At 43.1% G+C, this 72,089-nt stretch overlaps 3 pseudogenes; all 3 read left to right on the top strand.

Moving 5' to 3' along the window:
• Positions 1-5,317: 5,317 nt before the first annotated feature.
• On the top strand, positions 5,318-9,683 carry LOC147005076 (chromatin remodeling regulator CECR2-like; annotated as a pseudogene).
• A 19,023-nt stretch (positions 9,684-28,706) lies between these two features.
• LOC147005077 (ER membrane protein complex subunit 4 pseudogene) lies at positions 28,707-29,054 on the top strand (annotated as a pseudogene).
• Positions 29,055-48,210: 19,156 nt separating this feature from the next.
• LOC147005078 (chromatin remodeling regulator CECR2-like) lies at positions 48,211-55,943 on the top strand (annotated as a pseudogene).
• The last annotated feature ends 16,146 nt before the right edge of the window (positions 55,944-72,089 follow it).

The raw sequence follows: 72,089 nt of genomic DNA on the forward strand, positions 1-72,089 counted from the left end.
GTCTTTACCCACCAAACAGCTGTGATGGTGTTTCCCCTGTTTCCATAAAAGGGATTCTAAATCCTGGATACCTAATACTGTAGAGACAGTTATTATATATAATTCTGGAGATGAGTCCAGACATCACCACAGATTTATAATCTGCCCCCAAAATACAAAAGTACTAACACATGTGACAACATAGTCAAAGTGCAATGCTATTTAAAGTGGGGACTACCAGGCCTCAGGACCCACCTCACCAGGATACTCTTAGGTAAGTAAATCCTCAGGCCAAAACACCTACCCCTAGATTCCAAATTGTGGAGAGAAATAAAAACATACAAAACATATTCACAGGTCTGTACCTGTGCATGCACATAGACTCACAGACTTAGACCTATACACAGGATGGAGAAACAAAGAGTGAGAGAATGAAAGAGAAAGAGAGACAGAGACAAAGGGAACACAATGAGAGGTAGAGTAATGCATGCAACATTACTGCCTCAGAGTATAAAGTACACAGACAAACAGGAACAGGCATGAACTTCAGGCATTCTAATCAAGCACTGAGAAGAACCATGTGGGACCAGGCCCCTCCAGCTGCTACCTGGAGGTTCCAACACTCAGTCACCTTCGAAACAAGTAAAAACACAACTACAAACTCCCATCACCTAGCAACCTCCTGTCAAAGGCTTTCCAAATGAACCCTAGGAAATCATCACTGCCTCTATCCCTGAGTTCTTCACTCAGACTCCAAGTTCCTCTTTTCAAGTGGAGGGAGCAGAAGAGTCTATTTCCCTTCTCGCTCCTGACAAAACTTCAGTTGTGGCCACTCCTCTAATAAGTATATAGGGGCATGAAGTGAGGCCCAATTATGTTCTGGTGGTATAGCTTCCTAGAACCCACCCCTTTAAAAGCATAAGATGAAGGAGGCATTGCAGACCCCGGAATGATACCACAGGTATGGAGCAAGGTATACCTCTTGTTCATGGATCCCTCGGTCACATAGATCAGGCGATCTCTCAGCTCATTTGTCACCTGGGTAGTGAGCTGGATCTCTTTGATCAGCTCGTTCTCTTCCTTCTCAAACTGCTCCTTGCTCATGACAGGTATAGGGGATGATGTCTGTCTGTGAGCCACTGTAGGTAGATGAATATGAGAATATTTGATGTGAGAATGCAAAGAGTGTGGACTTACCAAAGAGAAGGAAAAATTCCTGTAACCTAGTGACACCACCAAGAGATTGGTCCCAGCATGAGATTTCTTCTGAGTGGATCTCAGTTCTACCATCACTCTAGAGAGATCAGGTGATGTAAGTAGCCAGATGTATCCTCATTCCCCCTTAAACGTGCTTATGAGGACCAGAGAGATGTCTTCTTCAGGGTACAACTTGGCTTCAGAGCCCTGAGCCCTGTGGTTTCACAAGTCAGACTACAAATTCACTATCACAAGTATTTTAGATCTTGGAGATGCTCAGATATCCTACCTGTTACTCTAAGCCAAGGAATTTGTTTAATAAGTCAGGCAGGGGGAGAATATGTTCATCACAATGATCAACTTCCCCCCTGAAACACAAAACATCACAGAAATAAAAATAGAATCCCCCTCTGGGTCTATCAACTGCTTGTTCTTTGTTTACAGTATAGAAATGGCTGCCACCCACAATGGGTGATAAAGAAAGGTAAGGTAGGAACTGTCACAAACAGGAGGTCAGAGTAGTTCTGAGAACATGACATCATGGTCTGGAGCACCATTCTCTCCCTGTGACTAACGTCAGATAACTACAGGAGCTTAAAGAAGCCATGGACTGAAGTGCAGGTATTCCCTCCCTCAATCTGGCATAGCTTAGACCTGCTGTCACTCCTGATGGTCTCATTCTGTCCCCAAGTAACACCCACAATACCCAGTGCAAGTCAAGACTTGAAGTTCATAGCCCAACAGCTTTGACCTTGCCAACTCCTGCCTTAGGGGATGGAAAAGTACTGTTCTGAAATCCTTGATGATTCAAGAATTGTGATAACCATGGAAGTTTTTTTGCTACCCAGAGTCTCCAGTTCCACATTACTAGAAAGGCCAGCTCAGGCCAGCCCTACCAGGAAGCTCAACATCCACTTCCCAGGACTTACTCCACATTCGCCAAGTCCACCTACTTCGTCCTTCATTACTCTCAGATGGAAGGCCAGCATCCTTCCTCCCCTCTCTGGTCTCTCTCCCATCCACATTGGTTCTCTGAAAAAGTCTACCAAGTCGGGCAAGCAGGGCCATCACTGCAATGTCCAGTCTCTGACTGAGAAATCTCAGTCAGCTTGTTGTAACTACAACACTGGTGACATCACAGAGGTTGCTTAGAACTCTCCAGGAGACAATAGAATGTCCAAGAAAGGACTGCTGATGTCATGGACTACATATAGCCTTTGGTTCCCTGCTAATGTTCTCACTGTACTGACAGGAAGCTGAGCTGCTCTTTCCTGGGGCATAGCCATTGAGCACATCCTCCTTCCAAAGCCAGGGTTTGCTCTAGGCTTGATTGGCCACACCTAAGTAATTCCTATGTATCTAACTCTGTGTTTCCTTTCCAAACCCTTCTCAGAAATATCTCATCCTACCTTAAATTTTCCTCAATCAGCAATAGGAGCCATTAAAACTTAGTGAGAAATCATACCAGTTTGAATATGCAGCCAAAATCTACTCCTGTCTAATCATATACAGGTGCATGAAATCTCATCCATGCTGAGCCTTCAGGGCTGGTTGCAGTGTGGGTGAGTGTTAGGGACCACACTCATGAAGCCTTGTGTTTAGCATTTGAAATTTGCCCCAAGATCCCTTAGGAGGGAGACATGCTGTCATCATGCTTCTGACAACATTCTAGAGATCTTTTGGCAAAGGAAACTGAAATATGGAGCCACCAATGTGTGACCATCAGATTGTGTGGGGGCTTTTCTCACTGCACCAATCTCACCGATCAGTATTGCTTATAGCCCTCTGTGTGCTAGACCATGAGTTTCTGTATGAAATAAATAATATATTCAACAGAGGTGCGGATGTGCAGGCAGAAAGTATAGGGTAATACTATAGACATAGGTTAGTTGACTGGGCAAGGTACTAGCATCTTGTATTTGGGTTCATGTTTGGCCCCACAAACCACACAAAACCCAATTTCCGTCAAACATGAATGATTCATTAAATGCAGACCCTAAAGTTGATTGATCAGAACCATTGCTCAGGATTTGTGCCTGAGCCATAGCTCAAAAAATCTATCTTTGTTAACTTATAAAGACAGAAAACAAAAACAAAACCAAACCAACCAAACAAACAAAAACAAATGAAAAAACAAAATTAGTTCATTTAAAGTTAGGGAAGTATCCAGTGCTCTGTTCGGATCAGGCCGTTTTAGATATAACTGCATATTGACCCTTAATTTGAGGGGTCCCATGGAATGGTTTATGTACCATTGTAAGATTAACAAACCTCATACAGAACACAACAGAATGTGGACACCATGACTTTGCTGAGTCAAGTTGTTTTCTCTGTTGATGATTGGCTGTCATATGACAGCAACTATCTGAAATAGGGGGCAGACATAGAAATCAATGCCTTTGCTATACTGTGCTGTACATGCCTTAGCATTAGATTATCCAGGTTTCTCACAATGACTAGTTATGTTTCCACAGTACTTGGAAGCCCCACATGGAAGCTCAAATATAGGAAAGTGGAAGCAGAATTGTCTGAGCTCAAGGTTAACTTGGTCCACATGGGGTATTTGAGACCCTGTTTCAGAAAACAACACTGAATCACACACTACATCAAAGGCCTCACTTACCAAGTCTTGTCTATTATAAAGAACTTACCATTCTCCCCCTTCCAGTCTTTCTTTCTGGGAAGATGGAGAAGTGAGAATGATCTTTCCATTCTAAGGACTATGTTCTCTGTTTCCCTTAGCCCACATTAGGAAAAAATGAAAGTGAGTATCATCATCTGAACAACTGATTAATATCCACTGCTGGTAGCGTGATACGGTGCTCATGACAATCTTAGCTTCCTTTAGTGTTGCTGACCCAGCAGGAAGTATTAAGTGCTGAGGCCAAAGCTCAGAGAACCTTTCAAGGGGCTAGACAGAAGCCATCAGAGACTCTCCACATCCTTGTCCTGAGATGAAATCCAGGAAAACAATGTGAACTTGGTGGCCAATTTACCATACATCAAACTTCTACCTCCACCTTTCTATGTTCAGTACAGGAAAGTGTGCACGCACCTCCATGCCAGATTGATCTTGATATATGTCCCAGGGCGCAGACTATTTAGAGAGTTGGTTGTAGTCAAGCAGTTGGTGCCCTCAGTAAGATGTGAAGACTATCAATAATAAGTGACCACACTGTATTTGTTTAAACATTAGTTAAAAATTGAGCATATCTGAGGAATTGGACACCAGCTCTGCGTCCTGGTCTTTTTGTGCCTATACCTTGCTCAAAAGGAAGGTGGGAGGACAACTTGGGTTCCTCTGCATGGATAGAGTGAGGTGAAATCGGCACCGACCAGTATGAGACACAGTGCTGAAGCCCTTTATTTCAAGTAAAAAACACATTCTCTGTCCTCCTTGAAAGTGCTCCTGTTGAGGCCATGGACCTTGTATAAACATGCTAACATCATGCAGACATCTTTCCTAATGATACAAAGTTCTCTCTGGTAAGGCTTGCCCCCTTACCATATCTGTAGGAAATTTGTTACATGGCAGCCGTCAGTCTATTTCATGCTTTTGCCATAATATGCTTCCAAGTTGTGATGGTTTGTATACTCTTGTACCAGAGAGTGGCACCATTTGGATGGGTAGCATTGTTGGTATAGGTGTGACCTGTTTGCAGTAGGCATGTCACTGTGGGCGTGGGCTTAATACTCTCATCCTAGGTGCCTGGAAATGGGTCTTTTACTAGCAGCATTTGGGTGAAGATGTGGAACTCTCAGCTCTGCTCTTGCCATGCCTGTGTGAATGCTGTCATGCTTGATGATAATTGACTGAGCCTCTGAACGTGTAAGCCCGCCCCAATGAAATGTTTTTATAAGTCTTGCCCTAGTCATAGTGTCTGTTCCCAGCAGTAAAACCATAACTAAGTCAGATGTTGGGACAGCCATTGAGGGAGGGGGCAAGCATGTGCCTGTTTGAGTGAGTTTGCAAGCTACTCCCCCAGTGCACTACCCTTGTCCTGGCCTGCCTCTGCTTGAGCTCTTGCTAAGCTGAGGGAGCTGCCATTTGCTGAGTGAGAGGCGCTACCCCATGGCCAGAGTTGGAGCTAGCAAGCAAGATTGAAGCAAGCAAGAGTGAGTGAGTAATCACAGCAGGGAGATGTGCCCAGAGGAAGGCTGCATGGCCATGCTGGGCATGCTCTGCTCCTGGTGGGAAGTCCCAGCCATCGCACAATTCTGCTTGTTCTTTCACAAGGCGTTATGCCTGCTCAACTTCGAGATCAAGGAGTTAGAGGCAGCTCTTCACAGAGATGACTTGGTATTTATCAGTGATCTGATTGCCTGCCTGCTTCAAGGCTGCTATTAGCGAAGAGGTATCACGTCTCAGACATTCCACAGCTACTTGGAAGATATTGTTAACTAAGGTTGTGAGCTTGAAGAAGGAAAGCCCAATCCTCTGAGAGATCCCAGTTTTCAAACCTTCCTCTGCGTACATGAGTAGAGATCCTGCATCTCCTCTGTGATTACCCGCTTGTTGCAGATGATGTCTTTGATCTTCTCAAGGGTCTGGATGCAGACAGTCTCCGAGTTGAACCTCTAGGTGAAGACAATTCAGGTGCACTGTACTGGTACTTCTATGGGACACAAATGTACAAAGAAGACCTAGTACACGGAAGGTCCAATGGAGAACTCTCCTTGAGCAGGGAAAGTGAAAGGCAAAAAAAAAAAAAATGTCTCAAATGTTCCAGGAAAAACAGACAAAAGAAGAGGAAGGCCTGCAAAAGGAAAAAAAAAAAACTACAGGAGGAGATTATATCCAGTGAAAAGCAGGAAGAAAACTCCTTGACGTCTGACCTACACAAAAGAAATGGATCCGGAGGGGCAGGCCAAGGTACTTGGTGGATCCTGTGTCTAACAGAAGAATGGAGACAGGTTACTGAGAGCTTCCTGAGAGCCGACCTCTCTCCAAGAGCAGCAACTCTACAAGCTCCTTAGCAGGACTTCCTGCCTGAAATCTGCAACATGATTGCTCAGAAGGGAAAATGTCCACAGGGCACAAAGCCAGAGCTGCAACACAGGTTTATATCTGTCCACCTGCCCATCCAATTCATCAAGCTAGAGGAAACTCCCATGCTCACCAAGATAGAAAAACAGAAGCACAGGTGGGAGGAGGAGGAACGACCGATCTTTCTTGCAGTGCAGAAGAAGGAGCAAGATCAGATGTTAAAGGAGGAGAGAATGCAGGAAAAGGAGGAAAAAGGTCAAGGCAGTGGAAGTCTGGGCTAAGAAGAGAAAGCTCAGGGAAGAATGAGCATGGCTATTGGCTAAAGGCAAGGAGCTACCCCCAGAACTTTCCCATTTGGATCTGAATTCTCCTATAAGGGAATTGAAGAAGACCAAGTACCTCTTTGAATTGGATGACGATTTCACAGCCATGTAAAAGTTCTAGATGTGGCGAAGGCTCACAAGAATTCCTGGCCCTTCTTGGAACCTGTGGATGAATCTTATGCCCCCAACTATTACCAGATTATTAAGACCCCCATGGATATTTCAAGCATGGAGAAGAAATTAAATGGAGGTTCATAGTTTACCAGGGAGGAATTTGTAAATGTCACGAAGACCATGTTCAAAAATTGCCGAAAATACAATGGTGACAGTAATGAATATACCAAGATGTCTGACAATTTAGAGCAGTGTTTCCATCGGGCCATGACAAAACACTTTCCTGGTGAAGATGGAGACACAGATGAAGAATTTTGGATCAAAGAGGATGAAAAATGCTAAAAAAGAAGGAGTCAGTCTGGTAGAAATAGTGGAAGCCATGTTTGGACTCTCTCAAGAAACACAGAAGTGTAGAGCAGGAAACAGCCACCAGTAAAGAATGGGGGAAAATCATTGCCCACAGCACACTGAGCTGCCTCCTCAGGGGACAATCAGAGCAGCAGTTCCATACAACTCCCTCCAGAGGTCGGCACATCAAATGGCCAAGGCTTTTCTTGCCCCCTGCATTGTGGTAGGGTGCCTAGTCACGCATCCCTTTTAAACCAGATGAAGCCAGCAGCACCAGGAACGTTTGGCTCTCTTCAAGGATCAGAACCCATCAACTTACATGGCTCCTCTCGAATTCCAGAGGTGCCCCCAGAGGAGCCCTTGCAACACCCAACCTTTGCTATACAGTCTCCAGTTGGAATTAGTAACCATTGGGGATCCCTGCTCAGTGCTTCAGACCTTTCCAATATGGTGTCACATGTCCCATCCTTACAGCTTGGGCAGATGAATTGTCCCAGTCAAGTTGGAAACATGTATCCACCAGCTCCATTCCAGGCAGGATTTATTCCTTCTAGGCATGGTGGGACTCCAGCCCGACCCCCAGACTTTCCTGAAAAGTCTGAAATTCCTTCCGGTCATATTTATCATTCATACAAGTATCTAAATCGAGGACACCCTGCTGTTTGGAATGGGAACCATGGTACTGTAAACCCTGGATGTTTGGGGCCAGTTGAGAAGCCCCACCTGTGTCCAGGACCCTCTCACCACCCTCATACCATTGGTCATGTGATGGATGGCCGAGTGATGAGACAACCTATCCCACCAAACCAGTGGACTAAACAGTCAAGCTTTCTACCTCATGGTGTTCCTTCCTCAGGGTATATGCAGCCACCCTGTAAGTCTGATGGACATGGTTTGCAGACACCTCCAACTCCAGCACCAAGTCCTGGATTCAGAGGGCCCTCCCAGGTGCCCCGGGGGGCACAAGTAGGGGAATCCATGATGGACAGCCCTGAAATGATTGCTATGAAGCAGCTCCCCTCCGGAGTCTTTCCCCCAGGTATGCCTTACCACCCCCCTCCAGCGCACTCCTCCCCAATAACTGGTCCCTCTCCAAAGGTAGCTCATTTGTCATCAGTACGTGTGTCAGAGCTCGAGACTGCATTGGAAAACCCTGGGAGTACACAGGAGATGACTGAAACACAAGAGCCTGAGGAAGACCCAGAGCCTTTGCCTGGACATGAAGAGAAAGCAGCAAGTATTTGTTCTTCAGAGGGGATATACCTCAAACAACTACACACCCTGCACCTCCCTTGCAAGCCAGCGGTACCAGGCAAAGCTCACCACAAGAAAGGGAAACAGAGGACTTCTGACTCAATAGTGATGCTTCAGACTCTGCAGACACTTCTAACACATCAAAGAACAAGAACACCTGGCCTTTGGACAATAGCTACAGCAGCCCAGCTGTGCAAGGCTGTTTGAGAGACTTCTCCATAGTGGCAGAGATGGGGAATCTACCTGAAAATGAGGTCCTTGGTGAAGCATCTCCCTGTTGGTCAGAGGGGAAGGGCCTTGATGGTAGTGGTCCAGAAAAGCCAATCTGCCCCAGGGGTAAAACATTGCAAGAAGCCATGCTATGCATAGGACCGAATGCTACTACACCTCTTTGCACAGATCCCAGTTGGATGGCAGGCAAGGTGAACCAGTTTTCTCCCTTATACATGCCTGGCATAGAATACTCTAACTCAGCTACACAGTACTCTATGAGTCCAAGTTTGCAAGGCTTGAGCTCTATGATGGGAGGAAAGTCCTCAGGATCACAGCCTCAGTCCTTTCCTCCCAGGGGGTTCCAGGATAATGGTCCCCAACCTGGACTCTTTCCTAGGTACCATCCTCAGCAAGGAATGAGATATACCTACCAGCCTTCTTCTCTGCCTTCCTACCACCCCTATCAGAGGACTCCTCATTATACATGTCCACAGGGCTTTTCTGATTGGCAGAGATCTCTCCCTTCCCAGAGAAGCCCAAGTGGACCCCCAGGGAGTCACCCTCCATGCTCCCTCTTCCCAGAGAAGATTGTCCTGTCTAGTCTGCAAGGTTGTGAGACACTAAATTCTGCCTTAACTCCTCCAACTCAAATGGATGCAGTGACTGCTAAGGTTGTTCCTCCTGATGGACACAATTCTGGTCCAAAAGAAGAAAAGATGGATGAATCTGTTGGAGAGGCCAGAGAGTCTCCCAAAATTCTAGATCTCGACAACCATGATGCAGCTCCCAAGTGGCAGAACTCACTGTCAACCAGTGTCTATCTTTATGGAACTCCACCACCATCTCTGAGTTCAGGAATGACTTTTGGTTCATCTGCTTTCCCACCCCACAGTGTGATGCTGCAGACAGGGTCTCCATACACTCCTCAGTGATCAGCCAGTCATTTTCACCGCAGGGCATACCCATCCTCTGTGCCTGCCCATCCACATCCCCACCCAGTAGCCACCCAACCCAATGGCCTCTCTCCAGAGAGTTCCCTCAACTTCTGTCACATCGAGGGCCTAGGTCACTTTCAGGCTTCGATGATGGAGCAGACTGGCACTTGAAGCAGATTAAGAGGCACATTTCAAGAAGTACACAGACCAACGGGATTGCAAATGCATCCAGTCCAGTCACAGTCCTTATTCCAAAAGACCTGGGCGCCTGTGGAGTCACCAGAACAGTTGCTGACTCATAAAATCCCAATACTTCCTCTGGATCAGAGCTAGTCTAGGGAGGACCTAAGCCCTAAGGAAGTGGACGGCTGCTTGTGGAGACCATAAGTCAGGCCTGGCAGATTTGGAGGAATGAATGCTGTAAATCTCTGTCCTGTCTTCCGGTTCCACCTCTTCACTGTGAATCAAGCCTTCCTCAGAGCTGAACAGTATAAGCCTTAGGTGCATACTCTTTAGATAACTGGCTGGCCTGTAGCTGGGATCATCTGCACAGCTGACAAACTTACCCACAGCAATATACCTGGAGTTCTTGCTGGCTTCTCCAAATCCCAAGACTCTTGTCCAGGGAAAATCAATTTAAACTTGGGTGGAGTGTACATGTAATGCTGGAGTGGTGCCTTTAAACTTTCATGAGCAGCTAATCTCAGGTATATATTTGGTGAAGGGACTACTTTAGCATTAATGTTTTTGGAGCTGGTCCAGTTTACAGAAGTTTCATGTTGCCAAATTAAGATTATTATTTTTTTTTGTGGTGACTGTATTGTATATATAGTGGGACAGTCAGGTGGGTACATGGAGGAGTTGGGAGTCCTTCCCCGATATGGCCAGCATACTGTACTGGAAGATTCTCTGTCTTTGTACAGTCAGGTCTCACTGAATGCCTGAGGAACGAGGAGAAGAGATCCAGAAGGCTGCAGCTTATATATTTCCCTTAACTTGTTTCCTCTGCAGCTGGCCTCGGAGACAACATGTCCTCCTCAGCATTCATTTCACAGTTGATTGGACGGTGCTGTCATGGGGCTTTACTGGGTGTTGCAGCCATAGGACAGGCTGCTCTCACTCTGGTGGCCTAAGTTCTGGACTTGGGAAAGCATGTCCCTTCCTGCTTTTCCACCAGCTCTACCAGATAGTTGTAAGCCAGGAATTTGGACTCTAGAGTGTTTTACTTATCAGAAGATAAAGTGGCTTCTTCATGGGCCTGTCAGGCCTGTGATCTAGAAGGCATCAAACAACACTTTCTAGCACAATCACATTTTGTGAAAGTGACTACTCAGGTTTCTTATGTATGTTAGTCCCAAGAAAGAAATTGCACAGGTTTGAAAAAAAAAAAAAAGACAGAAGTTGGTACCAGGGAATGGGGCATTGCTGGGATAGGACTGACCATGCTTTCATTTGAAGAATGTAGATTTAGGGACTTTGGATTTGGAACACAGAGGAATGCTTTAAAAGTGGCTTAATGGGTCATTCTAGTAGGAATATGGAAGACTTTTTTGCTGGGAGTTATTTGAACTGTGTTGACCTGGCCCAAGAGATTTCAAAGGAGAAGAATTTCAGAATGTGGCAGAAAGACTGTTTTTGTCATATTTTGATGAAGAATGTGGCTAGTTTTTGTCCTAGACTGACAAGTCTGCCTGAGACTAAGGTGAAGAGCTCAGATTAATTGCATTGACAAGGGAAGTTTCAGAAAAGCCCAGCAGAGACTTTGTTCTCTGGTTAAGTCTTAGAAAGATAAGTTTTAACAAGCATAGCAAGCTTAGAAAGGAAAAATATAAAATACATGGTTTGAGTATTAAAGGGGCACCAGGACGTGAAATGGAGCAAAATCCTATGTTAGGAGATAACAGATTAAGGAAGTGGGACCTTGGGGTCAGACTCTAACCATCTAAATTAGATTCAGGCATGGTGATGCACACCTTTAATCCCAGGAGACAGGCATGTTGATCTATGCCTTTCAAGGTCAATCTACAGGGCAAGAACCAGGATAGCCTAGCTTAGGCAGTGAAGGATTTGGAAAACAAAGCCAGTGATAATGTAATAGTACAAGAGGGTCATGTTCTAGTTCCTGTAAGCAGCCGAACTGGGCACCTTCAGCCATGTGGCTCTGGCTCTAGACTTAGGAATGGAAGGAACTACTGGGACATTTGATTCGGGTTAGCTGGAGCTAAGATATTAGCAATGATTAAGAAGAGACCAGCATCACTGAATTGAAATATGGGAATTGTTTTCTTAGAGCACAAAGAAGCTGTGTTTCAGAGACAGGCAAGGTTGTACTTCATGCAGCTTCTGGACTTGGTAATGTGGAAGAGTCACCCAGGTGGCACTGGTTTGGAAGGCATGAGGTGTCATGAAGAACAGCTGATGCTTGGCATTGTGAGAGATCATGGAAGACCATTGGAGAAGGTGTAGCCTCAGCTGTAGTTGATGGCCCAGGACTGAGGGTGTCATGAAAAGGATTTGAGGCTTGGCACCATGAAGAGAGCCTATGAGAGGCTATTGTTGAAGCCTAGTTTGAGTGGAACACCCTTGTGTATTGGATTTGTCAGTACCATGGGATGATCACCAAGAACAGCAGCTGTAGTGGAGTGGATAAACCTGAACTTAGAGTGCTACAGAGGTCAGAGGTGTATAAGTGATGCCAGCCCTTAGGAGGAGCCCAAAAGTTCAAGTGGAATCCCAGACACTGAAACAAGAAGCTGTATCATTGAAATTACCTTGGAGACTCAAAGACGTTAAAAATGCCAGAGCCATGGTATACATGATAAGGAAAGCTCCTAAGAGGGAGTTGAACCAGCCGAGGATAATGCAGTTTGTTGCAGTCAACTAAGATGAAAAAGGAGTGGAGATCTGAGGTCTGTTAACTTTATAAATTTCCACATCTATATGTTTCACATAAGACCTTTCAAATTCAAGGTCAATATGAACTATTATGTTTAAATCGGCTTGAGTAAGGGCAGCATTTCCAGTCCTTGTGCATGAGCTCTTTGTGGTTTTTTTTTTTCATGGAGCTGGCCCTAAGAAATATCTAGCATACAGTTTTCAGCTTTTGTCCTGGTTGTTCTGTCATGGGGTGTGCATTTAATAAACCTTCCGTGTTTAACTGAATTCAGTGTTTCTTTGGATTGTTTGTTGACCCTTGGACATTAACACTTCCATTCAGCAGCACATAGGACACTGAGCCAAGGTCAAGAATGGTGATATCTTGCCATAAATTATGTGAGAAGGGGGAAGGGGAATTTATCCCTTAGGATAAGGATCAGGGGTGGCTTGGTGCTTTTTAGGTTTCTTTTGCCTTTTAAACTGCTTCAAGACCCCATTTCTGATGTCCTAGGAATCATCGTGTTCCCATGATGATGCACTCAGACATGCCTGGAAACTACCAGGACACTTGTCAGAGAGCTTGATTTCTAAAAGAAAGGGATTATGGTTAATCTATGCTGCAGGATATTTGGTCACATTGTAAACCTCAAGATTGTGTTAATTCTTGAAAAAGAAAATGAAAAAAGAAAAACACCTTTTTATGGTGTAGCTCAGCCCTAGCACAGACCTGTAATCCAAGAGCTTTCTGTTCAGTGTACATTTTTGTCCTGTGGTTCATCCCTATCACTCACATATATTGCAAAGCAAATTAAAGTCAACACCATGTCCAGAAGTAGAGCAATTAACCAGTTGAAAGGGAATGAATATAATTAAACAAAAGGATGGCCTTTTTGGGGGAGGGGGGGTTGAGACAAGATGTCTCTGTATAGCACTGGCTGTCCTGGAACTCATTCTGTAGACCAGGCTGGCCTCGAACTCTGAAATCTGCCTGCCTCTGCCTCCCAAGTGCAGGGATTAAAGACATGAACCACCACTGTCTGGCCTGAGAAAGAAGGACTTTAACTTGATGGATATTTTAGACAGTATGGGGAGGGATAAAGACTGCTTTCCTACTGGGAGTTCATCAGGGTAGGAAGGTCAGCTAGGTGCTTTCACTGACTCTCTGAGCTGGCTACTGCCACTGAGTCTTCACTGGTAAAATTAAATGCCTGGTTTACGTGTGTGTTTTAAAAATGTATTTATTAATCATTCCATTGGGTTACATCTCACATGATATGCCACTTCCTGGTTACCCTCCACTAACCCCTCAAAATACATCTGCACTCTCAGCCCCCACTGTGCCTGGATGAGGATTCTCCTTCAACCACCCTCCCTTTCTTGACCTACTGATTGAGAAACCCCCTACACTGGAACATCAAACCTCCATAGGACCAAGGGCCTTGCCTCCCATTGCTTTCAGTTAGGCCATTCTCTGCTACAATGTATCTGGAGTTATAGATCCCTCCTTATACACTCCTGGGTTGGTGGTCTAGTGTCTAGGAGTACTGGGTGGTCCGGCCAGCAGATTTTGTTTTTCAATAGGATTCCATTCCCCTCTTCACCTCCAGCTTTTCTGCAAGCTCCTGCAATGAGTTCCCTGAGCTCAGTGTAATAGTTGGCTCCAATGGTCAGTTGCTGGCCACACCTCCCAAAGAAACATCACTCCAAGTTCCTGTCTGCAAGCACCTCTTGACCACAGGAACAGTGTCTGGTTTGGTGTCTGAAGACAGGATGGATCCCCAGGTAGGGATTCCCTGGACAGCCCTTCCTTCAGTCTCTGCTCCATTTCTTGTCCCTGTTCTTCCTTTTCTCAGGAACATTTCTTGGTTAAAATCTTTGAGATGGGTGGATGGCACAATTCCTTGACAGAGAGCATTGGCAGGGGTCGCCTTTGGGTTTGGGGGACATGGGGGAGGCATACCTATCTATTGGAGGTGGTCTCTACAGGTTCTATCTCCCTGATGTCTGAGAGCCTCAAGGGTCTATTCCCTGTTCCTCATCCTTCCACTCCCCATGTAATTTTTTTTTCAATTTCTTAACCTCCTATTCCTCTCTCCAATCCCTTCCAGTACCTGATACTGCCTCCCTTATTTCCTCCCCTTCCTCTCTCCCTCCAAGGTCCCTCTCTTCCTCCCAGAATCTTCCTTTTTCCCCCTTAATGCAGGATAGGGTAATGCCAGGACCAGGATTGGGAATGGGTGGGTTAGGGAGCAGGGGGAAGGTGGAGGAGATAGGGTATTTCAGAGGGGAAACAAGGAAAGGGGATAACATTTGAAATGTAAATAAAGACAATATATAAAAAAAAGGAAAGAAAGAAAGAACATGAGACCAGAATCAACTGACAAGGACACATGGGTTACCACAGAGTGCACAGGCGCAGTGTGGGTCTGATCTAGGACCTATGTATTTATGTTATGGTTGTGTAGCCTGGCATTCTTGCAAGATTCCTAACAGTGGTAGCAAGGCTTTCTCTGAATGTTTTGCTTACTTTTTGGACCCTTTTCCTCCACTGACCTGCCATGTCTTGTCCAAGCCTTGATATGATAACATGTGCTGAGTTTTATTGCCCCCTGTTATGCTGTATTTGGTTGATGTTCCTGGGAGGCCTGTGCTTTTCTGAGAGTAGTAGTGCTTCCCGGAAGGTGGATTTCAGGAAAGGGGAGGTGGAGGGGAGAGGGTTGGGGGAAGGAAAGGGACAGAATATACTATACGAATGAAAAATAAATAATTTGCCCTTCTTTTAAAATTTATTGAGGGAACACCCAACATCGTTCTCTAGACACACACACACACACACACACACACACACACACACACACACACACACAGAAATGAAAACCACAAAAAGTCAATGGTATAGTTTTTTCTTTTTTTGAATATTATTTTTTTTATTTATTTTTTAATTTTTTATTTTTAGTGGATATTTTCTTTATTTACATTTCAAATGCTATCCCGAAACTTCCCTGTACCCTCCCTCCCCCATGCTCCCCTACCCACCTACTTCCACTTCTTGGCCCTGGTGTTCCCTTGTACTGGGGCATACTTTGCAAGACCAAGGAGCCTCTACTCCCAATGATGGCCAACCAGGCCATCTTCTGCAACCTATACAGCTAGCAACATGAGCTCAGGGGTACTGGTAAGTTCATATTGTTGTTCTACCTATCAGGTTGCAGAACCCTTTAGCTCTTGGGTACTTTCTCTAGCTCCTCCAATGGGGGCCCTGTGTTTCATCCAATAGATGACTGTGAGCATCCACTTCAGTATTTGCCAGGCACTGGCATAACCTCACATAAGTCAGCTATATCAGGGTCCTTTCAGCGAAATCTTGCTGGCTTATGCAATAGTGTCCGGGTTTGGTGGCTGATTATGGGATGGATCCCACCTGGGGTAGTCTCTGGATGGACCATCCTTTTTTCTTAGCTCCAAAATTTTTCTTTGTAATTCCTTCCATACATATTTTGTTCCCTATTCTAAAGAGGAATGAAGTATCAACATGTTGGTCTTGCTTCTTGATTTTCTTGTGTTTGGCAAATTGTATCTTGGGTATTCGAAGTTTCTGGACTAATATCCACTTATCAGTGAGGGCATATCAAGTGATTTCTTTTGTGATTGGGTTACCTCACTCAGGATGATATCTCCCAGATACATCCATTTGACCAAGAATTTCATAAATTCATTGTTTTTAATAGCTGAGTAGTAATCCATTGTGTAAATGTACCACATTTTCTGTATCCATTCCTCTGTTGAAGGACATCTGGGTTCTTTCCAGCATTTGGCTATTATAAATAAGGCTGCTGTGAACATAGTGGAGCATGTGTCCTTATTACCACTTACAATATCTTCTGGGTATATGCCCAGGAGAGGTATTGCTGGATCTTTGGGTAGTACTATGTCCAAGTTTCTGAGGAACTGCCAGACTGATTTCCAGAGTGGTTGTACCAGCTACCAATCTCACCAGCAATGGAGGAGTCTTCCTCTTTCTCCACATCCTTGCCAGCATCTGCTGTCACCTGAATTTTTGATCTTAGCTATTCTGACTGGTGTGAGGTGGAATCTCAGGGTTGTTTTGATTTGCATTTCCCTGATCAGTAAGGATGTTGAACATTTTTTCATATACTTCTCAGCCTCTCAGCCTCATGTACTTCCTCAGTTGAGAATTCATTGTTTAGCTCTGTACACCGTATTTTAATGGGGTTGTTTGTATTTCTGAAGTCCAACATCTTGAGCTCTTTGTATATATTGGATATTAGTCCCATATCAGATTTCAGATTGGTAAAAATCCTTTCCCGATTTGTTGGTGGTCTTTTTGTGTTATTGACAGTGTCTTTTGCCTTACAGAAGCTTTTCAGTTTTACGAGGTCCCATTTGTCAATTCTCGATCTTACAGCACAAGCCATTGCTGTCCTATTCAGGAATTTTCCCTCTTTGCCCATATTTTCTAGGTTTTCCCCACTTTCTCCTCTATAAATTTCAGTGTCTCTGTTTTTATGTGGAGTTCTTTGATCCATGTACACTTGAACTTTGTACAAGTAGATAAGAATGTATCAATTCGCATTATCTACATGATAATCACCAGTTGTGCCAGAACTATTTGTTGAAAATGCTGTCTTTTTTCCACTGGATGGTTTTAGATCCCTTGTCAAAGATCAAGTGACCATAGGTGTATGGGTTCATTTCTGGGTCTTCAATTCTATTCCATCGATCTACCTGTCTGTGGCTGTACCAATATCATGCAGGCTTTTTTTTTTTTTTTTTTTTTTATCACAATTGCTTTGTAATACAGCCTGAGGTCAGGCAAGGTGATTCCCCCAGAGGTTCTTTTATTGTTGAGAATAGTGTTTGTTTCCTAGGTTTTTTGTTTTTCGAGATGAATTTGAAATTTGCCCTCTCTAACCCAGTGATGAATTGAGTTGGAATTTTGATGGGGATTGCATTGAATCTGTAGATTGCTTTTGCTAGATAGTCATTTTGGCTATATTAATCCTGCCAATCCATGAACATGTGAGATCTTTCCATCATCTGAGATCTTCTTCAGATTCTTTCTTCAGAGACTTGTCATGCAGATCTTTCACTTCCTTAGTTAGAGTCACACCCAGGTATTTTATATAATTTGTGATATTGTGAAGGGGTTTGTTTCCCTAATTTCTTTCTCAGCCCATTTATCCTTTTTGTAGAGAAAGGTCATTGATTTGTTTGAGTTAATTTTATATCCAGGTACTGCACTGAAGCTGTTTATCAGGTTTAGGAATCTTCTGGTGGAATTTTTAGGGTTACTTATATATACTAACATATCATCTGCAAATAGTGATATTTTGACTTCTCCATTTCCAATTTGCATTACCTTGATCTCCTTTAGTTGTGGAATTGCTTTGCCGAGGACTTCACGTACTATATTGAATAGGTAGTGAGAAAGTGGGCAGCCTTGTCTAGTCCCTGATTTTAGTGGGATTGCTTCCAGTTTCTCTCCATTTAGTTTGATATTGGCTAATGGTTTGCTGTAGATTGATTTTGTTATGTTTAGGTATGGGCCTTGGGTTCCTCATCTTTCCAAGACCTTTACCACGAAGGAGTGTTGGATTATGTTAAATGGTTTCTCAGCATCTAACAAAATGATCATGTGGATTTTGTCTTTGAGTTTGTTTATATAGTGGGTTACTTTGATGGATTTCCGTATATTAAACCATCCCTGCATCCCTGGGATGAAGCCTACTTGGTCATGGTGGATGATTGTTTTGATGTGTTCTTGGATACGGTTTGGGAGGATTTTATTCAGTAATTTTACATCAATATTCATAAGAGATATTGATCTGAAGTTCTGTTTCTTTGTTTAGTTTTTGTGAGGTTTAGATATCAGAGTAACTGTGGCTTCATAGAATGAATTGGGTAGATTACCTTCTGTTTTTATTTTGTGGAATAATTTGAGGAGACTTGGAATTAGGTCTTCTTTGAAGTTCTGATGGAACATTGCATTAAACCCATGCATGGCAAATACAGAAGTTGATGCTCCTCACAGTCATCTATAAGAAGAAACACAGGGCCTCCAATGGAAAAGCTAGAGAAAGAACGCAAGGAGCTGAAGGGGTCTTCAACTCTATAGGTGGAACAACAATATGAACAAACCAGTATCCCCAGAGCTCATATCTCTAGCTGCATATGTAGCAGAAGATGACCTAGTCAGCCATCACTGGGAAGTGAGGCCCCTTGGTATTGTAAACTTTTTATGCCCCAGTACAAGGGAATGCCAGGGCCAAGAACTGGCAGTGGGTGGGTCGAGGAGCAGGGCAGAGGGAGGGAATATAGACTTTTGGGATAGCATTTGAAGTGTATATGAGAAAATATCTAATAATAATTAAAAATACATGCTTGGTGGAGACCTAAATGTCAGCTGTCAGATTGCGGTCTCCCACCACCTCAACAGGACAGTTAACACTGATCTATTAACTGAAACCATTGCTGTTATATACAAGCAGGGTAAAATGTCATACAACACTCACAAACACATGGGCTGACAAGCTACCACTCTGACTTCTATCTGTGGAAACCAAGAATTGGGCAATGGGAAGAGACCTCATTGCATAACTAGAAGAAAGGAGAAGCCCACATGCCCACCAGATTAATGACAATGAGAAGCAGTCATTGGTATTTACATTTTGACTTTAACCCTACAAGGTTCTTCCCACCTCAAGTCACATGGCCCTTGCATGACCTCTGTCCCAGGACCTAAAAGCAGCTCAGAGGTCTGCATAACATCCCATGTATCATGTACACTTGCATGAATGTGGCATATTATTCATCTGTCACCCTTCCTAGACTTCAGATTAAAGCAAAGCAGCAAGGTCCACTTGCCAATGATTTCGTTTCTCAGAAGAGGCTAACTTCTCTGAATATGTGAGTATAAAAAGAGAAATGAACATCTGCATTCCATGAGGTGGGCGGCTGGTTGAGAGTGTGGATTAGAAAGATGGTAGGGGAAAGCAAAGTGATTCCAATGGGGCAAATGTTGACAGACAGTATTAGCCTGACTGAGCTGCTTGTCCCTACCTGAAGTTGTTGGGTCTCAAGGTTGCTGATGTGCTCCTGTTCGTCTTTACCATTCAGGTCCAAGTCAACCAAATATTTCTGAATGAGAGCCCAATCAATCTCTCTTTCCTTCCTCTCCCAACCAGTGTGAAGGACATCTTAATAAGATTCTTCTCCAACATGAGCCGGCTATGTAGGTTTCTGGAAACACCCTCTGCATAGTAAGATACTGCAGCTCCATCTTCTCATTCCTATGTACAGGCCCATTAACCCCACCAGGACCCTGGCTCCCATGAAGACCTAATACAGTCCATCTCAATAAATCCATCACAACTGCACAAACAGCAAACAGCCATTTCAAAGAAGAAGAAATTTTTGCTGCAGCCCAAACACCAAAAAGGTCTCATGTCTCTCCAAAAGAAAGAGGAATTTCCATCTATCCATGACTTCCCAATGCACTAGGGCAACATCAATTAGTAGGGTGCAAATACCATCAGGGTCAATCAGTAGACCCAAAGTGAGGGCATTCTATCCTTGTGTTATATCACACTCAGCTCTCTAAACCACTGCCTGAGAACCATGCTCTCAGTACTGCATGATAACCATGCACAATCACTCTTCTGTTGAGAGGCTTCTAAGGATGCCTGGACAATGCTGGGAGGGGTAACAGTCTCTTACAGATTTATGAAAACTGAGTCTATCATTCCAAGGCACACTGATGGCTGAAAGTAGAAGGGGTAGAACCAGAACTGCAGACTCTCCAGTCCAGAAACCAAGGAAGGTCGAAAATGCCATTCCACTATTGATTGTCTTGCTAACTGGTACTTACTTATAGAAGTTTATCTCCTTCTTGGGCTCCTGGATGTTCTCTCAGGCCTCAATATTCTCCAACTCTAAGTTGTTCACAGAGAACATAACCTGGTTCTTCTTTAATGTCAGTTGTTCATAGAAGGGTTTTAGCCTCTGGAAGGGCCTAGTCTTAGGAAGACAGAATTCCATGAACATGGGCTTGTAGGAACACATTATTCAGGCTGAGTCATGGACTACCCCAGCCATGGAAAGCACATTCTGTATTCTATATACTTGGATGATCTTCAGCTTTGAAATATGATATCCTAGTCCAGGACAGCAGAAGCTAAGCATCAAGATGGAGTGTTCCCTTGCTCTCTGTGTTCACTCGGTTGGGCTGGAGGGTGCAGTCTAATCATTTATATTCTCAAGAGCCTAGGCCACAGGTCTTTGCCCACCAGAAACCTGTGATTATATTTTTTCCTGTTTTCACAACTGGGGTTGTAAATCCTGAATAGCTTATACCATAGAGACAGACCTTACACATAATCCTGGAGATGTGATCAGACATCACCACAGCTTTTAATCTGCTCAAGGGATACAAGTGTGTGGACAACTGTGACCACATAGGCAAAGAACAGTTTTGAATAAAATGGGGGCTCCCAGAATTCAGCACTGAATTCACCTTGAAATTGTTATGAAGATAAATCCTCAAACCAAAACACAGTCTCCTAGGTTCACAAGTGTGGAGGAAAAATTAAACATACAAAACTCATGCACATGTAGGTACATGTGCACACACAGAATCACAGACTTGAACAAACACACACACAAGGAGGAGAAAAGGAAACCGTCAGAGAATAAGAGACAGAGACAGAAACAGAGAGCACAATGAGATGCAAAAGAAATGTATGCAACGTTCTACCATCACTCTAGAAAAACCAGCAGTTGTAAGCAGCCAAGAGATTCCTTTGTATGCCAAATCATGCTCATCATGCCCACAGAAATGGCTTCTCCAGGATTAGTATCAACTGCACTGGGTGTGACTTGACTTCAGAGCCCTGACTCCCGAGCTTTCACAAGTCAAATGATATATTCACTATTCACAAGTACTTGAGTGCCTGGAGATGCTGAGATCTCCTACCCTGTTACTCTAGGCCCAGGGCTTTGACTTAAATAGTGACACAAGTGAAGAATATTGTCATCACACTATCAATTCCCCCTATTGAAACACCAAACACCAAAGCAGTAACAATAGGATCCCATCTCTGACTGGGTATATCCACTCTGAGAGGTCTTTGGTTACGGCACAGAGATGCTTGCCACCCACAACTGGTGATAAACTGTTGTGAACTGTCAGTGACAGGAGATGAGAGGAAGTCAGAGATCATAAGGTCATGTCCTGAAGCACAGTTCTCTCCCTGGTACTACTGTCAGATAGCCACTGAAGCTAAAAGAACTATGGGAGAGATGTGCAGTGATTCCCTTCCCTAAAATGGTGCATGTTAGACCCTCTATGACTCCTGATGGTCAGTGAAAGTAAAGACTTGGAGTTATTCTCATGATAACAGCTTTGGCCTAGTCAACTCCTGAATTGAGCCATTAAATCTACTCAGACTTCACGCCAGCTTGACTATGCATTCAAAAACTTCTCCGTTTCATCCTGTACTGGTGCATGAAACCACATCTAGGCAGAGACTTCAAGGCAGGTTGCACTGTGGGTGTGTGTTAGGGTTTACACCCATGAAGCCTTATGCTTAGCATTTGATAGTTGCCCTAAGATGCCTTAGAAGATCAATGTGCAGCCATCATGGTGCTGGCAACAATCTGGACATCTGTTAGCAGAGGAAACTGAAATATTAGATCTACCAAAGAAATGGCCCTCAGTCTGAGTGTGGCCTCTCCACTCTGCACCAAAGTCACCAATCAGGATTGCTTACAGCCCTCTGTGAGCTATACCATGAGATTCTGTCTGAAAAAAAAAATATCGGGCTGGTGAGATGGCTCAGTGGGTAAGAGCACCTGACTGCTATTCCGAAGGTAAGTTCAAATCCCAGCAACCACATGGTGGCTCACAACCATCTGCAGCGGGATCTGGCGCCCTCTTCTGGAGTGTCTGAAGACAGCTAGAGTGTACTTACATATAATAAATAAATAAATCTTTAAAAAAATTATCAGAGTTGGGGCATGCAGGCAGAAAGTATAAGAAAATACAACTGACATACATCAGTTGACAGAGCAAAGGCCTAGGATCTTGTGTATGGTTTCATGATTGGTCCCACAAATCACACAAACACCTATTTCAGTTAAACAGGGATAGTTTATTGAATGTAGACCCTAAAGCTGATCGATGAGAACCATAACTCAGGGTTTCGGTGTTGAGCCATGGCTCCAACCATCTATCTTTGTTAAATTATAAGAAAAAAAAAAAAACTAAAAAAGCCATAGGGAGCAGATATGAACTGCCCAGTTCAGATCAGGCCATTGTAGGTATAAGAGTGCATAGTGACTCTGAAATTAATGGGTCCTAATAATCTTTGTGGCACACTCTAAGATTAACAAATGTCATTCAGAACATAACAGCATGTGATCACCATGACCCTGCTCTGAGTCAAGTTATTTTTCTGTGTCAGTGATTGGCAGGCATATTACCACAACAATCTGAAATAGGGGCTGGACATAAAGCAAAATGTTTGTAGCTATAGTGGCAGGTGACCCCTGGACACCAACACTTCCATTCAGAAGCACACAGGACAATGAGCAAAGGTCAGGAAATGGTGACATCTTGCAGTAAATTTTGTGACAAGAGGGTTGAGGAACTTATCCCTTATGGTGAGGATCAGGGGTCTCCTTGGTGCATTTTAGGTCTCTTAATGCCATGTGCAACAGGTTCAAGAGCCCAGTTCTGATGCCCTTGGAATCCTCGTGGTCCCATGATGATGCACTCAGACATACCTGGAAACTTCCAGAGCACTTGTCAGGGGGCTTGATTTCTATAAGTGAGGGAACATTGCTGACATCTGTTGCAGGCTTTTTTGATCACATTGCAAACCTCAAGATTGTGCTATTTGCTAAAAAAGACAAGAACAAAAACTCAAAGAACCAAAACTTTTTATTCTGAGGTCAGCCCTGGCACAGACCTTCAACCCAAGAGCTTTTATTTTATTGCACTTTCTTGTCTGTGGCTCAGCCCTTGCACACACCTTTACTGCAAAGCAAAAGAAAGTCAACTCCAGGTCAAGTGGCAGAATGATTAACCAGTTGAAAGGGAATGAATATAACTAAACCAAAGGAAGGTTCTTATGTTGAAGGATATTTAAGACAGTGTGGAGAGGGAGAAAGAATGCTTTCCTTCTTAGAGATTAGCAGAGTAGGAAGGTCAGCTGAGTGCTTTCCCCGACTCTCTGAACTGGCATGTTTTCACCCCAGTATCTCTGTTTGAGCTTTATTATTTAAATTAAATGGCTTGCATATATGTATTTTTAAATTTTATGTATTAATCATTCCATTAAATTATATCTCAAATGAAATACCACATTCTGGCTACCCTTCCACTAACCCTTAAAAAAATTCCATCTGCCCTGTTCCCTTGCACATTGCCTGTATGAGTGTACAGCCCCAACTTCCACCCTCTCCTGCCCTACTGTTTCAGCATTCTACTACACTGGGACATCAAACCTCTGTAGGAGGAAGAGCCGCCCACCCTTTGCTGTCAAGCAAGGCCATTCTCTGCTACAATGTATCTGAAGCTATAGTTTCTTCCCAGTACACTTCTTGATTTGTGGGCTAGACTTGGGGGTCCTAGGTGGAGGGGGCAGCAGATGTTGTTCTTTCAATGGAGTTGCAATCCTCCTCTGCTCCTCCAAGCTTCCCTACCAGATTCTCTGAGCTCAGTGTAATGGCTGGCTCCAAAGGTCAGTTGCTGGCCACACCTCACAAAGAACCATCACAGGAGGTTCCTGTCAGCAAGTGACTCTTGACCATAGCAAGAGTGTTTGGTTTAGTGTCTGCAGACATTGTGGATTTCCAGGTAGGGCAGTCCCTGGATGGCCATCCCTTCAATCTCTGCTCCATTTGTCGTCCTTGTTCTTCCTTTTGACAGGAATATTTCTGGATTAGAAACTTTGAGATTGGTGGGTGTCCCTATCCTGCAAGGGGAGGCCATGCCTAACTTCTGGATATGGTCTCTACAGGTTGTACCTCCCCTTTGTTGGGCATTTCAGCTATATTTTTACCTAAACCATAGAAGAAATTTTTCCTATTCTAGAGAAAGTAATAGTTGCAAAATTAGAAGAATCAGTCTGAAGACCAGTTTATTAAAACAGAAAATAGAGTCTCCTGGACATATAACAATCAATACACTAAGTACACAAAAGTATAAAAGAATATTAGAAACTGCAAGGGAACATGGTGGAGTAACACAAAAAGACAGGTCTATCAGTAATCAGTAACACAGTGAGGTTTTGTACAGGAACACTCTTCCGTTGCTGGTGGGAGTGCAAATTTGCACAGCCATTATTAGAATCAATATGGTAGTTTCTCAGAAAGTTGAGAATCAATCTACCTCCAGATCTAACTTGGGTCTATTCCCTAAGGATGCTTAATTTTACCATAAGGACTTGCTCAACTATGTTTATGTTTGCTCTACTTATATTAACCAGAAACTGAAAATAGCCTATGTGTCCTTCAACAGAAGAAGGAATAAAGAAACTGTGGTACATTTACACAACGGAGTATTACTCAGCTGTTAAAAAATGACATCATGTGTAGAATTCATTAGACCTGATAGGTTTTTCTGTGACTGTTGCCCTGGAACACTGTCCAATCCTTGTACATTAGCTGGTGAGCCTACACAGGATACAGATAACAGTATATGACTCTGCTCCACCTGTAGCATCTAATATATTGAAGCACAATTGAATTCCTTCCCTAAAGAAAAAGTCCTGCTATACAAATATAAGTAATACATCTTTGGGAAGATAAAATCCTTGCCCATGCTACAGAATGAGACTCTACTGAGAAAAATGGATATACAAGGTCAGTTGTCACTATGAATCTCAAGCTACCAGAAAGGAAGTGGCAATATATTGACTCAGGATCTCAGACCTCGGGGTTTTAGCATTACTACTTAAAAAGTTTTGAAGGGACAGAAGTGTAGAAACAAGCCACAATTTTGTGAAGATTCCCAACTTCTGAAAACACCGGTGTTTTTACAATGAGCAATGAATGCAGTCTGATTTGCAGCAATAATCTTCAGTAGAGAAGCTGCTTTGTTGCTGCCTTTATGGACTTGGGTACCAATTGCTTTTTGTAATATGGTAAAAATATGGCAATCACTTCTGCATTGATTTTATAACATGTATTCAGATTGAGAATATGATTTTAATGCTGAAATCTCATGTACTTTGTTTTTAATTTCAAGCAAATCTTATTATACTTGAATATGCCTTGGTTTGTTAATACACCTAGACTTGCTATAACTGTATGCATGTAACAGTATGGATGTTCCTTCTAGGGAAGTAAAAACCACCAACTTTAAGTTATATCTAGTGATGTTTCTTGAATCCTTTAAGAAGAATTAAGACGATTATTTCCTTCCTTTTCCTGAGCAGCATCAAAAATCTTCCCTAGAAAAATTGAGTGCTTTACTGAGACTTCTTCCTAGGAAGGGATACACGGTGAGACAAAGTATTCTTGTATCTCAGTTTGTGTAAGGGAAAAGCTCCTATGTTTTAAAGTATTCTGTAGAAAGTCTCTTCAAAACCTGTATTTGAACTCTGTTCATAGCTTTTTACTTAAACAGTTTAGACAAAATGGCTGAAAATGACAGCATCTTCCTGCATTAAGCAGTACATATACAGCTGTATTCAGCTTCATGGTGTCCCCCTGCCCATTCATTTATGTGTACTGGTGACAGTGGGCATAAAGAGCCTGAAAGTGTATGCATGTACCATAACTTCTAGACTTAATCTAGTGTGGAGTATTCAATAACCTTTTTTAGATGGTAGATAATAATTAAAATGTTTTAATTTCCTAGAAATAAAATGAAAAAACGGAAATATGGCCATTTTTAAAAAATAGTTTATTAGATCTTAAAAAATGACATCATAAAGTTTGCATGTAAACAGATGCAATTACAAAAAATAATTCATACTGAGTTAGTAATCCAGACCTGAAATATAAATATGGTATGCATTTCCTTATATATGGCTATCAGCCATTAAATAAATGCAAAGCAACCTACAATCTGTAGATCTCAAAGGTTAGATATAGAGGAAGGACCTGGGGGGAAGGCTCGTTGATCTCCGTGGAAAAGGGAAACTTAGTAGATTTCATAGGTGGACTGGGGGCAAAAGAAGATAGAAACAGGAGGAAAGAAGGTGAAGAGAGGGAGAGAATGAGGGAGAGAATTGACATGCCTTTGAGGGATTATATGGAAACATGGTGCTGTGCATATACCCTAAAATGTATGCAGCTGATTCTGGTGAAGTCTCCTAAAAGCAGGGTATACAAATCCCAACTGGCCATCTCTTGCTACAAAATAAGGCTTCAAGTACTGGGATTGGGTTGTATTCAATTGAGTTGTTGGCCATAGAAATCTCCAAACACCTCGGGCTAAGACAATGGGTTGCTCTCTACAATTTGACAGAGGGCCTCATTGCTGAGGACAGACGACACCCACACAACTCATTTAATGTGGAGAAGTTGAGCTGGTGTCTACATGAAGCCTTCACCGCTATGTTCCAATGTTTCCATACAGGATGATACTTGGCAGGCTACCAAAAGAGAAACATAAACACCAACCCATCCAAAACAAAAATCAAAAAACAAACAAACAAAAAACCAGTTATCTAAAGCACTTTGATGGTTGGGGGAGGACAGCCCTTTAAGCAATTGATACTGGAGTGACACGTGCACCTCCACAAATATGGTGAAATCCACCTAACTTCAAACTTCAAAAATTAATTCCAAACTGACTGCTATTATACTATAGGGTTATCCTATCCTATATTCTATTATCCTGTTCTACTGTCCTATACCATAGAGTTTTAAGGTTTTATAATTTTGTATTTATTTACATCCCACATGCTGCCACTCTTCCCCTACCTCCTATTCTCTTTCCCTCTGAGAGGGCAGCTCCCACTAGGTCGACCCTACCCTGTTGCATCAGGTCTCTGCAGGATTAGGTGCATCCTCCCCTACTGAGGCCAGACAAGGAATATGTGCCTTGTTACATATGTGCCAGTGGCATCAGAGAAGCCCATGTATCTTCTTTGGTTGATGGCACAGTCTCTGGGTGTTCCAGGGTTATAGGCTAATTGACACTGTCAATCTTACTGTGGGGTTGCCATCTCCTTCAGGGACTCCAATCCTTCTCCTGCCTGCAGCAAGAGGTCCCCAACCTCTGTCCAGTGTTTGGGTAAGGGTATCTGTATCTGTCTCAGTCAGCTGCTGGGTAGAGCATTTCAGAGAGCATCTATGTTAGGCTTCTGTCTGAAAGCACAACTTAGCATCAGTAATAGTGTCAGAGACTGGTGCCTGCCCATGGGATGGGTCTCAAGGTGGGCTGGTTTCTGGTCAGTTATTACTTTAATTTGGGCTCCATCTTTGTACCTGCAGTTCTTTTAGACAGGACCTGTCTCAAAGCTTGTATAATTTTGTCCAAGTAGAATCCTTTAGGTAAGATCAGAGGATAACATTTAGCATCCAGGGCCAAAGAAATTGTTCTTGGGCTTCATGTCAAAAGCAAAACCCATTTAAAAATTACAAATTGAGCTTTATCAAAAATGTTAAAACAAATTCTTTGAACTCAGTTTTGAATACAGCACCTTGCACATGTAAAGTATGCATTCTACTTTGAGCCTGCTTTTTATTCCCTTAAACCAAAAGTTTTCAGTCTGTGATGGAAGCCAGCAAAGTTATGTGATACAGCTAGAAGTAAATACTTGAAAGGCACCAATTTCAACAAGGACTACTATCTCAAATATAAAATTCATAAATAAAATTTCATTATAAAACACTCAATTGGAAATATAACAGGATCAGTAACAAACATGTCACTAAATAGGGATTATACTCAGCAAATGAAGATGTTCAACATCATTAGTTTTTAGAGAAACACTGACTAAGGCCTCAATGAGATATCACTGCAATCCTTCCAAAGGGCACACATAACACACAGTGGCATACCAAACTCTGGTAGGCTACAATGGACAACTAACAACATTTTGTGGTGGGTTTAGCCACTGTAGAAAAGAACTCAGAACTTCCACTAAAATTACAATATGCCAGTACTATACAAATGTACCCCTGAATAAACAATGAGTTTCAAAAGCTGAATAAGATGAAATAAAATAAAGAACATTAGCAAGAGGAGTGTGTAGTTCCTGGAGATCCATTGCTATTGAAGAAAGCTTCTGCTGTCATGACAGCAGAGGATTCCAGGCAGCCAACAGAGGCCAATAATTCAAGTAGATCATTGAGCTGAACTTGCTAGGAGGTGCCAAGGTGACTAGGTGCCAAGGTGACTTACTTGGACAAGCAAGTGCCTTATACCAGCATTCAACGACAGATTAGATCCAGCTGTAGAAACATGTCTAGAGTCCCTTGGGTCCCTTTAAACAGACTCATATGAACTTCTTCATTATGTAGACAATTATCAATACTACCTCCATCTTCTAGACTATGATGGTGGGCTTGATGGCCTAGTGACCCACTCAAACACAGCCATGTTAGTCACTTTTAATGTGCTTGAGATTTGGAGTCAGACGTTTCTTCAGAGTCTGGTCTATCTTGTTGGGAAACTAATTAGCACTGGCTGTTTATAACTGTCAGTCCATGGGGCTGACGCCTACATAGACATCATACTAGCTAGCCTAAATGGAGTCATCTGAGAGAATGCAGTTTTTAGGGATTGGAGATTACTTTGGTGAACTTGAGAAAAGAGCATCTGGTATGTACTTATTGGAGCCTCATTAACTTCTTGTTTAAGCCACTGGCTCCTATGTGTAGTCAGTCAATTGAAGTTTCCAGTTCTGGAATTAGGTTACATTTAGTTGAGTTGTTGACCAAAGGGATTCCCTGGGGATCCCCATACAACCTATTCTACTGGCAAGAATCTAGGTCGTTCTTCACAAACTGAATCCACTTTATTTATAATACTACCAACCCCAAAACAACTCAAAAGATGTCCTTCCAAAATGTGATTGTTAAGCCACCCATAAGCATTTGTACTTTGAAATGTTACATAGCAATAAAGTGAGATAATTCATTGACATACAACAAGTTGATTCTATATTTATAGAAGTAGACACATAACAAATGAAACAAGAAGGTAACACACTGAGGGATTGCATTCATATAATATTCTGAAAAGATATGGAGTGATTGCCAGATATAGTGGTTTGATTAACAATGGTCCACATCGACTCATATATTTGAAATCTTGGTCCCCAGTTGGTTGAACGTTTTCAATAAGGATTAGGAAATATGGCCTTGTTGGATGAATCATGTTCCTGTGGGTAGGCCTCAAGATTTCAAAAGCCCACGCCAGGCATTGTCTCTTTTTCTCTCTACCTCCAACTTGTGAATCAGAAATAAGTTCTCAGCTACTTCTACAGCACCATGCCTGTCTCCTAGCCTACTGCCATTCTTTTTACCATGGATTTATGCCCAGCAAGCCCCCAATTAATTACTTTGTTTTGTAAGTTATTTGGTCATGGTGTATCTGCACAGCAATAGAAAAGTAAATAAGACACCGGTAAAATCCAGGATCTGAAGAAATAGGTAAAACCATGGGTGTGCTGACTAAATAGCAGAAGTGATCCTTGGAGTAAAGAGAGGATGTGGCATCTTGATTGTGTCAACACCAAGGCCCTGTTGGAGGATTCCTAGTGCAGTTTTCTAGAGGGTTGTATCTGAAGAACTAGGACACTGAAAGACTGTGTTATATTCCTTGTCTAAAGATTGATTTGATGTGCGAATCTACAATTATTTCAAACTGTTTTAGTTAAAAAAGATTGCAATATTATCAATATTATACAAAATAATCTCAAATGTGACTATATGAATACATTCATAATACATAAATATTCATATATCATTTATAGTCCACAGAAATTGTTTATATGTGTCTGATTTATGTTACTCAATTTAGAAAGACTTAAAAACATGACCATGGGTAAGATGAGAGATGAGAAACCTCACCAATGAATACTATAAATAAAAAAAATCAAAATAATATGTACTTTCTTTGAAAGATCTATAAATGAGCTGATTAAACCTGGCAAGTTATCTCTTAAGAAAGCAAGTGGACCCAGGCACATCAAGGTACAGTGGAAACTGGCATGAAATACTTCTCACACATGACAGCAATGTCAGATGTGAAGCCAAGGCAGTGGGCAAGCTGAAGGGGTGTGCTGAGCAGGGTCAGTGGGACCCACCAGGCAGTGACTTGCAACCTCCCCTCCCCCACAAATGGGATCTTAGAACACTGACACTACTTCTGAAGCCATGGGTGCCAACTTAAACACAGTATCAAGCTGGGCCAAGCCAAGCCATGCTAAGAGCAAACCTAGGTCAGAAACAACCACTTAGTGTTAGGTGTGCCAAATAAGATTCCCAAAGTGATAGAAGTCAAGGATGATTGCTGTTAATTGGTTAGTATGACATTTGCATACTGGGTGTACTAAAAACTGAGGGTATACCCCCCAGTGAGCATTCTCCTCTGGGCATAATATAGAGGATACATTGTGCCCTCTCTGACCCTGAAGTGAGGATATAACCGGTAAACTACTCACGTAACTCTACTACAACTCAGCTTCACCAGAACAATGTGAAGATATTAATTAAATGAATACACCTGTTAAAAACTTGATAAGTGAAATAGCCCCTAATGTCTAATGCACTAATGTAAGGAGCATGAAAGTCTAAGGCAATATAAACCGTGCAAAAATTACTAATTACTAATCCCCCTTTGTGGCCTCCCATGAAAGTCACTTAGGTGATATCCCAGAGTGCACAATTGAAATTACATGAAGTTTAAAGTGCTGTCAAGATGACTCAGTGGGTAAAGTCCCTTGCTGCCAACACTGAAAACCTGATCACACAGAGTGGAAAGAGGACACTGATTCTTATTTATGTTGCCTTCTGATCTCCACACATATTCTCTGGCAAGTGGGTTACATGTGAATGTTCTCATTCACTTGCACACATACACATGACTGGATTAGAAAACAATTATAATTATTTTTCAAAATAAGACTACTCAAAAGTATGGAATTCTACTACTATACAACCTTCCCAAAGTACAAGCATACATATCTACATATAAAAATGTAAATGGAGTTTCCCTTTGTTAAGAGTACAATATCTTACCCAAACACTATCAGAAAGATTAACATCAGTCTATTCTACATACTGCTACACTGCTGAATTTGTTCATTGTTTCTAGAAGTTTTCTGGTCTAATTTTAGCTTCCCTATGAGCATGTTTCTCTCTATTCTACATCACTTCTTTTTTTTTAAATTAGATATTTTTCTTTATTTCCATTTCAAATGTTAACTCCTTTCTTAGATTCCCCTCTGTAAATCCCCTAACTGCTCATCCTACTCCCTGCTCCCCAAACTACTCACTCCCATTCCTGTCCCTGGAATTCCACTCTACTGGATAATAGAAGCTTCACAGGACCTAGGGCCTCTCCTCCATTGATGACCAACTATGCCATCCTCTGCTACATGTGCACCTAGAGACACCAGTCCCACCATGTGTATTCTTTGGTGATTTAGTCACAAGGAGCTCTAGGGGTACTGGTTAGTTCATATTGATGCTCCTCCTATGGGGATGCAAACCCCTTCAGCTCCTTGGGTCCATTCTCTGGCTCCACCATTGGGGACCCTTTGCTCTGTCCAGTGGATAACTGTGAGCATCCACTTCTGTTTTGCCAGGCACTGGCAATTTACATCACTTCTTACAACACAATCACCTTCTGTCCTATAGCAGTGCCTAATTTCACAACTGTAAATACACAAGGAAGACATGTTCTTCCCTATTAGCAAGATAAGAAAATTTGCTAGGAAAGGTTAAAAATGAGAAATTGGACTGAATATCTCTTTCCATGTTGAGACTTTGTGTGGTTTGGGTATCAGAGTGACTATGACCTCACAGAATGAGTTAGCAATGTTTTTTCTGTTTCTATTTTGTGAATAATTTGAGGAGTATTAGCTCTTTGTTGAATGTCACGTAGAATCCTACACTAAAACCTTCTGGCCCTGGGCTTTTGGAATGGAAGACTTTTAATGACTGTTTCTATTTCCTTAGGGCTCATGTAACTGTTAGTTACTAGACCAGATTTTGATTTAGTTTTGATAGTTGATAACTGTTTAGAAATAACCCATACCATTTAGATTTTCCAATTTTCTGCAGTACAAGCTTCTGCATTAAAACTTGATGATTCTTTCAATCTACTCAGTGTCCACTGCTAGGCCTCCTGTTCCATTTCTGATTTTGTTAAGACCACCAACAGATTGGGAAAGAATTTTTACCAATCCTAAATCTGATAGGGGACTAATGTCTAATATATTCAAAGAGCTCAAGAAGCTGAACTCCAGAAATTCAAATAACCCCACTAAAAATGGGGTATAGAGCTAAACAAAGAATTCTCAACTGAGGAATACTGAATGGCTGAGAAATACATGAAAAAATGTTCAACATCCTTACTGATCAGGGAAATGCAAATCAAAACAATCCTGAGAGTCCACCTCACACTCATCAGAATGGCTAAGATCAAAAATTCAGGTGACAGCAGATGCTGGCAAGGATGTGGAGAAAGAGGAGCACTCCTCCATTGCTGGTGGGAATGCAAGCTAGTCCAACCACTCTAGCAATCAGTCTGGAGGTTCCTCAGAAAACTGGGCCTAGTTCTACCACTAGATCCAGCAATAGCTCTTCTGGGCATATACCCAGAAAATGTTCCAACTGGTAGTAAGGACACATGCTCCACTATGTTCACAGCAGCCTTATTTATAATAGTCAGAAGTTGGAAAGAACTCAGATGTCCCTCAACAGAAGAATGGATATAGAAATTTTGGTACATTTACACAATGGAGTACTACTCAGCTACTAAAAACAATGAATTTATGAAATTCTTGGGCAAATGGATGTATCTGGAGGATATCATCCTGAGTGAGGTAACCCAATCACAAAAGAAGTCATTTGATATACACTCACTGATAAGTGGATATTAGCTCAGAAACCTAGAATTCCCAAGATACCACTTCCAAAACACAAGAAAATGAAGAAGGAAGACCAACTGCGTGGATATGTCATTCCTTCCTAGAATAGGGAATAAAATATACATGGAAGGAGTTGCAGAGACAAAGTTTGGATATAAGAGAATAGGATGGACCATCCAGAGATTGCACACCTGGGGGTTCATCCCATAATTAGCCACCAAACTCAGACACTATTGCATATGCTAGCAAGAATGAGCTAAAAGGACCCTGATATAGCTGTCTTATGTGAGGTTATGCCAGTGCCTGGCAAATACAGAAATGGATGCTCACAGTCATCTATGGTATGGAATATAGGGCCCCCAATGTAGGAGCTAGAGAGATTACCCAAGATCTGGTGGGATTTGGAACCCTGTAGGTGGAATAACAATATGAACTTTCAGTACCCCCAGAAAGTATGTCTCTAGCTGCATATGTAGCAGAAGATGGCCAAGTTGGCCGTCATTGGGAAGAGAGGCCCCTTGGTCTAGCAAACTTTCTATGACTCAGTACAGGGGAAAGCCAGGGCTATGAAGTGAGAGTGAGTATTAGGGGAGCAGGGCTGGGGGAGGCTATAGGGCATGTTTGGGAAAGCATTTGAAATGTAAATGAAGAAAATATCTAATAAGAAAAGAAAAAATATTTTCAATAAACATGAAAAAAGGAAAAATTTAAAAGGAAATGATGATAAATACAAAAAATGATGTGGGGAAAGGAAAACCCTAACTCCTGAGTTTACATATTGATACATCTGCTCTCCAAATTAATATGGAGAAATCTCAAAGAGCTAAAAGTAAATCTACCATATGACTCAACATTCCACTCTTTTACCTATGGTCCAATGGAATGACATCCAACTCCACAGAAATCTGCTCATCTATGTTCATTGGCACTGTAGTCACAATAGGTAGGGAATTAAAACCATCTAAATGTCCTTGAACTGATGAAAAGATAAGGAAAACAGGGCATAAACACACAATGCATTGTTCAATTGTGAGGAAAAGTGAAATCAAGAAAGTTTCAGCTATATGCATGAACCTACAAAATATACTGAGTGATATAAACCATACACAAGAAGAACAAACTCCACATGATGTTGATCATTTGTGTTTCCTATCTCTCAATCTTTAGATGTAAGTACATAACTTGGAGTAACCATAGAAGACATGAAAGAAAAGGAAGACCATATATGAAAAGAAGAAGCTCTAGAGAGAGCTATAGCCTGGTACACGTGATATGAAGTAAAGAATGGAAAAAGAGAAGTGAAGTTGTTGAAGGAGGAGAAAGAACATTGCAGAAGAAGAGAGGGAACATCAATGGGAGGAGAGGCTCTTGGTCCTGTGAAGGCTCTATGCCCAAGTATAGGGGAATACCAGGACCAGAAATGGGAGTGGGTGGGTTGGGGAGCAGGGGCAGCAGGGAAGGATTAGGGGGGTTTTGGAGGGGAAACTAGGAAAGGGGTAAAATTTGAAATGTAAATAAAATATCTAATAAAAAAAGAAAAAATATATAACATAACATAAAATAATTGAGAAAATATAAAAAGTATACCATGTTATATTTATCTAAAATTGCACGCACGCGCACACACACACACACACACACACACACACACATATATAATTACTTGGTGTGATAATGCTTCCCTCAGGACCCATAGACTACATAACAAAAGACATATTACAAGGCATAGAAAACCTCCTTTGGGTTGATGGTTAAGGGAGCCCGAGGGACAATACAAGTAATCAACTGCTTTCTCCCTGTTTTGTCTCCTAAAACTTGAAGGTAAATCCCTATTGGTGAGCACACTACACAGTTTGAGAACAGGACTTAGTGGAAGTGAGATGGGTGTGCTCCAGAAGCCTTCTTCCTGAGAACCTTTAGAGAAGTTAAATAAACATCAACAAAGCGTAACACATAAATTACTCACACACACACAAATACACATGCACAAACACACAAACACTCACACACACACATATACTCACACACACACAAAGTCCTGATATAATTGAAGGAGAAAGTTTACGGGAATAAGAAAATAGAAAAACAGGAAAAAGAAAATCCCTTCAGTTATTTTATAAATATTAAGTTACTCTGAATTCAAGAATATTAAAGGTCGGGGAAGGACTGGAGGAGCTGAAAGGGCTTGCAACCCCTTGGGAAGAACAACAAAATCAACCAACCAGATTCCCCAGAGCTCCCAGGGACAAAACACTAACCAAAGAGGACCCATGGTTCCAGCTGCATATGTACCAAAGGATGCCCTTATCTGACATCAATGAGAGGGGATTAATTCTTTCACACATTAACTCTCTGATTCATCTCCAGGCTGAGTCAGTTCTATTCAGTAAATACTTACACAGTCACCTGGAACAAGTACTTCCACAATATATTCTTAGATCTTCTATGGCAAAAGGGGAGTTTCAATTGTCCTTCCTAATTAGCACCAACAAAACACAGCAGTTTATAGTCAAGGACAACCGCATCTTTCAAAAGCTATTTCCCAGAGTGACTTGGAAGGTTATTATATCTGGTGTGTGGTTATCACTGATGCTGTATTGCAAGCAAAACTGAGGCACATGACTCTGGTCTTCCTGACTTATTTTATATTCTTTTGTGATTGTTTTTATTTCCTCAGCAGCTGTAGTGCAATGACTGTATATTTCTCAATGTTTGGCTACAGAGCCATGGATGGATGTGTGTTACAGAGTACTATATGTTAGGAGTAGGAGAATTCATGACAGCATGGATACAGTATGGAGGTGAATACATCTTAAAGTGTGTGTACATGGGGTAAGCCACATGATCCACACACAAGAGACCATCGCCTTGTGTATCCCTAGGTGGCTATGACTTCACACATATACAGGAAAGGATAGCTGGGTCTGGGTTTAGTCAGAGAAGATGCAACTGACCTTAAAGAGACTGAGGTCTCTGCAAGTTTAGAGGTCTGGTGGGGTGGGTTTAGGGAACCTCGTGGACAGAGGAGCGACAGGGGAGGAGGTATGGGATGTGGAAGAGACAGAGGGTAGATCTGGACTTTAAAAGAAAAATCATAAGTAAAATAAAAGCATAAAAGTTTTATTTTTTGCCGGGAGTAATGGCGCACGCCTTTAATCCCAGCACTCGAGAGGCCGAGGCAGGTGGATTTCTGAGTTCCAGGCCAGCCTGGTCTACAAATTGAGTTCCAGGATAGCCAGAGCTACACAGAGAAACCCTGTCTCAAAAAACCAAAATATAACAAAATTAGTGTTATTTTTCTTGTTTTTCAGACTTGCTTTTCTTTTTAAGCAGAGTAAGTTTGTCACCTTTCTGGATAGACAGAATTAATAGGAGCTAGAAAGTTGAAAGCAAACATGGCTATTATACCAGCATGGGTTCAGCACATCACCACATCAAGGACAGGGTGAGGGAGTGGGCTGTGGAGCCAGCTGGAGAGCCACAGCCTCATGACTGGACTCCTGAGAGTGCCAGGCTCCCCTGTGCCTCATTCAGTCCTCACTCACCTCACAAGATGAGGACTTGCTCACTCTTGCTTGTAGGGAGTAGAGCATTGATCACTTTGACCACTAGGGGGAGCAGTGATGAGGGGGTCAGGACTAATTCAAAGGTATATATGGGCAGATGGTCTGTTACCCTGCCAGCTGGGTGTGGTATCAGAGAAGGAAGAGTGGGTGACCATAATCAGACTGACATTTTCTCAGCGCCATGCTCTAAGTACAGTCTTGGGCAAGTGGGTCCATCATACTGAGCTTTGGCTTCCTTATCTGTCATTGATGATAAGAATCCAGACCTCACATTGATGTTGTTTAAGTGAGATGCTTTGACAGCTGCCTAGCTATTGAACAGAGATCAATATTATTGCTTATTACAGTGTAGACCCAGGGCCTTCCCTGGGAATAACAACAATAACGATTATGTTAGCAGCAATAGTAGTAAACGAAGGAATTATTGTTAGATTTTTCCCATCTTTTCTTTCAGTCAGGTCTAAGTTTAGGAGTGCAGGGGACTGGGCCTGGAGACTGTTGTAGCTGGTTCAGATTCACAGTTCCTTAGCTGGTCCTTGTGGAGAAACAGGGAAAGCCACTTTTGGCTACTTAGGTTCAAGACATGCATAGGTAGGATAGCCTCTACTAGTCACTTACAAGGTGGTGGCTGTCTTGGGTTGAATCTTTGTTCCTTGCACTGCAGCTCAAGGCTTTTCTTAGGATTAAATCAGGGAGAACTTAGGGGGATTTGACCAAGAAGAGACTTTTATGAGATGTGTAGCAAATCCGAACTGTGACAGGCAGCTTTGTTATGAATACCTTCTTCATGTACAGTACTGGAAATGCCCAAGTCACTTCTCCTTCCACAGTAGGCCATACAGCATGGTAATTCACTTTATGTTGCCTTCCTTTCTGGAGTTAAAATTCCATGTAAAGAAGAAAATAGATCCTATGACATCTGAACTCTTAAAATTGATCTGTGTTGATGGGTTTTTTGTTGTTGTTGTTGTTATTTATTGTTTATTTTTTTTGGTTTCTGAGCCTGTTTTGTTTGCAAGAGGAGTATGTATTCTACAGGACTGTGACTGTAGCTATTCTGAATTTGGGTGCAGGGAAGCATGTTTCAATATGCCATTCTTACAGTAAACTTTTCTATAACCCAAATTAAATAACTATTCACAAATTACAGAAGCTGACAGAAAAGTCTCTTACATGTACAAATATGGATAAGAGTAGACACAGCCAGGGATAATAGGTATGTATGCTGAGTGCTTACAGAAGCTGGCTTGCCCTAGGCCACCCAATACTCTTCCAGATTTCCCCATTATTGTTGTGCTCACCTTGTCCAGCAAGAAAATATGCAACAAGGTCAGATTCTTCTCAACAGCTTTCTATATTTCAGGAACACCTCCATGCTACTGGGGAACTCAGGGAAACCCCTGGAGGACCGCCTATATCCACACCAGCACTGTGGAGAGCTATGTGTCCTCCTGGGATTTGTCAGTATGTCGGGCCCTTTGATGTGTAACACCCTCTCTGAAGGTTTGGCACCAGATTCGGGCTGGCACCTGTGCAATGGCTTTGTTTAAGGCGCTGGTGTACTGGAGGTCCAGGCCATCTTTTGGGCATGCAGCTGCCTACACATTACACCCTTCACTTCACCACCTACTTTGTTATTGTGTTAAGACTGCAACTTTGCAACAAACTTATCACACCGGGATTTTACACAGTTTGGGGAGGGCTTGGATCACAGGCAAAAAAAAAAAAAAACAGGTCATGGGGGATCTTTTTTTTTTTTTTCAATTCAACAGTTTGCTACTATGCTTAGAACAAAAATAAATACATTATTGTAGCTTATAGCAAAAAAAAAATACAAAAAAGAAAAACAGCAAAACATAAAAACAAAACCCAATCCATGCTAAAGTGGTTAGGGACAGGAAAGAAGATCTCATTAACCTTGAGTGGCCAGCCCCATGTAGCACTATTGCCCTGTTTCGCATGTTTAGCTGCTGCCAGGCTGTTCATACTTCCAATGCCATCCACCACCTGTGGCTAGCCTCCAGTGAGCTGGCTGCCACTCACACTTCCCCTTTACCTCTTAAATAATAACACAAAACCCTTGTAATATGCCAGACAAATTTATTAGGGGAAATCTACAACCACAAAATGCCCATGCAAATAATGCAAAACTCAACACATATAAATACAACCTGCACACTTAGATCAGGAAAATGTACCTACATTACTCTATTTCCCATTTATGAAATCCCCAGTTACTTATGGCCCCTAGAGCCCCGTAGTCCAGCACCATCTTCCTATTCCTCCATATTTTGTCCTTCATTCCCTCTCTCTTCTCCATCTCACTTCCCCTCTCTAAAAATCTCAGCTCTGCCTTTCTTCCCCCTGCCCAATAAGAGCCTCTAGCCTTATCTGATAAATTAAAATTTCACCTGACTACACCTGTTTTTAGGGACTCTTGAGGGAGCAGAGCACACAAACAGCAACCCACAATATTCCTTCCACCTCTTTTTGTTCAATTAAAAGGCTCTAAACACAGAAATAGCAGTGGTAATATCAGAGCCGTGTATAAATTCCTGGCAGCCTAGGACAATGAGTATGTGCAGGTCAGGCACTGTAACTACAGGTCTCCTGAGATTCTCCACTAAAGTCGATTTGATCCTGATCATCTAATACAACATATTCACTGGAAGGACAAAAGCCAACTGCAGGAAGTTTGGGGATGCCTCACAGGTTAGAGCATCTGCTACTCACTAGAAGACCCACATGGTACCTAACAATCATCTCCAGGAATGGTTGTGATTCCATCTGTGCTCTGAGGGAAATGTCCCTCAGGAGGAGCCACATACAGTATTACATTCAGCAGGAAAAACACCCATTCACATAAATGATCAACATAAGTCTAATCAGCAACAGCAAAACAAAGCAAGTTTATGGTCAAGGACAACAGCATCTATTAAAAGCTATTTTCCAGCAAGAAATGGAAGGTCATTATATCTGCTGTGTGGTTATCACTTGATGAAGATGAGCTTCGCAAATGCTTTAAATAAACAGACAGACTACTGACCTGATGCCAAGTAGCAAAGCTTTACTGATTTCTACAGGTTAAAAACATGGGTTATGACTTTGCAAATTTTGCCCAAACAATAACATTTTTACATAGTTGCACCGGGCAGACAATATTATCATTTTTGGAGTCATTTCCTCAGAAAGAGAACAAACTTCACAAGAAGAAACTGTTATCTGCAGACCCAAGGACATTTTCCTCGCAGGGTAAATATTAACTCTTGACTAGAAACAAGGAAAAACTCTGGCTCACAGAAAGCCATGTTTAGACATCCCTCCCTTTCAGGAGGGATGACCCCTGAACTTTCTCCCAGTTAATGGCTCTGACCCTTTAAGGCCAGAACCAAAGGGAAGCTATTGTTCGCCTCAATCACTGATGCTCTGTTGCAAGTAAACTGAGGCATATGGCTCTGGCCTTCCTGATTTATTTTATATTCCTTTCTGAATGTGTTTATATTCTCAGCAGCTTTAGAACAATGATTGTATATTCCTCAGTATCTGGTTCACAGGATCATGAATGAATGTGTGTTACACAGTGCTATATGTTAGGAGTATGAGAATTCATGACACCATGGAAGCAATATGGCAGTGATTACATCACCAAGTGTGTGTCCATGGGGTAAATAAAATTATTGATACACAAAAGTTCATCACCTTGTATACCCCTAGGTGGCTATGACTTTACTATATAGCCCTGGCTGCATGGAACTTACAAAGATCCATCTCTGGATGTGAGTTCTAGGTCTACAGCAGGGGATAGAACACCTGAATAAAGAAGATGGTCTCAAAAGTCACGACTTGCAAATCCATTTTTTGCATAAGAAATAGAATTTTTTAAAAATAGGTTTTACAATTTCAATTAATATAGAGATAAAGGCAAAAATAAACAATGAAATAAAAGAATAAGAACATATAACTTCTAAATAAAACAGCAACAACTCAAAGAACAAAAAATGAAAACTTCAAACAAAACTATAAACAAATTATTGTTCATCTTTTTTCTTCACTTTTAGCAGCACAGACCTATAGCCTGTTACTCCTCTTGGACATTTGTTAGCAGTGCAGTCACCTCCGTTCTCTGCCAAGAGGAATTGTCTGAAGAGAAAAGGCAATAACACCCTGAATCAGCCATGGCTTCCTAGTTAGGGCCTATTCCCACTCAGGACATGTGATATAAAGAGATTCATATGAGGAAGATTCATCTGAGGAAAATTCTGGATGCTGGAGATCAGGGTCAGCAGGGTCCTCCTGGCATGACAACTCATTTTGCAAGATGGTCTCTTCTTTAGCTGTGGCCAATCCCAGCTCTCTAGCAGTTTCTGAGACCTGGGAGAGGAAGGCAGTTATTAAGACACAGGAATGGTGGGGAAAGGCATGGCAGCTGTCAGACCTTTATCTCACACTACCTCATCTTTACTTGACAGTCAACATTAATATTCTAACTGAAATTACTGATGTGAAATCTGCAGATGGGACCCAGAATTCACTCAAACCTCCACATAGCATTCCACCTATCTGAAGACATGCATGCAAGAATGTGACATGTTATTCACTTGTCAGCCTGAGTGGACTGCAGACTAAAGCAGAGGTGAAAGGTACACTTGCCAGTGGTAATAGTGCCTCAAAAGAGGCTAATTCAGAGTCTCACAAGAGGCTAACTTGTGTGAAAAAAGAGCAAAGAACAGCTACATTCCATGAGGAGGGCGGCTGCTTGGAAGGATGGATTAGAAAGTTGGTGGGAGGAAGCAAAGATAGATTCTATTGTGCCAATTATCAGAGAGTCAAAGCCTGGCCGAATTGTTTGTCCCTACCTGATGTTCTTGAGTCTCCAGGTTGTTGGTCTTCTCCTGTTCTTCTGTACCACTCAGGTTCAACTCCATCAAACATTGACGAATGATGGCCCAATCAGCCAGTACTTCCTTCTTCTCCTGCTGCAATATCGCCAACTTCTTCTTTATATGATTCTTCTCCAGCAGGATCCGGCTGTGCAGGTTACTGGAAAAACAGTCTGCATGGTAAGTTCCTGCAGCCTCCTCCACCCATTTCTACTTACAGGTCCCATTAACCTGACCTGTACCCTGATTCCCATGAAGACCTAATACAATCCACCAGAATACATCCATGACAGCTGTACAAACACCAAATAGCCATTTCATGGAAGAAGAAATTTGTGCTGCAGTCCAAACACCCAAAAGGGTCCATGTTTTCCCAAAAGAAAGAGGGATCTCCATCTACTCATGACAGCCCATGCATTGGGACAATACCAATTAGTAGGCTGCAACTACAATCAGGGTAGTCATTAGAACCAAAGGGAGGGCACTCTATCCTCATATTACACCTCACTTAGCTCTGTCAAACCCGACCTGAGCCACAGAGGCCCAGTACAGCATAATAACCTTCTGATGATCTGAATCACTTGTCTGTCTAGAGGCTCCTGAGGATGCCTGGAGAACACCTGCAGTGGTAACAGTCTCCTAGAGACCTAGGAAAACTGAGTCCAAAAATCCAAGGGACACTGATGCCTAAAAATCATAAAGTATAGAACCAGAAATGCAGTCTCCCGACCAGAAACAAAGGAAGGTAGAAATGGCCATTTCACAAGTGTTGGCCTCCCAGACAAGAACTTACCGATAGAAATTTATCTCCTTCTTGAGCTCCTGCTTGTTCTCTTGGGCCTCCATTTTGTCCTTCTCTAATTCGTGTAGGAATGTCATGATCTCCTTCTCCTTTAATTTCAGTTCTTTATAATGTCCATTTGGCCTGTGGTAGGGCCTGGCCCCAGGAAGACAGAACTCCATAAACTTAGGATTTTAGTAACACATGAACTCAGGCTGGGTCCTGGACTACTGCAGCCATGGAAAGCACACACTGCATTCTAAATGCTGGGATTTTCTTAACCTTGGGAAACTGGCTATCCTGGCCCCTGGACACCAGAAGCTAAGTATCCAGATGGAGGATGCCCTGGCTCCCTGCATTACTCAGTAGGCCTGAAGGGCAGACTAAGCAGTTATTTTCTCAGGAGCCTAGGCTACCTGTCTTTACCCACCAAACAGCTGTGATGGTGTTTCCCCTGTTTCCATAAAAGGGATTCTAAATACTGGATACCTAATATTATAGAGACAGTTATTAGACATAATTCTGGAGATGATGCCAGACATCACCACAGATTATAAACTGCCCAAGGGATACAAATGTATGAACACTTGTGACCACATAGTCAAAATGCAATGCTATTTAAAGTGGGGACTACCAGTCTAAGGACTCACCTCACTTGGAAAATTTTAGGCAGGTAAATCCTGAGGCCAAAACACCTACCCTAGATTCCAAATTGTGGAGAGAAATAAAAACATACAAAACATATTCACAGGTCTGTATCTGTGCATGCACAGACTCACAGACTTAGACCTATACACAAGATGGAGAAACAAAGAGTGAGAGAATGAAAGAGAAAGAGAGACAGAGACAAAGGGAACACAATGAGAGGTAGAGTAATGCATGCAACATTACTGCCTCAGAGTGTAAGGCACACAGACAAACAGGAACAGGCATGAACTTCAGGCATTCTAATCAAGCACTGAGAAGAACCATGTGGGACCAGGCCCCTCCAGCTGCTACCTGGAGGTGCCAGCACTCAATCACCTGGGAGACAAGTAAAAACACAACTGCAAACACACATCACCTAGAAACCTCCTGTCAAAGGCTTTCCAAATGAACCCTAGGTAATCATCACTGCCTCTTTCCCTGAGTTCTTCACTCAGACTCCAAGTTCCTCTTTTCAAGTGGAGGGATCAAAAGAGTCTATTTCCCTTCTCGCTCCTGACAAAACTTCAGTTGTGGCCTCTCCTCTAATAAGTATTTAGGGGCATGAAGTGAGACCCAACTATGTTCTGGTGGTATAGCTTCCTAGATCCCACCCCTTTTAAAGCATAAGATGAGGGAGGCATTGCAGACCCCGGACTAACACTGCAGGTTTTGGACCAAGGTATACCTCTTGTTCATGGATCCCTCGGTCACATAGATCAGGCGATCTCTCAGCTCATTTGTCTCCTGTGTAGTGAGCTGGATCTCTTTGATCAGCTTGTTCTCTTCCTTCTCAAACTGCTCCTTGCTCATGACAGGTATAGGGGATGATGTCTGTCTGTGAGCCACTGTAGGTAGATGAATACGAGAATATTTGATGTGAGAATGCAAAGAGTGTGGACTTACCAAAGAGAAGGAAAAATGCCTGTAAACTAGTGACACCACCAGTAGCCAGATGTTTCCTCATTCCCCCTTAAACATGCATATGAGGACCAGAGAGATGTCTTCTTCAGGGTACAACTTGACTTCAGAGCCCTGAGCCCTGTGGTTTCACAAGTCAGACTACAAATTCACTATCAAAAGTATTTGAGATCTTGGAGATGCTCAGATATCCACCCTGTTACTCTAAGCCAAGGAATTGGCTTAATAAGTCAGGCAGGGGGAGAATATGTTCATCACAATGATCAACTTCTCCCCTGAAACACAAAACATCCCAGAAATAAAAATAGAATCCCCCTCTGGATCTATCAACTGCTTGTTCTTTGTTTACAGTATAGAAATGGCTGCTACCCACAACTGGTGATAAAGAAAGGTAAGTAAGGCACTGTCACAAACAGGAGGTCAGAGTAGTTTTGAGAACATGACATCATGGTCTGGAGCAACATTTTTTTCCCTGTGACTGTCAGATAACTACAGGAGCTAAAAGAAGCCATGGACTGAAGTGCAGGTATTCCCTCCCTCAAACTGGCATAGCTTAGACCCGCTGTCACTCCTGATGGTCTCATTCTGTCCCCAAGTAACACCCACAATACCCAGTGCAAGTCAAGACTTGAAGTTCATAGCCTAACATCTTTGACCTTGCCAACTCCTGCCTTAGGGGATGGAAAAGTACTGTTCTAAAAATCCTTGATGATTCAAGAATTGTGATAACCATGGAAGTTTTTTGGCTACCCAGAGTCTCCAGTTCCACATTACTAGAAAGGCCAGCTCAGGCCACCCCTACCAGGAAGCTCAACATCCACTTCCCAGGACTTACTCCACATTCGCCAAGTCCACCTCCTTCGTCCTTCATTACTCTCAGATGGTAGTCCAGCATCCTTCCTCCCCTCTCTGGTCTCTCTCCCATCCACATTGGTTCTCTGAAAAAGTCTACCAAGTCGGGCAAGCAAGGCCATCACTGCAATGTGCAATCTCTGATTGAGAAATCTCAGTCTGCTTGTTGTAACTACAACACTGGTGACATCACAGAGGTTGCTAAGAACTCTCCAGGAGTCGATAGAATGTCCAAGAAGGGACTGCTGATGTCATGGACTACATAAAGCCTTTGGTTCCCTGCTAATGTTCTCCCTGTACTGACAGGAAGCTGAGCTGCCCTTTCCTGGGGCATAGCCATTGAGCACATCCTCCTTCCAAAGCGAGGGTTTGCTCTAGGCTTGATTGGCCACACCTAAGTAATTCCTATGTATCTAACTCTGTGTTTCCTTTCCAAACCCTTCTCAAAAATATCCCATCCTACCTTAAATTTTCCTCAATCAACAATAGGAGCCATTAAAACCTACTGAGAAATCATACCAATATGATTATGCATATTATGCATTATGCATTTGAACATGCAGCCAAAATCTACTCCTGTCTCATCATGTACAGGTGCATGAAATCTCATCCAGGCTGAGCCTTCAGGGCCGGTTGCAGTGTGGGTGTGTTTTAGGGACCACACTCATGAAGCCTTGAGTTTAGAATTTGAAATTTGCCCCACGATCCCTTAGGAGGGAGTCATGCAGTCATCATGCTTCTGACAACAGTCTAGAGATCTTTTGGCAGAGGAAACTGAAATATTGGAGCCAACAATGAGTGGTCCTCAGATTGTGTGGGGGCTTTTCTCACTGCACCAATCTCACCGATCAGTATTGCTTATAGCCCTCTGTGTTCTAGACCATCAGTTTCTGTATGAAATAAATAATATATTCAACAGAGATTCGGAGGTGCACGCAGAAAGTATAGGGTAATACTACAGACATAGGTTAGCTGACTGGGCAAGGGCCTAGCATCTTGTATTTGGGTTCATGTTTGGCCCCACAAACCACACAAAACCCAATCTCAGTCAAACATGAATGATTCATTAAATGCAGACCATAATGTTGATTGATCAGAACCATAGCTCAGGTTTTTTGCCTGAGCCATAGCCTCAAAATTCTATCTTTGTTAATTATAAAGACAGAAAACAAAAACCCCCAAACCAAACCAACCAACCAAACAAAAACAAATGAAAAACAAAATTAGTTCATTTAAATTAGGGAAGTATCCAGTGCTCTGTTCGGATCAGGCCGTTTTAGATATAACTGCATATTGACCCTTAATTTGAGGGGTCCCATGGAATGGTTTATGGACCATTGTAAGATTAACAAACCTCTTACAGAACACAAGGGAATGTGGACACCATGAATTTGCTCTGAGTCAAATTGTTTTCTCTATTGATGATTGGCTGTCATATGACAGCAACTATCTGAAATAGGGGGCAGACATAGAAATCAATGACTTTTGCTATACTGTGCTGTACATGCCTTAGCATTAGATTATCCAGGTTTCTCACAATGACTAGTTATGTTTTCACAGTACTTGGAGGCCCCACTTGGAAGCTCAAATATAGGAAAGTGGAAGCAGAATTGTCTGAGCTCAAAGGTAACTTAATCCACATGGGATATTTGTGATCCTGTTTCAGAAAACAACACTGAATCACAGGCTACATCCAAGGCCTCACTTACCAAGTCTTGTCTATTATAAAGAACTTACCATTCTCTCCCTTCCAGTCTTTCTTTCTGGGAAGATGGAGAAGTGAGAATGATCTTTCCATTCTAAGGACCATGTTCTCTGTTTCCCTTAGCCCACATTAAGAAAAAATGAAAGTGAGTATCATCATTTAAACAACTGAGTAACATTCACTGCTGCTAGCGTGATACTGTGCTGATGACAATCTTAGCTTCCTTTAGTGTTGCTGACCCAGCAGGAAGTATTAAGTGCTGAGGCCAAAGCTCAGAGAACCTTTCAAGGGGCTAGACAGAAGCCATCAGAGACTCTTCACATCCTTGTCCTGAGATGAAATCCAGGAACACAATGTGAACTTGGTTGCTAATTCACCATACATCATACTTCTACCTCTACCTTTCTATGTTCAGTACAGGAAAGTGTGCATGCACCTCCATGCCAGATTGATCTTGATATATGTCCCAGGGCACAGACTTTTTAGAGAGTTGGTTGTAGTCAAGCAGTTGGTGCCCTCAGTAAGATGTGAAGACTATCAATAATAAGTGACCACACTGTATTTGTTTAAACATTAGTTGAAAATTGAGCATAACTGAGGAATTGGACACCAGCTCTGCGTCCTGGTCTTTTTGTGCCTATACCTGGCTCAAAAGGAAGGTGGGAGGACAACTTGGGTTCCTCTGCATGGATAGAGTGAGTTGAAATCGGCACCGACCAGTCTGAGCAACTGTGCTGAGGCCCCTTATTTCAAGTAAAAAACACACTTTCTGTCCTCCTTGAAAGTGCTCCTGTTGAGGCCATGGACCTTGTATACACATGCTAACATCATGCAGACACCTTTCCTAATGATACAAAGTACTCTCTGGTAAGGCTTGCCCCCTTACCATATCTGTAGGAAATTTGTTTCATGGAAGCAGTCAGTCTATTTCATGCTGTTGCTGTAATAAGCTTCCAAATTGTGATTGTTTGTATACTCTTGTACCAGAGAGTGGCACCATTTGATGGGGTAGCATTGTTGGAATAGGTGTGACCTGTTTGGAGTACTCATGTCACTGTGGGTGTGGGCTTAATACTCTCACCCTAGGTGCCTGGAAATAGGTCTTTTACTAGCAGCCTTTGGATAAAGATGTGGAACTCTCAGCTGTGCTCGTGCCATGCCTGTGTGGATGCTGCCATGCTTGATGTTAATTGACTGAACCTCTGAACCTGTAAGCCCACCCCAATGAAATGTTTTTATAAGACTTGCCCTAGTCATAGTGTCTGTTCACAGCAGTAAAACCATAACTAAGACAGAAGTTGGGACAGCCATTGAGGGAGGGGGCAAGCAAGCAGCTGCTTGAGCGAGTTTGCCAGCTGCTCCCCTCCCCCCCCCCTGGCTGGCCTCTGCTTGAGCTTTTGTGAAGCTGAGGAAGCTGCCATTTTCTGAGTGAGAGGCACTGCTCCATGGCCAGAGTTGGAGCGAGAAAGCAAGAGTGAAGCAAGCAAGAGTGAGTGAGCGATCCCAGCAGGGAGATGTGCCCAGAGGAAGGCTGCATGGCCATGCTGGGCATGCTCTGCTCCTGGTGGGAAGTCCCAGCCATCACGCAATTCTGCTTGTTCTTTCACAAGGCCTTATGCCTGCTCAACTTTGAGATCGAGGAGTTAGAGGCAGCTCTTCACAGAGATGACTTGGAATTTATCAGTGATCTGATTGCCTGCCTGCTTCAAGGCTGCTATTAGCAAAGAGATATCATGTCTCAGACATTCCTCAGCTACTTGGAAGATATCATTAACTACGGTTGTGAACTTGAAGAAGGAAAGCCCAATCCTCTGAGAGAAGCCATTTTCCAAACCTTCCTCTGCATAATCGAGTAGAGAGCCTGCATCTCCTCTGTGATTACCGGCCTGTAGGGGATGATGTCTTTGATCTTCTCAAGGGTCTGGATGCAGACAGTCTCCGAGTTGAACCTCTAGGTGAAGACAATTCAGGTGCACTGTACTGGTACTTCTATGGCACACGAATGTACAAAGAAGTCCCAGTACACGGAAGGTCCAATGGAGAACTCTCCTTGAGCAGGGAAAGTGAAAGGCAAAAAAAAAAAAAACGTTTCAAATGTTCCTGGAAAAACAGACAAAAGAAGAGGAAGGCCTGCAAAACGAAAAAAAAACTACAGGAGGAGATTATATCCAGTGAAAAGCAGGAAGAAAACTCCTTGACATCTGACCTACACACAAGAAATGGATCCGGAGGGCCAGGCCAAGGTACATGGTGGCTCCTGTGTCTAACAGAAAAATGGAGACAGGTTACTGAGAGCTTCCTGTGAGCCAACCTCTCTCCAAGAGCAGCAACTCTACAAGCTCCTTAGCAGGACTTCCTGCCTGAAATCTGCAACATGATTGCTCAGAATGGAAAACGTCCACAGGGCACAAAGCCAGAGCTGCAACACAGGTTTATATCTATCCACCTGCCCATCCAATTCATCAAGCTAGAGGAAACTCCCATGCTCACCAAGATAGAAAAACAGAAGCACAGGGGGGAGGAGGAGGAATGACAGATCCTTCTTGCAGTGCAGAAGGAGTAAGAGCACATTTTAAAGGAAGAGAGAAGGCAGGAAAAGGAGGAAAAAGATCAAGGCAGTGGAAGTCCGGGCTAAGAGGAGAAAGCTCAGGGAAGAATGAGCATGGCTATTGGCTAAAGGCAAGGAGCTACCCCCAGAACTTTCCCATTTGGATCTGAATTCTCCTATGAGGGAATGGAAGAAGGCCAAGGACCTCTTTGAATTGGATGACGATTTCACAGCAATGTAAAAGTTCTAGATGTGGTGAAGGCTCACAAGGATTCCTGGCCCTTCGTGGAACCTGTTGATGAATCTTATGCCCCCAACTATTACCAGATTATTAAGACCCCCATAGATATTTCAAACATGGAGTAGAAATTAAATGGAGGTTCATATTGTACCAAGGAGGAATTTGTAAATGTCACGAAGACCATGTTCAAAAATTGCCTAAAATACAATGGTGACAGTAATGAATATACCAAGATGTCTGACAATTTAGAGCAGTGTTTCCATCGGGCCATGACAAAACATTTTCCTGGTGAAGATGGAGACACAGATGAAGACTTTTGGATTAAAGAGGTTGAAAAACGGGAAAAAAGAAGGAGTCGGTCTGGTAGAAATAGTGGAAGCCATGATTGGACTCACTCAAGGAACACAGATGTTTACTGCAGGAAACAGCCACCAGTAAAGAATGGGGGAAAATCATTGCCCCTGACACAATGAGCTGCCTCCTCAGGGGACAATCAGAGCAGCAGTTCCATAAACTCCCTCCAGAGGTCCGCACATCAAATGGTCAAGGCTTTTCTTGCCCCCTGCATTGTGGTAGGGTGCCTAGCCACGCATCCCCTTTAAACCAGATGAAGCCAGCAGCACCAGGAACTTTTGGCTCTCTTCAAGGATCAGATCCCGTCAATGTACTTGGCACCTCTCGAATTCCAGAGGGGCCCCCCAGGGGAGCCCTTGCAACACACAACCTTTGCTATACAGGCTCCAGTTGGAATTAGTAACCATTGTGGATCCCTGCTCAGTGCTCCAGACCTTTCCAATATGGGGTCACACGTCCCATCCTTACAGCTTGGGCAGATGAATTGTCCCAGTCAAGTTGGAAACATGGATCCACCAGCTCCATTCTAGGCAGGATTTATTCCTTCAAGGCATGGTGGGACTCCAGCCCGACCTCCAGACTTTCCTGAAAGCTCTGAAATTCCTTCCGGTCATATTTATCATTCATACAAGTATCTAAATCGAGGACACCCTGCTGTTTGGAATGGGAACCATGGTACTATAAACTCTGGATGTTTGGGGCCAGTAGAGAAGCCCCACCTGGGGACAGGACTTTCTCACCACCCTCATACCATTGGTCATGTGATGGATGCCGGAGTGATGAGACAACCTATCCCACCAAACCAGTGGACTAAACAGTCAAGCTTTCTACCTCATGGCCTCAAACTCTGAAATCTGCCTGCCTCTGCTTCCCTAGTGCAGGAATTAAAGGCATGTACCACCAGTGTCTGGCCTCAGAAAGAAGGACTTTAAGTTGAAGGATATTTAAGATAGTGTGGAGAGGGATAAAGAATTCTTTCCTACTGGCAGGTCATCAGGGTAGGACGGTTAGCTAGGTGCTTTCCTTGCCTCTCTGAGCTGGTTACTGAGTCTTCACTGGTAAAATTAAATGCCTGGCTTATGTGTGTGTTTTAAAAATGTATTTATTAATCATTCCATTGGATTATATCTCACATGATATGCCACTTTTGGTTACCCTCCACTAACCCCTCAAACTACATCTGCACTCTCAGCCTCCACTCTGTCTGAATTAGGATTCTCCTTCACCCACCCTCCTTCTCTTGCCTTACTGATTGAGAAACCCACTACACTGGAGCATCAAACCTCCACAGGACCAAGGGCCTCCCCTCCCATTGCTTTCAGCTAGGCCATTCTCTGCTACAATGTATCTGGAGTTATAGATCCCTGCTTATACACTCCTGGGTCTAGTGTCTAGGAGCACTGGGTGGTCCTGCCAGCAGAAGTTGTTTTTCAATAGGATTCCATTCCCCTCTTCACCTCCAGCTTCTCTGCATGCTCCTGCAATGCTCAGTCTAATAGTTGGCTCCAATGGTCAGTTGCTGGCCACACCTCCCAAAGAACCTTCACTCCAGGTTTTTGTCTGCAAGCACCTCTTGACCACAGGAACAGTGTCTGGTTTGGTGTCTGAAGACAGGATGGATCCCCAGGTAGGGAAGTTCCTGGATGGCCCTTCCTTCAGTCTCTGCTCCATTTCTTGTCCCTGTTAGTCCTTTTCTCAGGAACATTTCTTGGTTAAAATCCTTGAGATGGGTGGATGGCAACATTCCTTGACAGAGAGCATTGCCAGTGGTCTTGTTGGGGTTTGGGGGATGTGGGGGAGACATACCTATCTACTGGAGGTGGTCTCTACAAGTTCTATCTCCCTGATGTCTGAGAGCCTCAAAGGTCTATTCCCTGTTCCTCATCCTTCCACCCCCCTTTTATTTTTTTAGATTTCCTGACCTCCTGTATCTCAGTCAAACATGAATGATTCATTAAATGCAGACCCTAAAGTTGATTGATCAGAACCATAGCTCAAGTTTTGGGGTTGAGCTATAGCCTCAAAAATCTATCTTAGTTAAATTATAAAGACAAGAAAACAAAACCCTAAACCCCAAAACCAAAATAAACAAACAAACAAAAACAAATGAAAAAAAGAAATTAGTTCATTTAAAGTTAGTGAAGTATCCAGTGGTGTGTTCAGATCAGGCCATTGTAGATATAACTGCATATTGACCCTTAATTTGAGGGGTCCCATGGAATGGTTTATGGACCATTATAAGATTAACAAACCTCATACAGAACACAACAGGATTTGGACACCATTACTTTGCTCTGAGTCAATTTGTTTTTCTGTGTTGATGATTGGCTGTCATATGACAGCAACGATCTAAAATAGGGGGCAGACAGAACACAATGGCTTTTGCTATACTGTGATGTACATGCCTTAGCATTAGATTATCCAGATCTCTCACAATGACTAGTTCTGTTTTCACAGTACGTGGAGGACACACTTGGAAGCCCAAATATAGGAAATTGGAAGCACAATTGTGTGAACTCAAGGTTAACCTGGTCCACATGGGGTATTTGAGACCTTGTTTCAGAAAATAACACTGAAACACATGCTACATCAAAGGCCTCACTTACCAAGTCTTGTCTACTATAAAGAACTTACCATTTTATCCCTTCCAGTCTTTCTTTCTGGGAAGATGGAGAAGTAAAAATGATCTTTCCATTCTAAGGACCATGTTCTCTGTTTCCCTAAGCTCACATTAAGAACAAATGAAAGTGAGTATCATCATCTGAACAACTGATAATATCCATTGCTGCTAGCATGATACTGTGCCGATGAAAATCTTAGCTTCCTTTAGTGTTGCTGACCCAGCAGGAAGTATTAAGAGCTGCAGCCAAGCTCAGAGAACCTTTCAAGGGGCTAGACAGAAGCCATCAGAGACTCTCCACATCCTTGTCCTGAGATGAAATCCAGGAACACAATGTGAACTTGGTGGCCAATTCAGCATACATCATACTTCTACCTCCACCTTTCTATGTTCAGTACAAGAAAGTGTTCATGCACCTCCATGCCAGATTGATCTTGATATATGTCCCAGGGCGCAGACTGTTTAAAAAGTTGGTTGTTGTCAAGCAGTTGGTGCCCTCAGTAAGATGTGAAGACTATCAATAATAAGTGTCCACACTGTATTTGTTTAAACATTACTTGATAATTGAGCATATCTGAGGACTTGGACACCAGCTCTGCGTCCTGGTCTTTTTGTGCCTATACCTGACTCAAAGGGAATGTGGGAGGACAACTTGGGTTCCTCTGCATCGATAGAGTGAGATGAAATGGGCACTTACCAGTCTGAGCAACAGTGCTGAGGCCCTTTATTTAAAGTAAAAAACACATTCTCTGTCCTCCTTCCAAAGAGCTCCTGTTGAGGCCATGGACCTTGTATAAACATGCTAACATCATGCAGACATCTTTCCTAATGATACAAAGTTCTCTCGGATGAGGCTTGCCCCCTTACCATACCTGTAGGAAATTTGTTACAAGGCAGCGGTCAGTCTATTTCATGCTGTTGCTGTAATATGCTTCCAAGTTGTGATGGTTTGTATACTCTTGTACCAGGGAGTGGCACCATTTGGAGGGGTAGCATTGTTGGAATAGGTGTGACCTGGTTGGAGTATGTGTGTCACTGTGGGTGTGCGCTTAATACTCTCACCCTAGGTGCCCGGAAATGGGTATTCCACTAGCAGCCTTTGGATGAAGATGTGAAACTCTCAGCTCTGCTTGTCCCATGCCTGTCTGGATGCTGCAATGCTTGATGATAATGGACTGAACCTCTGAACCTGTAAACCAGCCCCAATGAAATTTGTTTTTATAAGACTTGCCATGGTCATAGTGTCTTTTCCCAGCAGTAACACCCTAACTAAGACAGAGGTTGGGACTGCCACAGAGGGACAGGGCGAATGCGCTGCCCCTGCCAGCTACCCAAGCAGTGGCCACAAGATCAATTCCTCCCGGTCATATTTATCATTCATACAAGGATCTAAATCGAGTACACCCTGCATTTTGGAATCTGAACCATGGTACTACCAACCCTAGACGCTTGGGTCCAGATGAAAAACCCAAATTTGGGCCAGAATTCTCTCACCACCCTAATACCCTTGATCATTTGATAGGTGGCCGAGTGATGAGACAACCTATCCCACCCAACCAGTGGACGAAACATCAAGGTTTCTACCTCATGGAATTCCTTCCTCGGGGTATATGCAGCCACCCTGTAAGTCTGACGGACATGGTTTGCAGACACCTCCAACTCCAGCACCAAGTCCTCGAATCAGAGGACCCTCCCTGGTCCTCCGGGGGACACAAGAAGGGGAATCCATGATGGACATCCCTGAAACGATTGCCATGCAGAAGCTCTCCTCCCGAGTCTGTCCCCCAGGTGTGCCTTACCACCACCTCCAGCCCACTCTTCCCCAGTTACCTGGTCCCTTTCCACAGGTAGCTTATTCATCATCAGTATGTGTTTCACCGCCCAAGCCTGCATTGGACAACCCTGGGAGTACACAGGAGATGACTGAAACACAAGAGCCTGAGGAAGACCCAGAGCCTTTGCCTGGACATGAAGAGAAAGCAGCAAGCATTTGTTCTTCAGAGGGGGAATACCTCAAACAACTACCTCACCCAGCACCTCCCTTGCAAGCCAGCTGTACCAGGCAAAGCTTACCACAAGAAAGGGAAACAGAGGACTCCTGACTCAAAAGTGATGCTTCAGACTCTGCAGACACTTATAACACATCAAAGAACAAGAACACCTGGCCTTTGGACAATAGCTACAGCAGCCCAGCTGTGCAAGGCTGTTTGTGAGACCTTTCCATAGTGGCAGAGATGGGGAATCTACCTGAACATGGGGCCGTTGGTGAAGCATCTCCCAGTAAGTCAGAGGGAAAGGCCTTGATGGTAGTGGTTCTGAAAAGCCACTCTGCCCCAGGGATAAAACATTACAAAAAGCTGTGCCATGTACAGGACCGAATGCAACTACACCTCCTTGCACAGATCCCAGTTTGATGGTAGGCACTGTGAACCAGTTTTCTCCCTTGTACATGGTTGGCATAGAATACTCTAACTCAGCTACACAGTATCCTATGAATCCAACTTTGCAAGGCTTGGGCTCTATGATGGGAGGATAGTCCTCAGGATCACAGCCTCAGTCCTTTCCTCCCAGGGGGTTCCAGGATAATGGTCCCCACCCTGGACTCTTTCCTAGGTACCATCCTCAGCAAGGAATGAGATATACCTACCAGCCTTCTTTCTTCTCAGCCTTCCTACCACCCCTATCAGTGGCTCCTCATTATAAATGTCCACAGGGCTTTTCTGATTGGCAGAGATCTCTCTCTTCTCTTAGAAGTCCAAGAGGACCTCCAGAGAGTCACCTTCCATGCTCCCTCTACCCAGAGAAGAATGTCCTGTCTAGTCTGCAAGGTTGTGAGACACTAAATTCTGCCTTAACTCCTCCAACTCAAATGGATGCAGTGACTGCTAAAGTTGTTCCTCCTGATGGACACAATTCTGGTCCAGAAGAGGAAAAGATGGATGAATCTGTGGAGAGGCCAGAGAGTCCCAAAGAAAATCTAGATCTAACAACCATAATGCATCTACAAGCAGCAGAACTCACTGTCAACCACTGACTATCTTTATGGAACTCCACCACCATCCCTGAGTTCAGGAATGACTTTTGGTTCATCTGCTTTCCCACCCCACAGTGTGATGCTGCAGACAAGGTCTCCATACACTCCTCAGCGATCAGCCAGTCATTTTCATCCCATGGCATACCCATCCTCTGTGCCTGCCCATCCACATCCCCACCCTGTAACCACCCAACCCAATGGCCTCTCCTAGAGTGTTCCCTCTACTGCTGTCAGGAAGAGGGCCTAGGTCACATTCAGGCTTCACTGATGGAGCAGACTGTCACTGGAAGCAGATTAAGAGGCTAATTTCAAGAAGTACACAAAATACCAGGATTGCAAATGCATCCAGTCCATTCACAGTCCTTATTCCCAAAGACCCGGGCGCCTGAGGCCACACCAGAACAGTTGTAGCTGCATAAGACCCCAACACTTCCTCTGGATCAGAGCTAGTCCAGGGAGCAACTAAGCCCCAATGAGGTGGACGGCTGAATGTGGAGACTGGAAGGCAGGCCTGGCCGATTTGGAGGAATGACTGCTGTACATGTCTGTTTTGTTGTCCTGTTCCACCTCTTCACTGTAAATCAAGCCTTCCTCAGAGCTGAACAGCCTAGAACTTAGGTGCACACTATTTAGATGACAGGCTGGCCTGTAGCTGGGATCATCTGCACAGCTGACAAACTTAGACAGAGCAATGTACCTGGAGTTCTTGCTGGCTTCTCCAAATCCCAAGACTCTTGTTCCGGGAAAAATCACTTTAAACTTGGGTGGAGGGTACATGTAAAGCTGGAGTGGTGCTTTTAAACTTTCATGAGCAGCTAATCTCTGGTATATATTTGGGGAAGGGACTATGTGTACTATTAATGTTTTTGGAGCTGGGTCCAGTTTATAGAAGTTTCATGTTGCCTTTTGTAAATTATTTTTTTGGGGGGTTAATGTATTGTATATATAGTGGGACAGTCAATGGGCACATGGAGGAGTTGGGAGAACTTCCTCGATATGGCCAGAATACTGTACTGGAAGAGTCTCTGTCTTTGTACAGTCAGGTCACACTGAATGCCTGAGGAACTTGGAGAAGAGAACCAGAAGACTGCAGCTTATATATGACACTTAACTTGTTTCCTCTCCAGCAGACCTCAGAGACAACATGTCCTCCTCAGCATTCATTTCACAGTTGGTTGGACTGTGCTGTCATAGGGCTTTCCTGAGTGTTGCAGCCATAGGACAGGCTGTTCTCACTCTGTTGCGCTAAGTTCTGGACTTGGGAAAGCATTTTCCTTTCTGATTTTCCACCAGCTCTACCAGAGAGTTGTAAGACAGGAATTTGGAATCTAGAGTGTTTTACTTATTAGAAGATGAAGTGGCTTTTTCATGGGCCTGTCAGGCCTGTGATCTAGAAGGCATCATACAACCCTTTCTAGCACAAATCACATTTTGTGAAAGTGACTACTCAGGTTTGTTATGTATGTTAGTCTCAAGAAATGAATTGCACAGGTTTGGAAAAATAAAGACAAAAGTTGGTACCAGGGAATGGGGCATTGCTGGGATAGGCCTGACCATGCTTTCATTTGAAAGAATGTGGATTTTGAGACTTTGGATTTGGAACACAGTGGAATGCTTTAAAATTGGCTTAATGGGTCATCCTAGTTGGAATATGGAAGACTTTGTTGCTGGGAGTAATTTGAACTGTGTTGACCTGACCCAAGAATTTTCAAAGGAGAAGGATTTCAGACTGCGACAGAAAGGCTGTTTTTGTGGTATTTTGGTGAAGAATGTGGCTACTTTTTGCCCTAGACTGAAAAGTCTGCCTGAGACTAAGGGGAAGAGCCTCAGATTAATTGCATTGACAAGGGAAGTTTCAAAAAAGCCCAGCAGAGCCTTTGTCCTCTGCTTAAGTCTTAGGAAGACAAGTTTGAACAAGCATAGCAAGCTTAGAAAGGAAAAATATAAAATACATGGTTTGAGTATTAAAGGGTTAACAGGAAGTGAAATGGAGCAAAATCCTCTGTTCTAGGAGGCAACAGATTAAGGGAGTGGGATCTTCGGGTAAGACTCTACCCAGCTAAATTTAGATACAGGCATGGTGGTGCACACCTTAAATCCCAGGAGACAGACAGGCCTGTTAGCCAAGTTTAGGCAGGGAAGGATTTGGAAAATAAAGCTAGTGATAATGTGATAGAAAAAGGGAGTCATGTTCTAGTTCCTGTAAGCAGCAGAACTCCACACCTTCAGCCATGTGACTCTGGCTCTACAGTTAGGAATGGAAGGAACTACTGGGACAGTTGATGTTGGTTATTTGGAGCTAAGAAATTAGCAATGATTAAGAAGAGTCCAGCATCACTGAGGTGAAATCTGGGAATTGTTTTCTGGGAGCACAAAGAAGCTGTGTTCCAGAGACAGCCAAGGTTGTACTTCATGCAGCTTCTGGACTTGGTAATGTGGAAGAGTCACCCAGGTGGTACTGGCTTTGAAAGCATGAGGTATCATGAAGAACAGCTGAGGCTTGGCATTGTGAGAGATCATGGAAGGCCACTGGAGAAGGTGTAGCCTCTGCTGTAGTTGAAGGCCCAGGACTGAGGGTATCATGAAAAGAATTTAAGGCTTGGCACCATGAAGAGAGCCTATGAGAGGCTATTGGTGAAGCATATTTGGAGTGGAACACCCTTGTGTATTGGATTTGTCAGTACTATGGGATGATCACCAAGAATAGCAGCTGTAGTGGAGTGGATCAACCTGAGCTTAGAGTTCTACAGAGGGCAGAGGTGGAGAACTGAGGAGCCAAAAAGATCAAGTGGAATCTGAGACGCTGAAACAAGAAGCTGTATCACGGGCTGGTGAGATGGCTCAGTGGTTAAGATCACCGACTGCTCTTCTGAAGGTCAGGAGTTCAAATCCCAGCAACCACATGGTGGCTCACAACCATTCGTAACAAGATCTGATGCCCTCTTCTGGAGTGTCTGAAGACAGCTACAGTGTACTCACATAAAATAAAATAAATAAATCTAAAAAAAAAAAAAAAAAAAGAAGCTGTATCATTGAAATTACCTTGGAGACTCAAAGATGTTAAAGATGCCAGAGCCATGGGATACATGCTAAGGAAAGCTGCAAACAGGGAGTTGAACCAGCTGAGAATATAGCAGTTTGTTGCAGTCAACAAAGATGAAAAAGGAGTGGAGATCTGAAGACCACTTTGACATCTTGGAGATGCAGTGTTTGGAGTTTACCCAGCTGGTTTCATGTCTTTCATGGGGATTACAGTGAAGTGATTGGATGAATCTCAGAAGAGACCTTGAACTTTGGACTTTTACTATTGTTGAGACAGCTATAGACTATGAGGGTTTTAAAAGTTGGACTATATGCATTTTACATTATGTAATGTTTAAGTATGGCCCCCATAGACTCATGTGTTTGAACAAATCTATGGGGGACAGGGAGTGGAAATCGATGGTTTGTATATTCTTGCACCAGGGAGTGGCACCATTTAGAGGTGTGGCCTTGTTGGAATAGGTGTGACCTGGTTCAGTATGTGTGTCGCTGTGGATGTGGGCTTAATTCTCTCACCTTAGGTGCCTGGAAGTCAGTCTTCCACCTGCAGCCTTTGGATGAAGATGTAGAACTCTCAGCTCTGCTTGTGCCATGCTCCCACCTTGATGATAATGGACTGAACCTCTAACCCTATAATCCAGCGCCATTGAAATGTTGTTTTTATAAGACTTGCCTTGGTCATGGTGTCTGTTCACAACAGTAAAACCCTAACTAAGAAACCAGTCATTTATGTAAAACAAAATGAAACAAAATCTTAACTCAGAGCAGGGTTATGCCGGCCATGTACTCTGTTATGTTCTGTATGTTATGACGGTTGTTAACCTTATAAATTTCCACATCTATATGTTTCATATAAGACCTTTCAAATTCAAGATCAATATGAACTGTTATGTTTAAATAGGCTTGAGTAAGGGCAGCATTTCTAGCCCCTGTTCATGAGCTCTTTGTGGTTTTTTTTCATGGAGCTGGCCCTAAGAAATATCTAGCATACAGTTTTCAGCTGTTGCCCTGGTTGTTCTGTCATGGGGTGTGCATTCAATAAACCTTCCCTGTTTAACTGAATTCAGTGTTTCTGTGGTTTGTTTGTTGACCCTTGGACAGAAACACTTCCATTCAGCAGCATATAGTACACTGAGCCAAGGTCAAGAATGGTGATATCTTGCCATGAATTATGTGACAAGGGGGAAGGGGAATTTATCCCTTATGATAAGGATCAGGGATGGCTTGGTGTTTTTTAGGTTTCTATTTGCCATGTGAAACAGCTTCAAGAACCCATTTCTAATGTCCTTGGAATCATGTGTTCCCATGATGATGCACTCAGACATGCCTGGAAACTACCAGGATACTTGTCAGAGAACTTGATTTCTATAAGGGAGGGAATATGGTTAATTTATACTGCAGGATATTTGGTCACATTGTAAACCCCAAGATTGTGTTAATTTCTGAAAGAAAAAAAGAATAAAAAACTTTTTATGGTGTAGCTCAGCCCTAGCACAGACCTGTAATCCAAGAGCTTTCTGTTCAGTGTACATTTTTGTCCTATGGCTCATCCCTATCTCACACATTTATTGCAAAGCAAAATAAAGTCAACACCACTTCCAGAAGTAGAGCAACCTACCAGTTGATAGGGAATGAATATAACTAAACAGAAGAATGGCCTTTTTTGGGGGTGGCGTGCAGGGGGGTTGAGACAGGGTTTCTCTGTATAGCCCTAGCTGTCCTGGAACTTGTTCTGTAGGCCAGGCTGGCCTCAAACTCTGAAATCTGCCTCCCATGTGCTGGGATTAAAGGCATGTACCACTACTGTCTGGCCTCAGAAAGAAGTACTTTAAGTTGAAGGATATTTAAGACAGTGTGGACAGGGATAAAGAATGCTTTCCTACTGGGAGTTCATCAGGGTAGGAGGGTCAGCTAGGTGCTTTCCCTGACACTATGAGCTGGGTACTGAGTCTTCACTGGTAAAAATTAAATGCCTGGAATATGTGTGTGTTTTAAAAATGTATTTATTAATCATTCCATTGGATTATATCTCACATAATATGCCACTTCCTGGTTACTCTCCACTAACCCCTCAAACTACAATCTGCACTCTCAGCCTCCACTCTGCCTGGATGAGGATTCTCCTTCACACCCCCTCCCTTTCTTGCCCTACTGATTGAGAAACACACTACACTGGATCATCAAACCTCCACAGGACCAAGGGCCTCTCCTCCCATTGCTTTCAGCTAGGCCATTCTCTGCTACAATGTATCTGCAGTTATAGATCCCTGGTTATACACTCCTGGGTTTGTGGTCTAGTGTGGTAGGGGTCTGGCCTTTCCCTCTCCTGTAGTCTGAAGAACTCACACTCCATGGAGGATGGACAATAGGTATGGTACAAGGGTAGCCAGCTTGTGTGTATTACTTGATATGTTTTTTTAAAATACCAAAGTCAGCATAGGGAAAAGTATATTTTTTTAAAAAAATCATAAAATTAAGAAGATTTAGAAATGTCAAGTGGAAGCATTTAATATCAAACATCTTGAAATAATCTGTAAATGAGAACAAATTCATTGTTTCTTTGTAGTCCCAGGGAGGGTTTTGTCCACTCTAAGCAAAGGCTGTCTGCAATGAGAGCTGGGATCAGCTGGGATCAGCTGAGTTGGGGCCCTCAGACTCCTCAAGCTCCTGAGACTGCTTTTCCGTGTACCCTTCCAACAGTTGGTCCGAGTGATGTTTTACCCTCCTCCCCTTTATAGTTAGGAGATTATCGAATGCTTTTGGAACAGAAAGTAGTATTTTGGCAGTTGTTTTCGTACAGGCTTTTGGAATCTATCAGAGTATCTTGACAGAAAGTGAGCTTCTTTCTCCTGAATGGAGATGGGAAAGAGATGCTCCTGTCGCATCCTCAGGAGATGGCAGGGGCTGTGTCTACACATATGCCATGGCAGTTTAAGAAGATTCCGTAGTCAGTCCAAAAGTTTAGGGAGTGAGGAAGTAAGGCCTTGGCACAGAGCCCGTGCTGAGGTAGCTGCAGCTCAGGCATAGGTTCTTTTCTGCATTTCACCAGCTCTTTAGTTTGGGTAGCTTAGCTTTTCAGTGCCCCAGTTCTTCGGTCTGCAAAACTGGGACAACTGTATCTTCTTTGTGTTCTTGTGAAGGTCAGAAAAATATGACAGCTTGCTGAGAGTCAAGGGTCGGAGGTAAAGACAGGAATGTTATTTATGCTTCTATTCTGAACCAACAAGCTAATACTGTAAACTTTGCAACTACTTTCAAATAATTCTCAGGTAGCACAGTCTCTCTCTCTCTCTCTCTCTCTCTCTCTCTCTCTCTCTCTCTCTTTCTCTCTCTCTCTCTCTCTCTCTCTCTCTCTCTCTCTCTCTCTCTCTCTCTGTGTGTGTGTGTGTGTTTAACTTCAAGGGAATATTCTACACTTGGTGAGCTTATAATGACAGCATGAGTGGGGTGTGGTTTGGAGCATTGCCTTCTAAACCTGTGTTGATGACTTTGTGCTTTTAGGTACACCAAGCTTGGCTAAATGGTATGGAAAGGGTAATCATAGGCCTCTTTCATTGCCACAAACAATCAATCAAACAAACAAATAAACAAAAAATGTTTCAACAGTGACTGATGCCATGGGATTGACACTCAGCCAGGCCATGAAACTGTGTTTCCTTAAGTTTACAGATCAGCCTTAAGGAACTAGAGAGACAGATCCAGGCAGTTAGAACACTTAGAAAATAATGAAAAGCCCCCTGGTAGCCTCCAGATGTGAAACTAGAAAGCCAATGACAAAGAAAGGAGTTTGAAGGGATCAAGACAGCAGACAACACTGAACCACAGTTCATTATCCCGTCATGTAAGTAAAGCTCTCCCTTGGGTTCTCAAGGCTTGTGTTCCTCAGCTTTGAAAGCAGCCCAGTTCTGTGTATGAGGTGTTGTAATGGTTTTAGTGTCATCTTGTAGACCATCACCCACTTCCTGGGAAGGGCTGCTTACTCTGAGCATTGCTATGGGAGGTGATTGTCACCTGGACATCATTAGCAGCATGCCTGTTCTTGATCCCTTCAAACTCCTTTCTTTGTCAGAAGAGGATATCAAGTCCCTTGGAACTGGATTTATAGGCAGTTCTGTGCCACCTGAGATGGGTGCTGAGAGACAAATTCAAATCCTCTGTAAGACTGGTATGTACTCTGAAACACTGGGCATCTCTCTAGCCCGAAACCATGGTATTGTTGGCTGCCATTCTTATGGGAGAGCCTTGCCAGAAACACAGTTGAAGGTGTTAGGGCAGACATGTGGGTGTTGAGGTAGGTGAAGGCCTCAGTCACCCTGGACAATTCATTCACCCACTGCTCGCTTTTGTGCTGAGGTTTCTGTTTGCAGAGTTCTCATTTACAAGACTGGTTTGAAGATGTGTGTGCTGAAGTGGCTTCAGGAGGGATGGATCTGGGGCTGGCCTGGCTTGCACCAGACTCATGTCCCATAGTGCAGGAGAGAGAGAAAGAGGAAGAAGGGAGGAAGATAAGAAGAGGAGTAGAGGGAGAGAGGGAGGGAGGGAGGGAGGGAGGGAGGGAGGGAGGGAGGGAGGGAGGGAGGGAGGGAGGGAGGGAGGGAGGACAGGCATCAGGGCAGAAGCAAGTCTGTGATCCAAGGGGCTGCAGGCTGGATGTGGACTTGGACAGGTGGAAGCTGAGCCCCCATCCATGGCAGTAGATGGGATTGAGTCTGGATAGACTGCATTGTCTTCCTAGGGAACCTCAATTTACATGTCAGGAATGCTTACAGGCTCCTGAGGGCTTCCATCAGGGCCTGGCTACTTGAACTATACTGTCAGTAGATCTGTCCAGGCCTCACTTTTTGAAGATTTTGTGTAGTCTTGGCCTCATTGTTTTAACTTTATTTATTTATTTATTTTTCCTATTTTTGCTTTGAGGTTGTTGTGCAAGGCTTAAGCTGAGGAGAGTGGGGTGAGCAGCACAGTAAAGAGAGAGGGCAGTGAACAGAGAATGTGAACTGCACAGTGACTAGGGCGGGGTTGAGGGGGCGAGTTCCCTGTGCTCACTGCATCCTGGGGAGTTGCCAACAGCTCAGACTAGGTGCATTCTGGGATGAGGGCTTCCCAGCAGAGGGGCCTGAGGTAGCATCTGCTGCTGTTCTTTCTTTAACTGGATCTTACTGTGTAGCCCTGGCTGGCCTGGACCTCTCCATGCCTATAGCTCACATAGCTTTACTGCCTCTGCTCTCCTGATGCTGAGATTAAAGATGTGTACTCTTACTCCTGGCCTGTTATTTTTAATGCAATGAAATTAAATATAGCCTTAATATTTTGGCTTGTTTAATTAAATGAAAGAGAAAATACAGGAAAGCTCCCGGATCCCACCCACAAAAGCACACTAACATTTCCTCTTCCTGTTAAGTAAACACATACAGTCAGGTGCTCCATAAGGAAGTGCTGGCCAGCGCTGGCCTGAACTGGACACAGGCTTTGGAATGTTTTAGTTGGTGTAAGTGAACTTGCTTGCTATGCTGTCACCTGAAGAGAGGTTCACAGATGACAGCTGTCTGTGATGACACCTTTCGGGCTCAGTCTCAGCCCCTCCTTCCTGTTCCTTCCTCTGGTGTATATTTTCTGCCTAGATTCTAGTGTTATGTTTCAGCATTATGTCCTATGTATAAAGGTCCACTGTGCTGTGAATCTTTAAAGCAATTTCGTACAACGTTTCAGCATTATCTTAAGAAAACCTCTTCAGTGCTGTCTTTAGTTTCTATAACTGCTAATGTATGCAGTTCTGAAGCCAAGTCTAGTGAGACTATAAAATTTAGCCTCCTTTTGAAGACTCCTCTTGCTTCAGCTTCCCCATGCTGGAATTACAGACATAGGTCATTAGGTCCAGCTAACATTTTAGCAACACAAATATTTTCCAGTTTTTCTATTATACAGAACGGGTGCCCTTGCCCACCTGCCCGAGCAGGGATCCGAGCTGCTCTGGTTGTGTGGCTGCTCTGCAGCTGGCTTCTCAGGAATCCAGTATTGGTCTCTGCTCACTGGCAGCTCCAGCGAATGTAAAGTTACCTGGCATTTAGAATTTGATTTCTATGCTTAGGGGTAAACCTGAGCATCATTCCTTAGCTGTTCATGTTTTTTTTCCATTTTTTAAATTGCATTTTTGGCAAGTTTTGTGTTGTGGGGACACTAGGCATCATGTACTGATTTGTTACAGCTATTATTCCTATTTTTGTGATTATTTGTTTATTTTTGTGGTGTTTGTGTGTACTAATCACTGAGCTACATTCCAAGTGCACTGTGACATTTTTAAAGTGTGAAATTTTAAATTTGATAGAGTCAAACATTTCAATATTTTTCAGCTCATAATGTTGCTATTTTTAAAAGTGCACTCCAATTCCAAAGGAATTGTGGATTTTCTGAATTAAGTTTTGAATTCATGTGAAAGATAGCTAGCTGATTTTATTTCTAAGTCTAGGCCAGTTCCCCCCTGCTCCGAACCAGTGATCAACAAGTGCACTCCCATTTGACACTCCTTTTCTGTCACACCGTGGTCACATTTATGCTTGGTAATATTGTTCTGGAGATAGGATTTTACCAAATAGCTCAAAACTGTTAATCTTCTGCCTCAGGCTCCAGAGTGCTGGGCTTACAGATGTGAGGCACCATGCCTGCCTATGCTTAGGAACATTTGGTCTTTATTTTCTTCATTGATGTGTTTACCTGTCTCTGCTCTAGGAATGCAGTTTGAACCCCATTTTGTGTTACACAGTTTTCTCTAGTGGGTTTGATGTTTTCCCTCCCTCCCTCCCTCCCTCCCTCCCTCCCTCCCTCCCTCCCTCCCTTCCCTTCCCTTCCCTTCCCTTCCCTCCCTCCCTCCCTCCCTCCCTCCCTCCCTCCCTCCCTCCCTCCCTCCCTCCCTTCCTTCCTTCCTTCCTCCCTCCCTTCCTCCCTCCCTCCCTCCCTCACTTCCTCCCTCCCTTCCTTCCTTCCTTCCTCTCTCCTTCCTCCCTCCCTCCCTTCCTCCCTCTTCCCTCCCTCCTTCCCTTCCTTCCTTTCTTCCTTCCTTCCTTCCTTCCTTCCTTCCTTCCTTCCTTCCTTTTTCAGAATGATTTGGCTTTTCCTTTAGATTGTAAATTTTAGAACCAGTTAGATAATTATAAAAAACTAATAGGGATCTTGATTTGAGATACTCTTTTTATAGGCTAATTTAAGATTTTTACATTTAATTTGATATTCATGAATAAGAATTGAGTCTTCATTTCCTGTTCATGAAGGCAGAGCAGGTGTTGCCATTGTTCATTCATGTCTTGTGAGTTTTTCAGAAAAGTTTTATCTTCTTTATATTCTTCCACATGCTTTTTTGGTTAAATTTATCTATAGCAGTTTTTATGTTTTATTGTGTGTAAATTTATTTTTATAATTAAACTTTCTGACTAGTTCTTGCTAGCCACACAAGCACACTCTCGGGACTGCAGCAGCTGAGAGCGCATACTGCTCTTTGCAAGGAACTGAGTTCAGATCCCAGTACTCATGTTGCGCAGTTTACTGTAGCTGCCAGTAAGCCCAGCTCTAGGGAATCCTATGCCCTCTTCTGGACTCTGTGAGACACATGTACATTCCTACATGCAAATGCCGATACACATGCATAACTTGAAATCAAATAAATCATAACATTTTTGAGATTTGTAAGTTATTTTTGCATGCAGCAACATTTGTTTGATAGTCTACAGCTAAACCCTCCCTCCCTTCCTTCCTCTCTCTCCCCTGACTGTTTTTGTGGTATATGTGCTGTGTGGACGTGAGCATCTGTGAATGCCTGTGGACAGAGGCGAGAGGTTGATGTTCATGTCTTTGTTCATTGCTCTGCATCTTAATTTTTGAGACAGTATCATTCTCTTACCTTGGATCTTATCAACTCTGCTAGGCTGCCCTGCCAGCTAGTGAACTCCTGTTTCTGCCTTCCCAGCACTGGGACTCTGCATACATAAGTCTCTGCTCGGCCTCTACATGGATGTTGGGGAGCTAAATTCTGTTCTGTTGCTTGCACAGCAAGCGCCTTACTGATTGGGCCATCACCCAGCCCCATCTGCAGGCAGGCCATTGCATTGCTTGCAAATAATGGCTGTTTGGCTAATTCTAATCTAATTCTAATTCTAAAAATTCTAATTCTGATTCTGGTCTTCATTTTGCTTCCTTATCATGGCTGTTTGTAATATTTGCTCGTTCTTTTGGAACATTTCTTTCTTTATTGTATGTGGGGTGCACATGCCATACTATGCATATGGAGATAGAGGACAATGTCCAAGAGTCAGTTCTCTTCCTCTATCACATGGGTCCCAGGGATTGAACTCAGGTCGTCAGGCTTGGTGGCAGGCACCTTTAACCACCGAGCCATCCTGCTGGTCTATGGGTATGTGTGTGTGTGTGTTATGAGGGCTAGAACTTCTATTAAAACAGTAATTAGAACTTTGTCTTACTGACTTTGAAGAGAGCACAGTTTTAGTGTTTCATTAGTGGTTCTATATAGGTGTTTATGGCCGTGCTATTTCAGGTTTAAACAATGTTCCAAGATCTGTGTCCAGTGACACATGTCTGGAATGAGCCCTTGGGAGGCAGAGGCAGCAGGACCAGGACAGTTTATCTTCTTCATCTTGATTATATACCATTTTTTACTTTCTGAACAGAAAACTTAAGACAATGATTTAAAATAATAAGACACGGTGGATTCTAAACACTTAATTGTTTTTCTAAAGGCAGTTGTTTAATTTGACTCCTACAGTTCTGCTGTGATGGTTTTGACATTCTTAGTATTTCTAACTATTTTATCATAACTCCAAATGTGCTAAACAAACAGTTACTCTCTGTGTACTTGAAGTCTTACTTTAAGGATACACTCGATGACTACTTAAAACACACATACAGAACACGTTTTTAATATTTGCAGAACACAGTATTTGCAGAACACAAGAAGTCTGTTCAGACACTTGGATTTTGTTTCTTTGCTCATACTGAGATCCACAAAAAAGCTAGTTAGCAAGATCTCATTCACTTCAGCAGTGCCACGGATGGCCCCACCAATGTCCACTAAACAAATACAGACATGCTCAGCAAAACTTAATGCCTGGAAGTATGATTGAAAAATATGTGGTGCACACCTTTAATCCCAGCACTCAGGAGGCAGAGGCAGGCAGATTTCTGAGTTCAAGGCCAGTCTGGTCTACAAAGTGAGTTCCAGGACAGCCAGGGCTATACAGAGATACCCTGTCTTGAAAAACAAAAACAACAAAAAACAAAAACAAAAACAAAAAATAAATAAACATGAAGAGGTCATAAAGAGTCTGGTTTTTACTGAGCAGCTTTCCTCAGATGAAACAAAACCCAAAAGAGAAGTAACAACAAACTAGTTACAAAGAAACAGTCTGGGAGCTGGGCAGGATAACCCAGCACTATAATCCAATCAGGAGGCTGAGGCAGAAGGATGGAGAGCTTGTGCCAGCCTGGATCACACAGAAAGAAGATCTGTCTCAAAAACCAAAGTGAGGCTACTAAACAGAAAAATCCTATTCTGCTCCAGGGAACTGACTTTGATACAATGGGGGTGCGCAGTTCTTGATTTGAAACTTCTGAAGAGTGTTATGGACTTGTTCTAGGGCCCCCTGTTTCCTAATGTAAGATCTGTGACATCTCCATCCAATCTGATTTAAGTTGATGTTTCAAGTTCTTGCTATATGGTTTAATATGCTATGAGATTCTTTATTTTGTTTAAAGGGAGGAATGTCTCTTTGTTTCTAGCAATTTGGGGTCAAAGGGCAAGGTTTCCTCTTGGCCTTTTTGGACACTTAGTTGGAAAGGGTCTGTGTTAGGGCTGGGTGGGGAGGAGGGCAGGGCTCTGTAGCTTGCAGTGGGTGCTAGGGTTGCTGGGCAACCTAGGTTAGACAAGCGCTCTGCCACTGAGCCTCATCTCCAGCTCAAGCTTGTGTGTCTTTATTGCTTTGCTTGGATTTTATTGCTTGCCATACAATTATGAAAATAAGTACCATCTCCCTCCCCCACTTCCTCTCTCCCACATCTCTAGTCCCCTCTCCTCCCCTCCCTGCCACCAAAACTTAGCTCTGTTAGGGCCTGGGCTCAGAACAGGGAGGGATAAGATTTACTTTACTGTCATTTAAATTCCTGTTTGTGCTCCTTTATTTCCTGTCAAGTCTTAGGCTTTTGCTGGGGTGGGGTTGGGCTATGGCTTTCTTTCCCTTTGGGTTCATGTTTTGCCCCCAGATTCTTGGCAGACTTGAGCTATGAATTGTGGGATCTTTTCCCTCACCCCCCCCCCCATTCTGTACTACTAACTTGACAGTTTAATTGGAAATTTATACATAATTAATTAAGCTTGTTCTTGCCAGACAGTAGAATAACTCTATCTTTTCCTTTTTTTTAGAAATATATTTTCTGTGTGAGGGTATCTTGCTGCACATATGTCTGTGCACCACATTCCTTTCTTGCCCACAAGGTCAGAAGAGGGTTCCAGATTCCCCAGGGACTCTAGTTACAGGTGATTGTGAGCCAACTGGTCCTGGGAATAGAACCCAGGTCCTCTGTGAGAGCAGGCGCCCTTGACCACTGAGACATCTCTCAGGCCCTTCTTGTATCCTTCTCTTTTCACTATATTTCGCTATATTTTACTTCATGATGCTCTTCTCAGGAAAAAAAGACTTCCCATTCACTTTTAAATGCTGCTTTAATTCTGCCTCTGTAATCATTTGAGGGTGTTAGAAAACCCTATTTTTTTTTCTACTTTTAGAAATAAGTTATGTGTATACTTATTTGTTTTGGAATAATGTTTTACATTTACTTATTATTACTATTATTATTATTATTATTGGTCTGTGTGTGTGTGTGTTTGTGTGTGTACTTGTGGCACAGTGTGTACAGAGGTCAGAGGACGAGCTGCTAGTATCAGTTTTCTCCTTCTACCGGTTGGTCATGGAGTTGAACTCATGTCATGAGGCTTGGTCGCAAGTGCCCTTACCCCCAACCCGACATGCAACCCCTGGAAAAGTTTTTAAGATGAATTTTCCACAAAGTGCATCTTACAATTCCAGATAGGCGAGTAGTTGGATTTGTTAAACTTCCCACTGTGGAAGTAGTGGGCTGTGCTGCAGCATAGGCTGATAAGGCTGACACAAAGTTACAGATTCACTTAATTCAGTTGTGCAGTGAGCTTGTAGATGACAGCTTTGTGTAGCAATGCTAAAAGCTGGACACAACCTGCTAGGGAATAAACATTTGAATTTTGTTCTGTTATCTTCCCTTCCAGCCCCATAATTGAAAAGCAGATATGCTGCCCAGGGTTAGCTATGCCTGGCTTTGATTGACAGTCTCAGGCCCACACACCAGGTGGTCTGTAAGTTACTGAAATGGAGCCTGTGGTTCTGAAAGGCCACTTGGTGGCTCTGTGTGAGGCTTTGATACAGTTTCACCACCTCTCACTTCAGGTGAGTTAGGACCCCTGAGTGTGTGTGCCTTGTCCCCATTGTGATTTGTTCTAAGGAACACTTTGTGTCCTTATTCACTCTGACACTGCTTTAGAGTGACTTTTAGAAGGTAACTTACTGGATGAATCCATTGTTACAGTATTTCCGATTTCTCCCCTCAGTGGTTCCATCTTACTGCCCATAAGTGTTGAGGCACATTTTCAGTGTGGTGTTCAGTTTGGTGCTCTGTGTTCCTGGTGAGTGTCTGTATGTATTGTGTGCAGCCCTGCATAGGGGGTGGTGGGATGCAAATCATTCTAACATAAGCCTAATTCTGTAATTATGCCAACAGAACATCCTAAGGGGTTTGGTGTATGTCTAGTAAAGCCACAGTCTCCATTGCAAATATGGAGTGCATGCTGAGTGCACTTACTTCAGAGCAACTAGCCTGGGAGTCCTGAGCTCTGTGTGCAAGGGGCTTTCAGAAAGATCACGTACCCTCCCTTTTGAGGCACACACAGGATTCTCATGATGGAACTCTGAGGACCTCCTGTTTATTGGCAGTGGAGACAGTGGCTTTACTAGACATACACCAAACCCCTTAGGATGTTCTGTTGGCATAATTACAGAATTAGGCTTATGTTAGAATGATTTGACATAGTTTGACCATTTTCCAAATTCACAATCAGTATTTCAGAAGAGTAGACTTTTAACACAACACACATTTCATAGTGCTCACTGGTGTCAGCTGCTCAGATGCAAAGCCTGGCTCTGTTTCTTGGAAGCAGCATGACATAGTCCCTACCTGATAGGCTCCCCTGATGATTCGGTGACAGTGCACAAAGAGGAGCAGCAGAGTTCTCCCTAACTCTCTGTGCCTCTTACTTTAGTAATTTGCATGTGCCCACCCCTGGAGATGTAGTAGAAGATGCACTTGGAGGGTCTCCAGTCTCAGGGGTGGATTGGTTGGTACTCTTTATGAAGGATGAATTGATGGGAGGAGGAAGGGCCAGTGGACACTGAGAACATGGCCTCACTGCTTGGTAGTCAGGGCATGTTTCCAGCAGGGGATGGCTTTCCCCAGAGACCCGAGGAGGAGGAGGAATTGAAGGGAGCTCCGACTGTGACCAGGGCTTAGGAGTGTTTCCCAGTTTATTGGATATTAATTCTGGAGTAAAGTTTATATGATTATTTATTACTAAGTGTAGTTGCAAAAATGTACTGTTAAGATCTTCTGCGGTATTTTTCTTTGAATAATTGTATCTGTCATTTTGCAATAGATTTGGGTCTTTAACCTGATAGCTTTATTTTAGTTGGAAGGCACAGTTCCTCCCCCTCTATAAATAGACTCTGTATCTAAGAACTATTTGATATCATTTTATTAAAATGACTTAAGAATATATACACATTTAGTTTCCCTTAATCTTCTATGTTGTATAGAATTTTGCCCCCGCACTGTATTTTATAATCAACCTGTAGTGGGTGTATAGTCTATAACATCCCCTGATTTCTTAAGGGGCTCCTCCAGATGAGGCCGATGAATAACATTGCTTTGGTGCCAACATCAAAAGCAGTTCCCTTGCATCACACTGAGATGATACTGGAAAAGAGCTGTTTGTTTCTCTCTTACTTCACATGCTCACCACACCCCTGGGAGCATCCCAACCCCTATACAACCTTAGCCATCACCATTCACTCATATGGACATATAGATTATGTTAACTGTTCCTGATAATTCAGGCAACTCGTGGAGATTGAAAGAAAAACATCTGTTTCCCCTCAGGTATCGCCGTCCTAGAGTCCGCAAAGGTAGTTGATCAAGCCCAAAGGTGGGTGTTGAGAGGAGTCGATGACCTTGATTTCTTCATAGGGGATGAAGCCATTGACAAACCTACCTACGCTACCAAGGTAAAGTTGTGCCAGCAGTGTGATTGTGTAAGAGCAGAGCCAAACGGAGCAGAGCATGGCTGTGTCTGGAGGCTGTACCTGTGAGTTGTGGAACGCTCTTGTTTCTTATGCTCAGGTGGAGGTGGTTAGTTGAACCGAGGGGGTTGTTTTTGAAGAGGTGGATTTCAGAGTGGAGTACCAAGTGAGC

This window comes from Mus caroli, unplaced genomic scaffold (assembly GCF_978045245.1).
Source record: "Mus caroli unplaced genomic scaffold, Mus_caroli_1 scaffold_4, whole genome shotgun sequence".
Lineage (NCBI taxonomy): Eukaryota > Metazoa > Chordata > Mammalia > Rodentia > Muridae > Mus > Mus caroli.